Source organism: Phyllopteryx taeniolatus, unplaced genomic scaffold (assembly GCF_024500385.1).
Source record: "Phyllopteryx taeniolatus isolate TA_2022b unplaced genomic scaffold, UOR_Ptae_1.2 contig_24, whole genome shotgun sequence".
Lineage (NCBI taxonomy): Eukaryota > Metazoa > Chordata > Actinopteri > Syngnathiformes > Syngnathidae > Phyllopteryx > Phyllopteryx taeniolatus.
Window position 1 is genome coordinate 1,997,256 of NW_026903162.1, and position 72,089 is coordinate 2,069,344.

Below are 72,089 nucleotides of genomic sequence, written 5' to 3' on the forward strand. Positions count from 1 at the left end.
GTGGACCGGCAGGACAAAGAGCGAGCAGGAGACGGGAAAGAACACAATCGGGTGAGTACAGTAGTGGGTCGTAGGATAGTTACTGTCATACCACAAAAAACCTGGAAGTACGAGAGTCGGCCGGTGCGTCACAGACAAGTGTCAATTCTCAGACAAAGGCTGTAGAACTTGACAGGCTTTAAATGCAGGCAGTAATCAGTGTTGCTTGAAGAAAGGTGCACTGCACAGGTGATGCTGATTGCTAGGGAGACAGAGGGGGAGAGGGAGAGACAAGGCACACGGCGCCACCCAAGCTCCAAAAGAGGAACTGTAGGGCATGGATCATGACAGTAGGCTTAATGTGTGCAATTGTAAAGCGTCTTTGTGTGTTTCGAAAAAGCGCTTATTATGATTATAAAATGAAAGGATGATCATTTATTTGTACTATTAAAATAAAGTTACATACATCCATCCATCCATCCATTTTCTGAGCCGCTTCTCCTCACTAGGGTCACGGTCGTGCTGGAGCCTATCCCAGCTATCATCGGGCAGGAGGCGGGGTACACCCTGAACTGGATGCCAGCCAATCGCAGGGCACATACAAACAAACAACCATTCGCACTCACACTCACACCTACGGGCAATTTAGAGTCTCCAATTCATGTATGTTTTTGGGATGTGGGAGGAAACCGGAGTGCCCGGAGAAAACCCACGCAGGCACGGGGAGAACATGCCAACTCCACACAGGCGGGGCCGGGGATTGAACCCCGGTCCTCAGAACTGTGAGGCTGACGCTCTAACCAGTCGTTCACCGTGCCGCCAAGTTACATACAATACAACATAAATACTTAAAAATAAAAAAGCTAGATAGGAAGGGGGAGGGGGTGCGGGGCTGACTGAAACCAGTCGAAAATGAGCAAATTATGGCTATTTTCAGTTTGGCTTTTTTACTGTTAGTTTTGGCTGTGGGAAAATAAATGTATTGGAAATATGTTAATGCTCAAACGTGACATAATTCACTGCCAGCGAGCTCAGCTAGAATTCCTAGAATTCCACAAGCTACCTTTCTAAAAGACTAACATGATTCACCCAAGCATTGCAGGCACTTTTGACAAAGGGCCAAAACATATTCTTACCTATGAACAGGTATTCACGCATTTCAGGGTTCCCTTGTTGTGATTGTAGGACGTGTGTGCAATTATATGCAGCACAATTCCAGTTTTTCAGCGTTCTGTTTTTTACGTTGCGTCGTCGCTAACTTTAGCAGGTTTGAAATGTAGCAAGCTCATTTTTAAAACGTAAGGAGTAAAAAGTACAGATATTTGTGTTGAAAAAGTAATGAGCAAAAATCAAAAGTCACCAGAAAAATTAATACTCAAGGAAAGTAGGCTACAGATACCTAAAAAATCTACTTAAAAACAGTAATGTACAAGTACTTCATTACTTTCCACCTCTGCAATATTGTAATCTCAGCCCAGGCCTTCCTGTGTTGGGTTTTCATGTTCTCCACATGCTTATCAGGGTTTAATTGAAGCTATGAATGTGACTGTGAATAGTTGTTCGTCTGCCGCTTGCCCAAAGTCAGCTGGGGAAAGATCCAGCTCACCATCTTATCTCCATCTTAATGAGGAGAAGTGGTACAGAAAATGTTTGACAGAACAGTTTCCTGTTCTTTGAGCTTTCAGTGAGTGTAACACAGCATAGCTATAGAGTCCTGCCTGCGATGGGGAAGGTTATCCCGACTGAAAGGAGGACTGAACAACGACAGGATTATCCAGACGCTCAGCGCTGCACACGAACCCAAATCTAATCTGACTCTCTCTTTTTGCACTCAGCACTTTTAAACAGCTAGCAGGCACACTGTTTCAATACACTCCTCTTCAGCACAGAAGGAAAACTCACACGTGGCTGAACACTTATAACACATACTTATAACATCCATCCATCCATCCATTTTCTGAGCCGCTTATCCTCACAAGGGTCGCGGGAGTGCTGGAGCCTATCCCAGCTATCATCAGGTAGGAGGCAGGGTACACCCTGAACTGGTTGCCAGCCAATCGCAGGGCACACATAAACAAGCAACCATTCGCACTTACATTCACACCTAGGGGCAATTTAGAGTCTTCCATCAACCTACCACGCATGTTTTGGGGATGTGCGAGGAAACCGGAGTGCCCGGAGATAACCTACGCAGGCACAGGGAGAACATGCAAACTGCATACAGGTGGGGCAGGGATTTGAACCCCAGTCCTCAGAACTGTGAGGCAGATGTGCTAACCTGGAATTAGCAGGCACAAGGGCGGCACAGTGGGCGACTGGTTAGCACATCTGCCTCACAGTTCTGAGGACCGGGGTTCAAATCCCGGCCCCACCTGTATGCAGTTTGCATGTTCTCCCTGTGTCTGCGTGGGTTTTCTCCGGGTACTCCGGTTTCCTCCCACATCCCAAAAACATGCGTGGTAGGTTGATTGAAGACTCTAAATTGCCCGTAGGTGTGAATATGAGTGCAAATTGTTGTTTGTTTATATGTGCCCTGCGATTGGCTGGCCACCAGTTCAGGGTGTACCCCGCCTCTCGCCCGAAGATAGCTGGGATAGACTCCAGCAGGCCCGCAACCCTAGTGAGATATTTTTCCAGCAATGGGGTCTTGCGTGATGAGCGTGCATACAGGCCATGGCGGAGGAATGCATTACTCACTGTTTTCCTATTATCGGGTTGAAAAATCTTGATTTACTTTTTCGTTTTTTACTTAACCCTAACCCTTCTTTCATTCATTCATCTTTCATTCCGCATATCCTCACTAGGGTCGCGGGCATGCTGGAGCCTATCCCAGCTATCTCCAGGTGAGAAGTAGGGTACACCCTGAACTGGTCGCCAGCCAATTGCAGGGCACATATAAATAAACAACCATTCACACTCACACTCATACCTACAGGCAATTTAGAGTCTCCAATTAACCTACCGTGCGTGTTTTTAGGATGTGGGAGGAAACCGGACTACCCGGAGAAAACCCACGCAGACACTGGGAGAACATGCAAACTCCACACAGGTGGGGCCGGGATTTGAACCCCGGTCCTCAGAACTGTGAGGCAGATGTGCTAACCAGTCGCCCACTGTGCCGCCCTTGTGCCTGCTAATTCCAGGTCTTATTGAAGCTCTCCACACGTGGTCCTTGGGTCTTGGACAACTTTTCTGATTATTCTTGGCACTCCTCTGTCAGAAATCTTGCAAGGAGCACCTGATCGAGCCAAATTTATGGTGGTATGATTGGCTTTGCACTTTCTTATTATGGCCCCAACCGTGCTCACTGAAACATTCAGAAGCTTGGATATGCGCCTGTAACCAGTGCCATCGTTATGTTTTGCAACAATTAATTTGCGATGATCTTGAGACAGTTCTTTGCTCTTACCCATCGTGAGATGTCAAGACTCACACCTTGGCAATTAAACCTTTTTGTAGGCCATCAATTCGGACTGAACCAGCTGACATTCTTGGCACTGACAATTGGCTGTACTGCTGTTTGATTATTGATAGATTTTAGGGTGTTGTCTTGGCTTTCCATGCCTTTTTGCACCTCCCTTTCTTCAATTGTTCAATAATTTTTCCCTGAGTCATTTCACATTATTACACACAACTTAATGATGTGTGATGTGTGATGTGTGATGTGTGATGTTGTTCCCAACATCTGGTGAAAATTTCATGTCAATAGCACCTTTGGAAATATGTTTATGGAAATATATTTAGTGTGCAAAATTGTGACGTGTTATATATTTATTTCAGGTGCTATGTGTGTGTCTATATATATATATATATATATATATATATATATATATATATATATTTGTGGTCCAGTCAGTGAAACACTCAATTGAAAGTTTTTATTATTGTAGTCAGCAATGTTTGTGCCAAACAAAACATACATTATTAGCACTAAATATTTAAAGTATGCATTGAATGTAATAAGATATTGCTTGAATAAATTATCTTAGCGAGCGCCCACTTTATTTTAAAAAATTGCACAGACATACATTATCCATGAATTGTGACAAGTGCAGTCCACTTTTACATAGTAGTACACAGATTCAGACTCATGCAATGCAGTGCGCTGCTACAATATGAAACTGGTCATACAGTCGTAATGGTCAATCATGCTGAAGTTAAATTATATAGATTTTTTTAATGGAAAAAGTTGACTTGTTGACTTCATATTGTTTTCATAAGAATCAACACGTTATTATCCTATCGAGTCCCAGATAGTCATTGGCCTATTTCGCCAGCACTTTGACTAAATGCATGCCTTCATTGTTCATTCCATGACAGACAGCCCTGCATGCAGTCTGTCCGCTTCAGCATTTCTGGATCATAATGCACCTGATAACTTGTGGGATTAGGGGTGTGTCCTGTTTATCTACTGTATGTGACATTCAGATTTGTGTGGTGGTTTGGTAGAGTCTGGAGGCTGTCAGTCATTTCCAATTTGAAATGAGGCAGGGTCATTTTATTTTGACAAAAAGTGAAGTATTTCCGATCCTCTTGTTATGTTTGGAGGTGGACACTGGGGGAAGGGAAGCGAGGGACAGATGGGACTGACACATGGTCCCTGTCAACCACCTCTTCTCACCCCCCTCCCCTCACAGACTCTGTCTAATCTGACCTGGTAGAAGTGGGTGAGAGGATGGGGGAGGGCACTGGGTATTCACCACCACCTCTCTCTCTTTTCTGGAAGCACACAACAGAGCCAAAGCATGCAGGATGTGGGGGAAAAAAAGAGGACTTCTTCCCCAGTGAGGCTGGCCTGAGGGAGCTGACGTGAGCTGAAGTGGCACTCATGCTGAGGTTTTCAGTTGCAGAGATCGTAGCCCAACTAGATTCATTTCTAATCCATCATATGAGAGTGCAAGCACAACCTGCTGCAGGATTGAGCAGCACGTTCTTTTTTTTTTCTTTTTTTTGGTTATGTTTTCCTATCAGGAGCTTCAGGCCTGTTAGAACTTCTGACCTCTTTAAGGATGTGAAAGTGTGAACTTTGGAGACACAGAAAAAAAATTGGTTTAGGGTGGAAATTCATGGACAAATGCAGAGTTGTAGTGGGCGACCAAAGGCAGTTAGGAGGCACGATGTCCGCCAACCAGGGCATGAACCATCGCAGTGTCTACAATTACTTCCTCAACATGGTGGCCTATCAGGTGAGAGCTGGTGAGAAGCAGCAATGCTGGAGGTAAATGTAGCTGCAGTTAAAGTAAAGTTTGATCAAGGTCAGAAAGTGGTGCAGCTCTATAAGGTTTTAGATTATATTTGTAAATAATTTGTGGTTTAATCCAAGAACTTCAATATGAAACCAGTACCCTTACTAATACGTAATTTTTAGAGAATACTTTTACATTACTTTAAAGCACTAGAGGCAGTCTGATTTGTGATGATATTTTATTTGAATTCATTGATGGATGCATTTTGTGTTTTTTGTGTGTGTATTTTTTAGGCTTGTTATTATCTTTTCTCAGAGATACTGTATTTATCTTTTGAACCCCTCTTTGAGATTGTTTTTGACTAACAAAATGTTTGGATTGAGAAATTTGAGAACCAGATAGAAAGTTGAATGAATGAATGACATTCCTGGGCAATTATTCAACCATCAATTTTCTACTGGTCAAAGATGAGCTGCAGCCTATGCCAGCTGATTTTGGACTAGAGGCAGGGTACTGATTGCCAGTCAAACGGAGGGCACATACAGTCAAATAACCATTCACAAATATGGGAAATTTAGAGTGGGCCTACAGAATTCAATGAACCAGTCATGCATGTTTTGGAAGGTGGGAAGAAGCCAGAGTACTTGGGAAAACAAAACAAAAAACCCCGAAAAAGCTAGAATGCAGATTCGAACCCAGATTCTTTTGCGAGGCAAATATGCTAACCATATGTGTACTGTACCACCTTCTGGGCAACTAATTTTACCAGATTTGTTGTATGTTTTCATTATTAATCCATGATGGATGCATTTTAGGTAGTAGTTCAATAAATAAAACGCCTTCCTGGGGCTTGTTATTACCATTTCAAATATTTGATCCTCAAAGATCAGATTTGTCTTTTTATAGCCCCTTTTTTAATGTTGTAATCATCATATTTCTATTTATCTATTTCAGCAGGTTGAAATCAATTGCTAATAAACAATTCAGTAAACAGGTGACCAGTTTAACACTGTCAATCTGCAAATTTATGCTCAGCTGAAGCACTTGAAATCATATGAACAAAAAAGTTTCAAACATTGCATCTGCCTTCATTTACTCACTTATGGGGGCAGCCATTTTTTCTCACTCTTGTGAGAGTGCAAATTCATGCGAATGTGATGCATATTTGCCTGTACCAGTTTATTGTGCAGATTTATTTACGAGGAAACCATACAGAGTTAATAAATATTCAGCAATGACAAGCTACATATGCTCCCATCTCCAAAATCACTACATTTCAGGAAAGGGGGGCCATCTTGCTTGAGTTGTTACCAAACACCATGTCGTTCAAGTTGGTATTATACCTTATATCATATATCGTTGCACATTAACATCAACACAACACCACCGCAAAATCACGCTCAACTGCTGATTTAATACAACAGAAAAAAAAATCGCAAATATTTTACGCTGTCATTGATTAAAATGGGGGCGCCATGAGTGATTCAATTAAAGAAACGATGAGCTGACCAAGCAATTTAATAGAAGGAAATGAATCTGGATGCCGGCGGCACGGTGGACTACTGGTTAGCACATCTGCCTCACAGTTCTGAGGACCGGGATTCAATCCCCGGCCTCGCCTGTGTGGAATTTGTATTTTCTCCCCGTGCCTGCGTGGGTTTTCTCTGGGCACTCCGGTTTCCTCCCACATCCCAAAAACATGCATGGTAGGTTAATTGACAACTCTAAATTGCCCATAGGTGTGAATGTGAGTGTGAATGGTTGTTTGCTCTTCTCAGACAGTGGAGCGCTCAAGAGCATTAATAGATTTGTTTTCAAGCTATTTTCAACACTTTAAAAGGGTTAGTAAAGCATAAAAATAACAGACGAAACAGACCTATAGTATAGCATGTGCAAAATGGCTCTCTGCAATCTGTCAGCCAACACAATTCAATGGAGCATCCTGGTAGCAGGTAATTCTCTACTGGAGCTTTGACATAACTTCAGGTCTGCAGTTCGCCCAACATGGCACCCCACTTATGTCTGTTAATTATTCTATTGAATTATTGTTCAACAAGTGCAATAAGAATTACAGTACTGTGTTTTGGCTAGTGCTGGCACATACAATGTGTAATTGCTTTGAAAACCTTTGGATTTAGTTCCCCTTCAATAGCGTATTATTTAATTTCTTGTGATAATTACAACGTTGTGCTTTTGCAGGCAAAATGTTTCATGTACAAAGACCTCAAAATATCAGTATTATTGTTACGGTTTCATATTCACTTTTTTACATTCACAATGTTGAGGAATGAAAACATCAAAAATCATGTTTGTGAACATAACAGTTCTTACAGTGTCTGAAATACTTTATTTGGATCTTGTGAATTGGCGATTTGTCAAATATAGACAAATGACTAGATTTAGGATTGATGGATTAAAGAGGGCATATAAGGATAATCAATTGCTGGTTTGATTTTTGCTTGGCAAAATACAAAGGAGCTACCATCTGGTCATGTGTAATACAATGTATCCCCAAAAATATTTTTTCATCTAAACTCATTGAATGGTGACCCATCTACCCACCTACTGTACTATGATCAAATACTTGTAATTTTACATCACTGTACTTGTAATTTTTACATCACAGTTTTTTATCTCATCCATCATTTCCATGATAAGGGAATGGATAATCTTCTCTGCCTTATCCAGTAGATTATGACTGACACGTGATTGTGTATCTGGACTCACTGCACTCACATGCCTTTATTGATCATAAAATGCAGTCTGGGCTACACACTTGTCAGAGGTCGGTGTTTGTGCAATTTTCATTTGAAACTTGTATACAGCAAACTGAAATACATTCCAATGTAAACACTTATCATAACAATTATGGTTATTGAAAGTATAAGATAAGCATTTAACCACGGATCACAGGTGCTGTTTTCTGATGTGTTTCTTGGTTGACTGGCTCTGCCTCATTTGATTTATAAAGCCCAATCCTGAAACATGTAAACTGTAAGTAAAATTGAGATATGGGTCATTCCACGGATGTGGGGAAATGTTACGAGCAATTATTAACGGCGAAATACATTAAAAGGAATCAAATATTAACACACACCGTCAGTAATCAGGTATCAACATGTAGATAGTAAATAATATTGTATCAAGAATTTTCCACCTCCAAGTATTTTGCAATAAACCATGTCAAACGCATTTTTGTGTTTTTGACTAGTGCCGAAGTGTGACATTTTAGCAGTCATCAACGGAAATAGGCACTGTCATGAACGGAACAGAGGATAGGACCCAAAAATGCACGACTCTAAAACAAACAGTTTCAAAAAGAGAGGTTTAATATACGGGCAGAGGTCGGTACACAGGCAGGCAATCCAAAAAAGGCAACAGTTTCCAAAAACATGAGGCAAAAAGGCGAGGTCAATAATCGGAACAGGGTCTAGTCTTACTGTGAGTCTGTGACGTGGAAACAAGGAATGCTGGAACGCGACGACAAGATACAACGAACTGGCGACTAGAAAGGATGAGACACGAGGTTAAATGCAAGGGGTAATTAGGGTGAACGAGGCACAGGTGGGGAAGATGCTCTCAGGAGCAAGTGTGTATGAGACAGGAGGAAGACAACAACCGGAACACACACCCATGACAGGCACAGTGTGAAAAATATCGGCAAAATCATGCAACTACTTCGCCAATATCTGCTAAAAGGGTGCGCCTACCACTCAACAGAAGTTAATGTCATTCCACAGCGAGATTTCTTAGAGGCACTTATTAGAAATAGGCATTGTGCTCGTAACTTTGTGGGTCAAAATCGCATTACGAGCAAGCGGCCACTCAAGTTCATAACTGTAAACAAACAACGACCATTTTACGACGGCTATTTGGAATTGTTGCAATAATCTCCAAAAATAATCATAGAAGGATCAATTAATTGCTTCAGAAGGAGTAGGAGACAATATTGACTTACATTTTTAAGTCTCGGTCATATTTTCGTTCGAGCGACTTGGACAAAATAACAAAAACGGTCGACTGTTTTGCGACATCGATCACCCAGAGCTATTTTCGGCTTACATACGACCAGCATATGGCAACATTTGAGCTTGATGGGAACATGGAGGGGCCGGTAGAACCTGGTAAGTGTTTTCAAGAAAGTAATGTCAAAATGTTACAAGCTACAATCTCAAATGGTCAAGTTACTAGCAATGATGAAAAGCGAGTTTGTATAGAATTAGATGGTTTCTTGTTTGATTCGTTGAAGGAGAAATGATTGGTGAATTTTGACCGTTTTCTATCGCTACTGCACAGACTGTTTTCTGTGTCTCCTGACTACACTACTGACTCACTGGTAATTTTGATGAGTCACAGCAGTGTTGAGGATATGGTCATGATTATGCACATACTTTAATCCTTATTATCAAACTTGGATTCGGTTCCGATTATAAAGGCCTCCTGTCAAACGTTTTTAACTATCTTTGATCAAAACATATTATTCACTTTGTTGATAAAAATGGCGATGTTGTGTGGTGCACTTGTGGATTGTTACTGGTGCTTGTAACATGACATGGGCACTGGCAAAGACCGCTGGTGTCAAAATTCCGAACAGGTCTACATGGCTGTATTATCGTTTACTAACACTGACTTCTGTAGAGACATTGTGTTCAGAACTATGTGTTAATGTTTTGAAATCATAGTATTGTTCAGTCAAGGATTGGTATTTGGAATACATGTTGCAACTCTGGAATGCCATGGTGTGTGTAACTGGAAATGTGTTTCACTGGCAGAAAGCCCAGTCAAAGTTAGGTACATGCTGTTCTTCATAAACAATTTTACTTCCAACTGTACTTCCAACTGACAAAGCATAACACTGAAAAGGTACATCTAGGGTTTTAGGAGTAAAAAATGGCAATAGTTAAACCTGAATAAAAATAAAAATATAAACAACCTTAATGTTCCCCATGACCTCTGCAATTGATGATCAGTCTTCACCAGAGGTGGGTAGGAACGTGCTACATTTACTCTGTTACATTTACTCAAGTAACATTTTGGATAAATTGTACTTGTCTGAGTAGTTTTAACAAAGCATACTTTTTACTTTTACTCTGGTATTTATGTTAAGAAGAAATGGTACTTTTACGCCGTTACAACGATCTACATGCCGCTCGCTACGTTCATTTATCAATAATTGCGTGCGCAATCTATTTTTAGACTTTTGTTTTTGACTTCTATGTCAGACGCCGTTGCTCCAATCTACTGTGATTACCACAGTGATGTCTGACTCAAGTTCACAAATCAAACGACAAGAAAAGTCCCACGTCCGCATACAAAGTCTTCTTTTGGGCTTTGTGGGCCAATCAAAGTGACAGTAGCACACACCAAGTGTGTACATGACAGACTACAAAAAACAACAGCTTTAACATGCAGCGTAGTTTTGTCACTGCCCAAATGTGGACATTTCAGCCCACTTCTAACTTGAGAAAACACCTTGCGGTAAATTGTAGATGTTTTTGGTGCTGTTTTGGCTGTGCATATGGCAACATTAGCCCTATTTTAGGGTCACAAGTAACTGCTAAACATGCATCTTCTGGGGTACATTCTCTCTCTCTCTCTCTCTCACACACACATACACCCCCCCCCCCCCCCCCCCCCCACACACACACACACTTTATCAAAACTGGTCAGCAAACAGCTTCTTCATGCAGTCATTTTAGTGGGTAAAGCAAATAATGTTTCTGTAAGGTAAGGCTGCAGGTGTTGGTTTTTTTCCACTTAAAAACTGAAATGGTGGCACGTGTGTGTGGACTCCTATTGAACATGAGTTTGAATATGATCTGTTACTTCTGAATTTCTTTTGCAATGGGGATGTCATGGCCCTGTGTTTCAAGTTGTTTTTCTTTGTGTTGCAGTGTCTGGGTGAGCGAAGGTGGGCGTGGACATCGGTGACACACCTGTCATGCATTGTAATCATCAGCCTTTTTAGGGGGCACCGTGACAGTGTGTGGGCGTCGGAATATTCACTCGTTTCTGCCCCGTGTTTGCCGCCGTTCTGACCGCTGTCCAAATTTAGGCTTACTACGATTATACCACACGGACCGTTTGTCGTGTCTCCCTGCGTTATCTGTTTTTGATTCTCTCTGGTTGTGAGTTCCTTTAGTTTTGTATGTTTCGCCATCACCTGCTCTGCCATTTAATTAAAATTGTTCGGACCTCTTTTTTGGGATCTGCCCTTACGGCATTGCCGTTCATGACAGGGGACCTGACTAAGAAGGCAGCAAGTTAAACGTCAAGTCCAAGTCAATCAATCAATCAATCTGATAAAACATGTTATCTTCCTGCCCCAGAATTTTAACCTTTTTTCAGGAAATTATTTTGGTTTCGCCCTTGTTTTTCATGCGTTTTGACCATTCTTACCAATTGTTGCGCTTTGGCCAATGGTGATGGCCCTGATTGCTCCGGCCAGGTCACAATGTTTTTCATTGCACGTTATGTCAAGCGTGATGACACCCTTGACCTTACACTGCTCATCAACCGACTGCAATTTTACCTCGGTGTTTGTTGGCTTTACTGTCAAAGTGAGTAGGTCCTTGGGGATGCTGAAGTGTATGTTAATCTTACGCTAGTGTCATTCCCCCCTTGAAGGCTAATATCATTTCCGCAGCTAGAGTACATTCTTACAACTGTCTTTCGAGGTCTTGACACTGAGAAAGTCCACTAACGACCAACCAAGCTACTATTAGCAGGGCAGCCAAAATGAAGAATTTTTACAAACAGCGCTCTGTCCCACTTATTATGACCACCGGAGTGCACTATAGTTGATGATGGGGAACTGATCACTGTCAAATAAGTCGCTGTCGAATAGATTGTCAATCGTGGCTTGACCTTCTGTGTCGGGCATTCTTGTATCTTCTGCTCCTGTTGCATCTGCTTCCACTGGGTCGGAACCTGGAGTGTCTGCTCCAGCTGCACCGGGCGATGGAGCACCTGCTCCTGTTCCCTCTCCAGAGATGCGAGGAGGTTCATCCCCTGTTTCTCCCATGGGGACGGCAGGAGCTTAACTTAGGCCAGGCCAAGTTATACCATCCCCGGCCTACTGTAGATTTATTCAAGCAGTTCCAAACTCCTACACTTTAGGTCCCAGACCAAACATCTACGCGGGGAATAGATCTCAGACAATTGTAAGTAATAATTCTACATTTCAGGTATTTCAATATTCCCATCTGCATTTCTCATGGTTGTTGTTAATGGTTGTTATCTTTGTTATCCCTCGTTTTTTGTTATCATGACAACAAAACACACAACAACAGAACAAAAGAATACACAAAAACATAAAAACACAGTACGGAGAGTCACTGAGCAATGAAAGGTTACCGCTAATGTGGTAATGATGATACAATTTTTTTTTTTTTGACAAATGTGTCCTCGAGTAATTTAGAGCAGTTTGAAATGACTAATAGAGCAATAATCTGGAACGCTGTCAATTGTGCAAATGGTGCAGATACTTCTCAAGTACATGTGTGACCAGCATTGGTCAGCAACAGATATGCAAATAGTGCAGAGTGGTGAGACTACTACAGTTAGTGCACTAATAATGTATAATTGGCCTGACAGAGATGTGTGTCAACAATCTCCAGACAAAGTTAACTTTTTAAGAAGTTAATGGCAAGAGGGAAGAAGCTGTTGGAATGTCTGCTAGTTTTAGTTTGCATTGATCGGTAGCGCCTACCTGAGGGAAGGAGCTGGAAGAGGTGGTGACCAGGATAGAGAGGGTCCAAGAAGATTTTGCATGCTCTTGTCTTAGTTCTCGCAGAGTGGAAGCTCTCCAGGGTGGGTAGGCGGGTACCGACAATTTTTTCAGCAGTTATGATTGTCCGTTGCAGTCGGAGTTAGCCCTTTTTTGTGGCAGCACCAAACCAGACTGTGATGGATGAACACAGGACTGATTCGATGACTGCTGTGGAGAACTGCCTCAGCACCTCGTGTGGCAGGCCGTGCTTCCTCAGAAGCCACAGGAAGTACATCCTCTGCTGGGGCTTTTTGAGGATGGAGATGATGTTTGTCTCCCACTTCAGGTCCTGAGAGACTGTAATTCCCAGGAAGTTGAAGGTCTCGACGGTTGACACAGGGCAGTTTTACAGCATGAGGGGCAGGTGTGGTGAAGGATGCCTCCTGAAATCCACGATGATCTCTACAGTCTTGAGCATGTTCAGCTCCAGATTGTGTCGGCCGCACTACAGCTCCAGCCGCTCCACTTCCTGTCTATTTGCATACTCGTCTTTGATGAAACCGATGACTGTGGTGTCTGCAAACTTCAGGAGTTTGACAGCTGGGTGCGTTGAGGTGCAGTCGTTCTTGTAGCGAGAGAAGAGCAGCGGAGAGAGGACACATCCTTGCGGCACCCCAGTGCTGGTGGTACATGTGGATGAGGTGGTCTCCCCCAGCCTCACCTGCTGTGTCCTGCTCGTCAGATGGCAGGTGAGACACTGAGCTGGAGAAGCTTGGAGGAGAGGAGTTTGGGGATGGAAGGACATCTTTCTAATTCAAAGGGATCTATCAATTATACTAAGTATAATTAATGTGTGTGAATGAATGTCTGGTGGTGACTGTCAATTAAATAACTCGCCTAAGCGAAGATATGTTATCAGTGGCATGCGTAGCTTAAAAAAAAAAAAAAAAAAAAGGAACTGCAATGTTGAATGCAGTGTGTGTTTGTATATCACCAGTTAAGCGTCGCTCTGTCTTTGGGGCTGCCAGGAGTCAGCCAGAGGTTGGAGGAACTGTGTCTCCCACCATCGATCGCCACTTTCTTCTTCGTACAGTCTCTGTTCCAATGTCTATCCACTGTCCCACAATGGCAGCATCTTCTACCCCCTCTGCGTCCCCTTCCTTGTCCAGTACCTGGCCTCGACCTCAAATCTGGTTCAGCGATACTTTGCTGTCCATGAGGCTGTCGTTGAGTGGGTTCCACAAGACCAGATGGTGTGGGAGGGAGGTGGCTGCTCTTGTGAGGTACTGCAGCAGTAGACGAGGGGACCGCAGAAGTGCTGTGTGTGAAGGGCTGTGCTGTGGGTTGCAGGAGGGGGTTGTGTTGTTGGTCTTCTTCCAGATTGCACTCTCCTTGATCTTTGTCATTGGAGGGTTGATTTGTGGAGGCCACTGTGGAACCCAACTCGCAACCACAACCTGACATCCTACCCAAAGCCAACTCGGACAGATTAGACCACAGGTGATACACAGTTATCAGTAACTTGCCCTACATGTAGTTTTTGTCAGAAAGCTTCTGTCCCTATTTGCATTTAAATCTAACAGTCACCCACATTTCCAGACATTTGACATTTTTCTCACTTTCTTCGAAATCCTAAACTTAAATTTTTTTTTGTTCTTCCTCAAACAACCCAGGTGATCCATACACCGGTAATCAATTTTTGCTCTTCCCACTTCCCATTTCCAGCACTCGTTAGAAGCACTTCATTTTATAGTCAAATATTAAAACGTCTTCGAAATTGTCGGGGACTCAAACCTCTAACCCCCGAACTCGAACCGGGGGACTTTTATCCAGGACTTTAACCTCGACTTTAAGGACTGGAACCTTACCAATGGAATGTGGGGATAGGAATTACCAGTACCACTTAATACAAAGACAAGATTGTTTCAAATACAGTACACCATATGTAATGGTCCAATTTTCAAGGAATCAACATTTTTTTTTCACTGTAATTCTTTGTTTAGAGGACAAAAGGTCTGTGTGGATCCTGGGGTGACAGCCGTCATCCAGAGCCCCGGCATCCCCCCCTCCTTAATTATTTGGGTGGAGGCAGGACTCGTGATTGGTCCTGGATGATCAATCGCTCATCCTAGGATCCCATTTCTGACACCAACTTTTTTGGCAAATTTTTTTCTGACAGAATAAGTAACTAACCAATCTTGTCTTTATGGGTTTTTTAATACAAAAAGCTATTCACATGATATAAACAAAAGAAACAGAGGGAGAAAGGGAGAAATAAGTGGAAAAAAGAAGCAGAGGAGAGTGAGGGGGAGATGGAGATCTTAGAGAAGTTACACCAGCGTTATGGAACAATAAAATAATACATTAAGGCATTAAACCTTGTAAATGTGAATATAAACAATTTTGTCAACTCAAGTGTTATCCTCACTTTATATGTCAAAATGATCTTGTGTATTTTTGTTTCTGTGGGAGACAGTCCAAATGGCTCTTTGAGTATTTCAGGTTGCCAACCCCTGCCCTATGAAGATTAACCAAAATGGACTGAGTTTGACCTCACCCCACACATCAAAATAACAATATAAAGTATGGAGGGTTATATTGTATAGTAGACGTTTTTTATTTCGTACAGCTCTTTTTCTTCATTTTCGAAGTATTCCCCCCTTTGATTAAAGATTTGTGTTGCAAGAAGCACCAGGATTATCTTTTCGCGTGAAATGTAGCCAAACTTTAGAGTGCTTCAGAACTAAAATACACTTCTTCCATGTGACGACATCACTCATTTGGCACGTAAGACTGATCGAAAGTACAAGCGGAATCATCAGACAAGCGAACAAACAATTCCAAGCAATCAAATGACTGGGAACGGGTTCTTAAAAAAAAGGTTTTCTCTTCCCATCCCTATGTTACTGTGGAAGTAGATCTTTCAGGTATCTGTACATTAATTGAATATTTGTACGTGTTCTCTCCTCCCTAGATATGCTGCTGCTGTGGGCCTGCTTCCTGCTCGCTCTGCTGTGCCTTCTGTCCTCCAGTCAAATCGTCCACCAGCACTCGGTTCATGTACACCCTCTTCCACATCATGAGCTGCGCTGTCTCCTGCCTCATGCTGTCGCGCACCGTCTCTGAGCTTGTCAGAGAAAATGTGAGTAGCCTACTGGCTGTGTCCTTTGTGTTATTCATCAATGTGGTCCCTCAGTTCACACAACAGTGATTCTCATCAACAATCTCGAAGAATAATAACAAAAAAATACCAAAACGATATGGCATTAACTATGATGGATTGTTTGAGTTTGTAAATGATGCACATTAGTAAAAAGCCAACAAATTCTCATCAGCAGAAAAATATTTGGAGGCCGCAGGAAGTGCAGTTTTGTAAAACACTCAGCACGGTGGACGACTGTTTAGAACGTCTGCCTCACAGTTCTGAGGACCGGGGTTCAATCCCCGGCCCCGCCTGTGTGGAGTTTGCATGCTCTCCCTGTGCCTGCGTGGGTTTTCTCCGGGCACTCCGGTTTCCTCCCACATCCCAAAAACATGCATTCATTGGAGACTCTAAATTGCCCGTAGGTGTGACTGTGAGTGCGAATGGTTGTTTGTTTGTATGTGCCCTGCGATTGGCTGGCAACCAGTTCAGGGCGTACCCCGCCTCCTGCCCGATGACAGCTGGGAAAGGCTCCAGCACGCCCGCGACCCTAGTGAGGAGAAGCGGCTCAGAAAATGGATGGAGATAAATGGATGGATATATATATATATATATATATATATATATATATCCCAGCCGGGCACAGCCCATGAACTCACCACGGGCCATGTGGGAGGGGCCATAGGGGTCGGATCCAATGTGAGTCGGGCAGTGGCCGAAGGCAGGGACCTTGGCGATCTGATCCCCGGCTACAGAAGCTGGCTCTAGGGACGTGGAATGCCACCTCTCTGGCAGGGAAGGAGCCCGGGTTGTTGTGTGAGATCGAGAAGTTCCGACTAGATATAGTCGGGCTCGCCTCCACACACGGCTTGGGCTCTGGTACTAGTCCTCTTGAGAGGGGTTGGACTCTCTTCCACTCTGGAGTTGCCCATGGTGAGAGGTGCAGAGCATGTGTGGGTATACTTATTGCTCCCCGGCTCGGCGCCTGTACATTGGGGTTCACCCCGGTGGACGAGAGGGTAGCATTTGCATTCGGGTGAGGGACAGATCCTGACATTTGTTTGTGCCAATGCACCAAACAGCCGTTCAGAGTACCCACCCTTTTCGGAGTCCTTGGAGGGGGTGCCGGAGAGCGCTCCCACTGGAGACTCCATCGCTCTGCTGGGGGACTTCAATGCTCACGTGGGCAATGACAGTGAGACCTGGAAGGGTGTGATTGGTAGGAACGGCCCCCCGATCAGAACCCGTTCTGATCTGTTCTGTTATTGGACTTCTGTGCTCATTGCGGATTATCCATAACGAACACCATGTTCAAGCATAAGGGTCAAGCTAAGGTAAGGGTGAAGCTGTCAACTGATCACCACCTGGTGGTAAGTTGGCTCCAATGGTGGGGGAAGATGCTGGTCCGACCTGGCAGGCCCAAATGTAATGTGAGGGTCTGCTGGGAACTTCTGGCAGAATACCCTGTCAGAAGGAGCTTCAACTCCCACCTCCAACAGAACTTTGCTCACGTTTGCTCATTGAGTCTGAGTGGACCTTGTTCCGCGCCTGCATTGATGATGCGGCCGACCGGAACTGTGGTCGTAAGGTGGTCAGTGCCTGTCGTGGCGCCAACCCCTGAACCCGTTGGTGATGCCATCAAGCTAAAGTCCTATCGGGCCTTTTTGGCCTGTGGGACTCCTGAGGCAGCTGATGGGTACCGGCTGGCCAAGGGGAATGCAGCTTTGTTGGTCGCTGAAGCAAAAACCCTGGCATGGGAGGAGTTCGCTGAAGCCATGGTGAAAGACTTCCGGACGGCTTTGAGGAAATTCTGGTCCACATCCGGCGTCTCAGGGGCGTTGTGAGTCGGTGGGAGAATACTTTGAAGACCTCCTCAATTCTACTGACACGCCTTCCCATGAGGAAGCAGAGTCTTGGTTCTCTGAGGTGGGCTCTCCTATCTCTGGGGTTGAGGTCACCGAGCTCCTCGGTGGCAAGGCCCCGGGGGTGGATGAGATTCGCCCGGAGTTCCTAAAGGCTCTGGATGTTGTGGGGCTGTCCTGGTTGACAAGCCTCTGCAACATTGCGTGGACTTCGGCGACAGTGCCTCTGGATTGGCAAACTGGGGTGGTTGTTCCTCTTTTTAAGAAGGTGGACGGGAGGGTGTGTGCCGGCTACAGGGGGATCACACTCCTCTGCCTCCCTGGTAAGGTCTATTCCGGGGTGCTGGAGAGGAGGATCCATTGGGATGTCGAATCTCAGATACAGGAGGAGCAGTGCAGTTTTTGTCCTGACCGTGGAACAGTGGACCAGCTCTACACCCTCAACAGGGTCCTCGAGGGTGCATGGGAGTTCGCCCAACCATTCTACATGTGTTTTGTGGACTTGGAGAGGGCGTTCGACCGTGTCCCCCTGGGAATCCTGTGGGGGGTGCTTCGGGAGTAGAGTGTACCGAACGCCCCTGATACGGGCGTTTTGGTCACTGTACGACCAGTATAAGAGTTTGGTCTGTATTCCTGGCAGTAAGTCGGACTTGTTTAATAGAGCTGGACTCCACCAAGGCTGCCCTTTGACACCAATTCTGTTCATTACTTTTATGGACAGAATTTCTAGGTGCAGCCGAGGCATAGAGGGGGTCCAGTTTGGTGGGCTTAGTATTACATCTGCTTTTTTGCAGATGATTCTGGTTCTGTTGGCTTCATCAAGCCGTTATCTCCAACTCTCACTGGAGCATTTCGCAGCCGAGTGTGAAGCGGCTGGGATGAACATCAGCACCTCCAAATCTGAGACCATGGCCCTCAGTCAGAAAAGGGTGGCGTGCCCTCTCCAGGTCGGGGATGAGATCCTGCCCCAAGTGGAGAAGTTAAAATATCTTGGGGTCTTGTTCACCAGTGAGGGACGAATGGATCGGGAGATAAACAAACGGATCGGTGCAGCGTCTGAAGTGTCAGACTTTTTATCGGCCCATTATGGGGAAGAAGGAGCTAAGCCGAAAGGCGAAGCTCTCTATTTACCGGTCGATCTATGTTCCTACCCTCACCTATGGTCACGAGCTGTGGGTCGTGATTGAAAGAACAAGATCCCGGCCGAAATGAGTTTCCTCCGCAGGGTGTCCGGGCTCACCCTTAGAGATAGGGTGAGAGGCCGCATTGAGAGTAGCCAGATGAGGTGGCTAGGGCATCTGGCCTGGGAACGCCTCGGAATGAAGTGGCTGGGAAGAGGGAAGTCTGAGTGTCCCTGCAAAAGCTACTGCCCCTAGGACCCGACCTCGTATAAGCGGTAGAAAATGGATGTATATATATATACACACAGTGGGTACCGAAAGAATTCAGACCCCCTTAAAATTTTCACTCTTTGTTATATTGCAGCTATTTGCTAAAATAATTTAAGTGAATTTTTCCCCCTCATTAATGTACACACAGCACCCCATATTGAAGAAAAAAGCAGAATTGTTTAAATTTTTGCAGATTAATGCAGCCCGATGGGGGGCACAAGCCAGTGCAAACTGTAGGCCGGTCCCAAGCCCGGATAAATGCATAGGGTTGCGTCAGGAAGGGCATCTGCCTTAAAACTTTGCCAAACAAATATGAGCGTTCATCAAAAGAATTCCATACCGGATCGGTCCTGGCCCGGGTTAACAACCTCCGCCACCGGCGCCGTCAACCTGCAGGACGCCATTGGAAATTCAGCTACTGTGGGTCGAAGTTGAAAAAGAAGAGGTGGAGAGCGGGTTCTTCGGCAGAAAGAGTAGAGGAAGGCACGGAGCCTAGAACTGAATGTGGGGACTTTGAATGTTAGGACTATGACAGGAAAATCTCGGGAGTTGGTTGACATGATGATTAGGGGAAAGGTTGATATATTGTGTGTCCAGGAGACAAGGTGGAAAGGCAGTAAGGCTAGAAGTTTAGGGGCAGAGTTTAAATTATTTTACCATGGGAAGAGAAAAAAGGAGAAATAGAAGATTTGGCTAAGAATGTCTTGGAGGTGAAAGGGTATCAGATCGAGTGATGAGGCTGAAACTTGAAATTGAGGGTGTTATGTATAATATGATTAGTGGCTATGCCCCACAGGTAGGATGTGACCTAGAGGTGAAAGAGATATTCTGGAAGGAGCTAGACAAAGTAGTTCTGAGCATCCCAGACAGAGAGAGAGTCGTGATTGGTGCAGATTGTAATGGACATGTTGGTGAAGGAAATAGGGGTGATGAAGAAGTGATGGGTAAGTACGGCATCTAGGAAAGAAACTTGGAGGGACAGATGGTGGTAGACTTTGCAAAAAGGATGCAAATGGCTGTAGTGAACACTTTTTTCCAGAAGAGGCAGGAACATAGGGTGACAAGAGCGGAGGTAGAAGCATGCAGGTGGATTACATCTTGTGGAGACGATGTAATCTGAAGGAGGTTACCGACTGTAAGGTAGTGGTAGGGGAGAGAGTGGCTAGACAGCATCGGATAGTGGTGTGTAAAATGACTCTGGTGGTGAGTAGGAAGATTAGGCAGACAAAGGCAGAGCAGAGAACCATGTGGTGGAAGCTGAGACAAGGAAAAGTGTTGTGCAGCTTTTCGGGAAGAGGTGAGACAGGCTTTGGGTGGACAGGAGGAGCTTCCAGAAGACTGGACCACTGCAGCCAAGATGATCAGAGAGGCAGGCAGGAGAGTACTTGGTGTTTCTTCTGGCAGGAAAGGAGAGAAGAAGACCTGGTGGTGGAACCTCACAGTACAGGAAATCATACAAGGAAAAAGGTTAGCTAAGAAGAAGTGGGACACTGAGAGGACCGAGGACGGGCGAAAGGAATACATTGAGATGCAACACAGAGGTGGAAAAGGCCAAACAAGATGCATATGATGACATGTATGGCAGGTTGGACACTAAAGAAGGAGAAAAGGATCTATACAGGTTGGCCAGACAGAGGGATAGAGATGGAAAGGATGTGCAGCAGGTTAGGGTGATTAAGGATAGAGATGGAAATATATTGACTGGTGCCAGCAGTGTGCGAGCGAGATGGAAAGAATACTTCGAGGAGTTGATGAATGAGGAAAATGAGAGAGAAGGGAGAGTAGAAGAGGCAAATGTGGTGGACCTGGAAGTGGCAATGATTTGTAAGGGGGAAGTTAGAAAGGCATTAAAGAGGGTGAAAAATGGAAAGGCAGTTGCTCCTGATGTTATTCCTGTGGAGGTATGGAAGCATCTAGGAGAGGTGGCTGTGGAGTTTTTGACCAGCTTGATGAGTAGAATTCTAGCGCGTGAGAAGATGCCTGAGGAATGGAGGAAAAGTGTGCTGGTGCTCATTTTTAAGAAAAAGGGTGATGTGCAGAGCTCTGGGAACTGTAGAGGAATAAAGTTGATGAGCCACACAAAGAAGTTATGGGAAAGAGTAGTGGAGGCTAGACTCAGGACAGAAGTGAATATTTGCGAGCAACAGTATGGTTTCATGCCGAGAAAGAGTACCACAGATGAATTATTTGCCTTGAGGATGTTGATGGAAAAGTACAGAGAAGGTCAGAAGGAGCTACATTGTGTCTTTGTAGATCTAGAGAAAGCCTATAACAGAGTACCCAGAGAGGAACTGTGGTACTGCATGCGGAAGTCTGGAGTGGCAGAGAAGTATGTTAGAATAATACGGGACATGTACGAGGGCAGCAGAACAATGGTGAGGTGTGCTGTAGGTGTGACAGACGAATTTAAGGTGGAGGTGGGACTGCATCAGGGATCAGCCCTGAGCCCCTTCCTGTTTGCAGTGGTGATGGATAGGCTGACAGATGAGGTTAGACTAAAATCCCCGTGGACCATGATGTTTGCAGATGACATTGTGATCTGCAGTGAAAACAGGGAGCAGGTGGAGGAACAGTTAGAAAGGTGGAGGCATGCACTGGAAAGCAGAGGAATGAAGATTAGCCGAAGAAAGACAGAATATATGTGTATGAATGGGAACAGTGAGGCTACAGGGAGAAGAGATAGCAAGGGTGGATGACTTAAATTCTTGGAGTCAACCGTCCAGAGCAAAGGTGAGTGTGGTCAGGAAGTGAAGAAATGGGTCCAAGCAGGTTGGAAGGTGTCAGGTGTGTTATGTGACAGAAGAGTCTCTGCTAGGATGAAGGGCAAAGTTTATAAAACAGTGGTGAGGCCAGCCATGATGTACGGATTAGAGACAGTGGCACTGAAGAGACAACAGAAAGCAGAGTTGGAGGTGACGGAAATGAAGATGTTGAGGTTTGCTCTCGGAGTGACCAGGGTGGATAAAATTAGAAATGAGCTCATCAGAGGGACAGCCAATGTTCAGTGTTTTGGAGACAAAGTTAGAGAGAGCAGACTTTGATGGTTTGGACACGTCCAGAGCAGAAATAGTGAGTATATTGGTAGAAGGATGGTGAGGATGGAGCTGCCAGGCAAGAGAGCTAGAGGAAGACCAAAGAGAAGGTTGATGGATGTTGTGAGGGAAGACATGAGGGCAGTTGGTGTTCGAGACCCCTAAAGGGACAAGCCAAAAGGAAAAGAAGAAGTAGAAATTTTTGCAGATTTATTAAAAAAGAAAAACTGAAATATCAAACAGCCATAAGTATTCAGACCCTTTGCTGTGGCACTCATATATTTAACTCTGGTGTTGTCCATTTCTTCTGATCATCCTTGAGATGGTTCTTCACCTTCATTGGAGTCCAGCTGTGTTTGATTATAATGATTGGACTTGATTAGGAAAGCCACACACCTGTCTACTTTATGTAAGACCTTACACCTCACAGTGCACGTCAGAGCAAATGAGAATCATGAGGTCAAAGGAACTGCCTGAAGTGCTCAGAGACAGAATTGTGGCAAGGCACAGATCTAGCCAAGGTTACAAAAATATTTCTGCTGCACTTAAGGTTCCCAAGAGAACTGTGGCCTCCATAATCCTTAAATAGAAGACGTTTTGGACAACCAGAACCCTTCCTAGAGCTGGCCGTCCGGCCAAACTGAGTAATCGGGGGAGAAGAGCCTTGGTGAGAGAAGTAAAGAAGAACCCAAAGATTGCTTTGGCTGAGCTCCAGAGATGCAGTCGGGAGATGGGAGAAAGTTCTAGAAAGTCAACCATCACTGCAGCCCTCCACCAGTCGAGGCTTTATGGCAGCGTGGCCCAATGGAAGCTCCTCCTCAGTGCAAGACACATGAAAGCCCGCATGGAGTTTGCTAAAAAAACACCTGAAGGACTCCAAGATGGTGAGAAATACGATTCTCTGGTCTGGTCAGACCAAGATAGACATTTTTGGCCTTAAATCTAAGCGGTATGTGTGGAGAAAACCAGGCACTGCTCATCACCTGTCCAATACAGTCCCAACAGCATGATGGTGGCAGCATCATGTTGTGGGGGTGTTTTTCAGCTGCATGGACAGGATGGCTGGTTGCAATCAAAGGAAAGATGAATGCGTCCAAGTACATGGATATCCTGGACGAAAACCTTCTCCAGAGTGCTCAGGAACCTCAGACTGGGCCGAAGGGTCACCTTCCTACAAGACAATGACCCTAACCACGCAGCTCAAATAACAAAGGAGTGGCTTCAGAACAACTCCGTGACTGTTCTTGAATGGCCAAGGCAGAGCCCTGATTTAAACCCAATTGAGAATTGTTGGAGAAACCTGAAAATGGGTGTCCACCAACATTCACCATCCAACCTGACAGAACTGGAGAGGATCAGCAAGGAGGAATGGCAGAGGATCCCCAAATCCAGGTGTAAAAATTTTTTGCATCATTCCCAAAAAGACTCATGGCTCAATTAGCTTAAAAAGGGTGCTTCTACCTAATACTGAGCAAAGGGTCTGAATATTTATGGCTGTGTTATATTTCAGTATTTCTTTTTTGATAAATCTGGAAAAATTTCATCAATTCCGTTTTTTTTTCTGTCAATATGGGGTGCTATGTGTATATTAATGAGGAAAAAATTTACTTAAAATGATTTTCGCAGATGGCTGCAGTATAACAGAGTGAACAATTTAAGGGGGTCTGAATGCTTTCCGTACCCACTGTGTGCGCATGTATATATGTATATATATATATAAATAGATATATATCTATATATATCTATATATATATATATATATATCTATATATAGATATATATATATATATATATATATATATATATATATATATATATATATATATATATATATGACCATTTTAGCTGTAATAACATTTCTTCCTCTTCCTCTTCAGTTTCTTATATTTTGATGACCTTTTTAGCTTGCGATCAAGTTTAGTTTACAGCTTTTGTTCTCATAAAATTGTACTCTGGTCATCAAGAGTGTAATATTTCAATGAGTCAAACTTCAAATGCTGGTCTGTGACTGGTTACAGATCTCCACATAAAGCTGTGAGAGAGACAGAGTAACTGTCTATAGCTGTAAACAGTATTAAATCGTTCATAGGATGAGTGTGACACTTTAAATAACTTTTCAAATGTTCTTGTAAATGAGCAACAGTGATATTTTTAATTACATTTTATTGCAATCTGTCTGAAAAGGCAGCTTTCTGGGGACTCCCTCAGTGTTTTGTTTTGACACTGACATCAGGTTCAAGAGAAAGGAGGGCAAGAAACAGAAGATGGAACAGAATGTTAATTCCAGTTCAGCCTTTGAGCAACAACTACGCAAGTTTTTTTGTGTTTTTTTTTCCAGGGTGGCTTGTTGTTGTATTTTGCTCAGCATCCACCACACACAAGACTGGCAATGTGCTAACGTGGATGTGCTGTTTGTGTTTGTTTCAGGTGCCTTTCTTCAACATGGTGTGTGATCAGGCACATGGTGGAGGACATTGTGAGATGCTTGTAGGCTACTCAGCAGTCTACAGAGTCTGCTTTGGCACTTCTTGTTTCTACCTAATGATGGCCATCTTTCTTGTAGACGTGAAGTCTAGTCAGGACTTCAGAGCACTCATACATAATGGGTCAGTGCTGCTGTTCATTTCATATTTTATTCTTCAAATATGACTCCTTAAAATGTAAATCATAATAGACAAATTGTCTCACATGGAATAAGTACTGTATACATACAGTATGTATGGGTCATTTTGATATAATTGGATCACTAAAAGACAAAAAATAAATTCTAATTCACCATTCTTTATGCTCCCTTGGTTTTATACAGGTAAATGTCTCTCATGCTGAAACAGCCATGCTGGTACGGAAAATGGATAGATATCCATCCATCCATTTTCTGACCCGCTTCTCCTCACCAGGGTCGCGGGCCTGCTGGAGCCTATCCCAGCTGTCATCAGGCAGGAGGCGGGGTACACCCTGAACTGGTTGCCAGCCAATCGCAGGGCACATAGAAACCAACAACCATTCGCACTCACAGACATGCCTATGGGCAATTTAGAGTCTCCAATTAATGCATGTTTTTGGGATGTGGGAGGAAACCGGAGTGCCCGGAGAAAACCCACACAGGCACGGGGAGAACATGCAAACTCCACACAGGCGGGGGCGGGTATTGAACCCGGGTCCTCAGAACTGTGAGGCTGACGCTCTAACCAGTCAGCCACCGTGCCACCTGGATGGATATCCCAAAATTATATTAGCATCTTGATAAAACATGTTGCAAATTATGAAGATTAATTTAGGACACAAAATGGTAAAGACACACAAATATTACTTTAGAATATTTTATTTATTCGAAACAATTATTACTGTTTGAATGATAACAACTGCCAATAATTCAAATACTCATACAGTGTCAGGAAAATGTATTGATATTGTGGAGTATGTCTTTACCGTTATTGATAAACTTATATGAAAATGACCCATACACGTCTCACAAAAAGTTAGGGATATTCCGGTTTCAGTTAATATTTCTGGATGAACCTAAAATGCACTGTAACCTGTACAGGGCAACTTAATTAGATGTTGAATGGAAAACTTTCTTTCAGTACTTTTTGCACAATTTCCTGCTCTCTAACAAGGACCTGAATGGCAAAATTCATAACAGGTGTTTGATCCATGAATCGACCAATACATTTCCTGATTCAGTTAGAATTGGTAAACAGTCCTCTTCATCATGTTCTCCTTAACAATTGTTCAACAGAACCTCGCCAGTGTAACACAGAGGAAGTGGTCTCTAAGTTTAGTGTCACAGGTAAATTTTGCTCTAAGTTCCTCGTTAGAGAACAGCAAGTTGTGTAAAAAGTACTGAAACATTGACCTGTTGGACATGGTCATTCAACAGTTTAGAGAAAGTCGAATTAAGTTCCCCTGTACAGGTTTATAGTGCATTTTAGGTTCATCCGGTAATTTCATTTGAAAGCTGAATATCCCTCACTTTTTTGAGGAGGGAATTTGTATATAACAGGTCTTATTATATTTTTATGGACAATATTTTGGTGTCTTTTTTATTTAAAAATATAAAATCAATTCAAAGGAAACTTTGGTGCTTGAACCACAAGACATTCCAATATTTAGTCACAAAAACAAAACAATACCTTTAATATAATACTGCAAATAGATATAGGTAATGTCTTCAGAGAAAAGAGGAAATAAAGTTTAAAAATAATTGTTACTCATTCAAGTAATCTTGAAAATTTGGAACTGAGGAGGTTTGGAGTCTTCTTGCTCTCAGAATTACATGAATTTGAATTTAAACAACAGTGTCAGAATTTGTTTATTTCCTCTGAATCCAATCTCACTACATAACGTTGTTAGCCTCAAAAGGTTTGCCTTACTCCAGTCTATAAGTGGAAAGTGGTTGTCCTTGCTGTTCACCTGACCTCCAACTGGTCTATTATAAGCTCTTTGTTGTCACACTTTCCTCACCCGCCCGGTCGATTAGAGCTGTGACGTACTTTGGATTAGGTTTTGACATGCTGCATTGCTGACCATCTCTGGCATTAATCTGCTCAGAGTAGTTTTATCTGGGCCATGATGAAAGATTTCGGGGTCTTTGGCAAAGGTTATGGAGCTCTTAGTCGTCTACTGGGGGTAATGACCTAGTGCCCTGACGGTAATCTTTCAACAAGAAAAAAAGTGTGATGTGGAAAAGTTACAGGTATAGGCTGTTTTTACATGCAAACCTTTCTTGATTAAGTTCAAAGGTTCAATTTGTAATTATGTGATACCAAAAAATGTTGCTGTATTAAAACAAAGAATGTAGAGTATTAATATAATTTAGTAGTTCAGCAACTCTCCATATAGGCCTACATCTAATAAATATTTTACGTTTAAAACAAAGCCATGATTCAGTTGCAAAATTCCTGTGCATAAAGAAACACAAAATGAGGATACAAAACTTTGTGCTTTGTGTAAATTCTGCCTGGCAACAAGTTGTCGTCTGAAAAGATTAAAGATTAGCACGTTTTTAAGGGTTGGTATACTATATGAGAGTGTACTTATAACAGATTTATGAAACATTTATAATAAAATTCATAAAGATGTCATAAACGCTTTGTAAATCATTAGTAAACAGTATTACCTTTTTTTTTTTTTTTTCTCGATGTAATAACATTTTGTAGAGCAAATGCAGACTCACTTTTAGGTCATGACCGCTTCACTTTATAGTAATGTGTTCTGTTAAATGTATGAAACAGCCACCATGGGTTTTTACCATTTATAGGTCGTCCAGTGACCGAAGGGTAGCTGGTTAGAATCCCGGCTCGGACTGTCCGCATGTCAACGTGTCCTTGGGCAAGACACTGAACCCTAATTTGCTCCCAGTGGTCCTGGCAGCACCTTGCATGGCAGCAGCCGCCCATTGGAGTATGAATGTGTGTGTAAATGGGTGAATGGGAGCCTTTCTAAAGCGCTTTGGGCACTGTGATAGAGTAGATAAAGCACAATATAAGTGCAGTCCATTTATCATTTCCCATCTTCCGTACCGCTTATCCTCACTCGGGTTGCGGGCGTGCTGGAGCCTATCCCAGCTGACTTTGGGCGAGAAGCGGGGTACACCCTGAAATGGTTGCCAGCCACTCACAGGGGACATACTGTATAAACAAACAAACCATTCGCACTCACATTCACACCGTCACTGAATGGCAACCGAACCCACGCTGCCTGCACCAAAGTCAGGCGAGTGTACCACTACATCAGTGACTCCCAAGCATAATATTTACAACAAAATCTATAGAAAGGCAAAAAAGCCATTTATGCGTAAGTCACACTCACATATCATAGGTGAAACATTTTTATTGTGTAACACAATCATTCTCTTTATTTTATCATCCAGTTTCTGGTTCCTGAAACTAATCACCTTGCTTGGGATGTGTGCCGCTGCCTTCTTCATCCCAACAGAATCCTTCCTCCATGGTGAGAACGGAATGTACTTCTTTTTTTTAATACTGCTAGAGGGCAGCAATGCCTGAGTAGTGAATTGATGCATCATATACTGAACTGAACTGAAATGGATTATACAGTACATACAGTATGTGTATGGTAGCGCCAACCTCATCACCAATTTTCTCTTCTTCCCTGATCCTTAGCTTGGCATTACGTTGGTGTGGTGGGAGGATTTGCCTTCATCCTCATCCAACTTATCCTCATCACAGCTTTTGCACACACTTGGAACAAAAACTGGTGAGTGTGGGGTTCATTGTAAAACTATGGGCTGTGACTGAAGAAACGTACTACTCCAGCATACAAGGATATTTTCATAAACATTGCAAAATACCTTTGTATCAAAATAGACACTATCATTGGACAGAGGAGTGTCGTGAATAAAATGAGCCCTAGTTTCTAAGAATCGGATAAGGATTAAGGATTTTATGTCACTTTTTATGTTGAAAATTTGTTTTCTGCCCAGAAATCAATGTAAATAATTTGAAAACTCCTTGGTAGATAGACGCCCATATGTTTGTCTTATTAGTTTAAAATGTGACGCTGAAACAGGCCATTTGATGGTTTTTCAGTGGCAGCATCCGCTCGAGCCATCTGAGCATCTCATTTTGATGATCAAACTAAGAGCAAGCAAATAGTCAGAATTACTTAAAACTTCACAGAAAACAAGAATAATAATAGTGAATCACCACCGTATTGTTCTCTATTGTCACCTAATCCTATGAATGTGTGATTTTCCGACGCCGAAATCGAGGAACATTTTCATCTTTGTCAGAACTACAGAAAGTCTCGACTGAATTGAAAATTCAAAAACGAGGTGGTAAAGAGATTTCCCAAGAACGTAATGTGAAAACAACAAGTACTACCTTGCGCGAAACAATGAGAAAATGTCTTTTTTTGCGGACCATGGCTAAATTCACGTACCCAAATTCCGGCACAGCGAAATGGAAAGAAAATGGTGGTCGGTTTTCTGGATTCAGTAACATACCTTATTTTTGTTTTACAGCATTTAAGCTATATTGGTAGCAGTTTGTCATATGTTATATTTTTGCTTGTGAAGCAGTGCACCATCAGCACTGTGTATAGTGGGGATGGCACGCTGCTGACCTCAACTTGGGACGTTGTGAGCCGGTGGGGAGAATACTTCGAAGACCTCCTCAATTCCACCGACACGCCTTCCCATGAGGGAGCAGAGTCTTGGTTCTCTGAGGTGGGCTCTCCTATCTCTGGGGTTGAGGTCACCCGGTGGCAAGGCCCCGGGGGTGGATGAGATTCGCCCGGAGTTCCTCAAGGCTCTGTATGTTGTAGGGCTGTCCTGGTTGACACGCCTCTGCAACATCGCGTGGACATCGGGGACAGTGCCTCTGGATTGGCAGACTGGGGTGGTGGTCCCCGTTTTTAAGAAAGGGGACCGGAGGGTGTGTTCCAACTACAGGGGGATCACACTCCTCAGCCTCCCTGGTAAGGTCTATTCAGGGGTGCTGGAGAGGAGGGTCCGTCGGGAAGTTGAATCTCAGATTCATGAGGAGCAGTGTGGTTTTCGTCCTGGCCGTGGAAGAGTGGACCAGCTCTACACCCTTGGCAGGGTCCTCGAGGGTGCATGGGAGTTCGCCCAACCAGTCTACATGTGTTTTGTGGACTTGGAGAAGGCGTTAGACAGTGTCCTTCGGGGGGTTCTGTGGCGGGTGCTTCGGGAGTATGGGGTACCAAACCCCCTGATACGGGCTGTTCGGTCCCTGTACGACCGGTGTCAGAGTTTGGTCCGCATATCCGGCAGTAAGTCGGACTCGTTTCCGGTGAGGGTTGGACCCTGCCAAGGCTGCCTTTTGTCACCGATTCTGTTCATAACTTTTATGGACAGAATTTCTCGGCGCAGCCAAGGCCTAGAGGGGTCCGGTTTGGTGGCCTCAGTATTGCATCTCTGCTTTTTGCAGATGATGTGGTTCTGTTGGCTTCATCAAGCCGTGACCTCTAACTCTCACTGGAGCAGTGCGCAGCCGAGTGTGAAGTGGCTGGGATGAGATCCTGCCCCAAGTGGAAGAGTTCAAGTATCTTGGGGTCTTGTTCACGAGTGAGGGAAGAATGGAACGGGAGATCGACAGGCGGATCAAAACAATACGTTAATCTTCAATACTTGGCTGGGAATACCTTTGCTTTATTCACTGCCTTGATGCGCCGTGGCATTGAGGCAATCAGCCTGTGGCATTGCCTGGGAGTTATGGAACGTCAGATTTCCTTGATGCTTGCTGTCAGTTCTTCTTTGTTTTTGGGTCTGCTGCCCCTCATTTTTCTCTTGATAATACCCCATCGAGTCTCAATGGGGTTTAGTTGTCTGGCCAGTCAAGCAGTGATCAAACCAGGTTTTGGTGCTTCTGGCGGTACGGGCAGGGGCCAGGTCCTGCTGGAAGATCCATCCATCATCCATCCATTTTCTGAGCCACTTCTCCTCACGAGGGTCGCGGGCGTGCTGGAGCCTATCCCAGCTATCATCGGGCAGGAGGCGGGGTACACCCTGAACTGGTTGCCAGCCAATCGCAGGGCACATACAAACAAACAACCATTCATACAAACATTCACGGGCAATTTAGAGTCATCAATTAACCTACCATGCAGGTTTTTGGGATGTGGGAGGAAACTGGAGTGCCCGGAGAAAACCTACGCAGGCACGGGGAGAATATGCAAACTCCATACAGGCGGGGCCGGGGATTGAACCCCAGTCCTCAGAACTGTGAGGCAGACGCTCTAACCAGTCGTCCACCGTGCCTCCCTGGTGGAAGATGAAATCTGCATCTCCATACATATCCTCAGCAGAAGGAATCATGAAGTCCTCTGAATCATTCTGGTAGACTGTTGCGGTGACCTTGAATTTAAGTAAGCAGAGTTTACCAACACCTGCACTGGACATTGCACCCCAATCATGACTGTACCTCAAGCAGCTTGGGTTCTGTTCTTCACCCGTCTTCCTCCAAACCCTTGGACCTTGATTCACAAATAGAAGGCAGACTTTACTTTCATCGGAAAAGAGGACCTTGGACTACTGGCCAACAGTCCAGTCCTTCTTCTTCTTGGCCCAGTTGAGACTCTTACTACGTTGGCTTAGGCTCAGAAGTGGCTTGACCCAAGGAACCCGACAGTTGTAGCGCATCTCCCGGATGCGTCTGAATGTGGTAGTTTTTGAAATTGTGATTCCACTCTTTCTAGATCTCTGCTAGATTCTTGAATCTTCTATGTTTGAGAATCCGCTGAAGCCCACGGTCATCTCTTTTGCTGTTGCATCTTCTCCTGCCACATTTTGTCCTTCCATTGATATGCTTGGATACAGCACTCTATGAACAGCAAGCCTGCTATGAACGTTTGTGGCTTACCCCTCCTATGGAGGGTATCAATGATGGTCTTCTGGCCAGTTATCAGTTCTGCAGTCTTCCCCATATAGATCCCAACTGAGACAATTGAAGCAAACTGAAACAATTTAATGACACCTGGGGAAACCTGTGCAGGTGCTTTGAGTTTAGGAGCTGATTAGTGTGTGACACTCATTTTAAAATATTTATGGCCTGATTTCTTCACAGTATTCTAATTTTTTAAATTCCCGATTTTGTGGGTTTTAGGAAAAACAAATTATGTAAAAATAAACAAATAAATACTTGAAATTGTCATCCCTGAATCTATAATCTATGAAAGTTTAACTTGGTTGAATGGAATTATGGAAATAAATAAACTTTTCCGTGATATACAATTTTTTTGGCAAGGGTCTGTATATTTTGTCAGAACTTCTCAACCTTGCACACCAGTTCGGGCTCTTTCCCTCCCAGAGAGGTGACATTCTACATCCAGAGCCAGCTTCTGTAGCCAGGGATCGGACTGCCAAAGTCCCCGGCTTCTGCCGCCACCCAGCTCACTATACACCCAACCCCCGAGGCCCCTCCCCCAGGTGGTGAGCTCAAGGGAAAGGGGACCCACGTTGCCTCTTCAGGCTGTAACTGGCTGGGCCCTGTGATTGTAGGCCCGGCCACCAGGCCCTCTGCTTCGAGCCCCACCTCCAGGCCTGCCTCCAGAGGGGGGCCCTGGTGGGGCATCCCAGCAAGGGAAACTTAGGTCCATTTATTGTTATCATCATAAGGGGTCATTTGAGCTATGCATTGTCTGGTCCCTCACCTAGGATCTGTTTTCCATGGTGACCCTACCAGGGGCATAAAGCCCTGGACAACTTTGTTCTTAAAATCATCAGGACACACAAAACCCTCCACCACGATAAGGTGACGGTTCCGGGAGGGGAAAGTGATTTGACCTTAATCAAATATGGTTTCCACTGCATCATGTGATTTCGGTTGACGTCACACACTATAAACAGAAAGCCAGTATAATTTTTTTTAGTCCATATTTTCATTCATTGTGGTGCTGATGAGTCACACAAGGAAAATGGTAGCTCTTCTGGCTTGCAGAAGCAGTACGCCAAATTGAGTAATCACAAGGTAGTTCACACTTGTATCTAATGCAGTTGATAAATCAACAGTTAACAGTTAGCTTAGGCTCACTTAGCATACAGCTGAACTGACCGGGATGTCACTCTATTGCAAATAAGCCAGAGTCAGTCAAACAAAGTGAAAGATAAATGTAACATGAGAGTTAAACAACACACATTCAAGAAACAAGTGCTCTGCAATTGGCTGGCGACCAGTTCAGGGTGTACCCCGCCTCTTGCCCAGATTTAGCTGAGATGGGCGACAGCAAACCTGCAACCCTAGTGAGGATAAGCGGTACGGAATATGGATGGCTGGATGGACATTCAACAAACTACGGGTAACATAGACACAGATTATTCATGTCCCGTTAATCCTGATTGTTAATGAACATTCAGGATTAACATTTTTATTTATTTCAACAGTTAAACATTTCATGGTCCAAGGCATGCAATGCATGCCCACACAGCTTCTGCTACTAAATACAGTATAATGCAATGGAAACTGTAGTGCATTACTGTATAATCACTTTAAAAGTATTTTACTGAATGGTATGTAGTAAATAACTAGAATTTACAGGAATGTCTCACAGTGCAGTTGACTGTTAGGGTCAGAATGCTGTGCCTATTGCTGCACTGTTGGAGTAACATCTTTCGGTGGAGGCAGAAAATGGATGGATGGATTTGGCAATGTTTTCATGGGCGCTACCTACATTCTAAACTACTGCTAATCCAAGAAATGCATGTTGCTTACAAATGTGGATGCTATGTTTAGAAGGGTGTGTCCTTATTTTTCATTCGGCTGGAAGCCATTGTCTCAGATGTTATCTATTTTGTCACACTCTTGCTGTTTCGCTGTCCTTCACTTTCACCACATCTGCTATGACATGGCTTGGTAGCTACAACAGCTAAGAGGATTTATTCATTCAGGACTTTTCCCAGGCTAAATCCTCAAATACCCACAATTTTCCCAATCAACCTAAGCCATTTTAAAAAAAGCACTGCAAACCACTTTGGACAGGTATATTCGAGATGATGTATGCTCAAAAGTAATCTGGCAATCTGGGGTTACCACAGCAACGACAGAGACGCTATTTTTGTTTGAAGCGAGTGTTCTTTGAAAAATATTTTTGGAGTAAAATTATTACATTTACTTTATTAAATATGTGCATACATCTGTGATAAAATAATTAAAACAAATCCTTGATTCGTGGCCTTATTCGATATATTCGCTACAACATGTGACCAAATCTGGAAAACAGGATAGCAGACTTCTAGTTTATGCTAAGATATCAAATATGACTACGGGTTGATGACATGATGGTATGTGGCCGAACTTGCTCAAATTTTGTTTTCTTTGTGGCTAGTTTCTTTGGACAAAACTTAAAGACATTTATATCATTTATTTATGCAAATATGATATATTTGTAAACACGCACAAAGCCTAAACATCGGATATTGTCATCTTTGGTAGCTCTTGAAGACATCTTGTTTAAACAAAAGACATTGTGGACATTTAAAGTTCCGACAGGTGGTTTGTCCTGGTCTCCTGCGATCGGGCTCTGCTATATAGGTGGAAGTACTTCCACCTGTTTTGTGGAATGCAAAAGTTGGTTGCACATAATCCCTATAGTTGTTTTGTGATATGAACCCAGGGACGTGTATTCAAATACCTCACTTTTAGCCTCTAAAGCACTGTGTCCTGCTTTCAGGCTTACTGGAGCAGCAGAAAATAAACGTTGGTACTTGGCAGTGATGTGCGCCACCCTTTTCTTTTACACCATCGTCACGATGGCGTTCACCTTCATGTACAAATACTACACACACCCCATCGCCTGCCAATTCAACAAGGCCCTGCTGTGGATCAACTTGGGACTCTGCTGCCTCATGTCCTTCATTGCTGTCACACCATGCGTGAAGCACAGTGAGTTCATGAAACACACTCCTATGTCTATCATCGCCTCACAGTCGCTAAATAACACTTTGGCCATTTCCAGCAATGCTAACATGCCCCCCACTGAAATTGCTGCTGCTGCAAATAATAATGATTAGATGTAGGCTAATATGATCTGTTTCTCGCTTGAAAAACGCACTTGTTACAGCTGTTATGATGGTTTTTATTATTTTAATTTTCTTGTTTTCCAGCAAATACGATCACTTATGTTGGGAAAAATAAATCACTTGCAGTTAGGAGTTTCCCCACTGTGTGGGTTCTTGAATACTTAAGGGATACATTTTAATCACTGGATAAAAAAGTGTCCATTCTTTCTGTAGCAGTGGTATTTTTTTGCTTATTTTTGTAAGGTCAAGACACATACATTTTACACTCATTTTAAATAAATTATTTCCTTGTTTGAAATGTACACATTTTGACCTAATTCTGTTTGTCTTTGCAGAGCAACCTCGATCTGGGCTCCTTCAGGCTTCCATCATCAGCTGTTACGTCATGTATCTTACTTTTTCTGCATTGTCTAGTCGCCCTCCTGAAAAAGGTGAGCTCAACTGCTCTGAAGAGTAGATGACCAATCATTTTCATTCATTAAGAATTCACACTGCATGTATAGTCACAAAATGTGTTTTTTGTTTTCAACCCATCACATTATTCATTTGTGAAAACAGGAAGTTCGCAGGTACATAAACACATGCACAAACACACACACATTTGGGGGAGCGATTCATAGTTCCGGTGCCTTGCTCAAGGACACCACAGCTAGGGATGTGTAGAGTGGTACATTGATGGATTCAGGGTTGCTGTCAGAGATTAGGGATTTAGAATACTTTTGTTTATTAAGTATTTGAACATGAATCAACATTTTACATTGTACCTGACCATTCTTTCTCACTCTGTTGTAAATGGGAGAACACCCACTATATGAATTCCTTCAATTTCTATGAATAGGTTTGCCTGGTGGGGGCACGGTGGCCGACTGGTTAGCACATCTACCTCACAGTTCTGAGTACCGGGATTCAAATCCCGGCCCCGCCTGTGTGGAGTTTGCATGTTCTCCCCGTGCCTGCGTGGGATTTCTCCGGGCACTCCGGTTTCCTCCTACATCCCAAAAACATGCGTGGTAGGTTGATTGAAGACTCTAAATTGCCCATAGGTGTGAATGTGAGTGCGAACGGTTGTTTGTTTATATGTGCTCTGCGATTGGCTGGCGACCAGTTCAGGGTGTATCCTGCCTCTCGCCCGAAGATAGCTGGGATAGGCTCCAGCAGCCTCATCTTGTGAGGATAAGCGGTGCAGAAAATGGATAGATGGATGGATGGTTTGCCTGGTAGGGCTTGATCAGTTCATATACTGTATTTGAGACATACTGTAAGTGAAACTTCTTGTCAGAGGCCTCTTTTCCAAGGTGGCCTACACATTGGTGTTCACAAACAGGGACATACGCATACACACACGCATGCGCACACACGCAAACATACAGAAAATCTGAGATGAGATGTGCTCTGACATGCATGCTGGGCTGGTGGCCTGCGGCGAGACTAGACTGATATTTGTTTCGCATTCCACTTGAATCCATTGACTACATAATAACAGAGGCACAAAACCTATTACATGTGGTATAAAAACTGCAATTAGTTAACTTTATGCAGGTGAGGAAAACACAAGATTCTGGGGAGAAAAACACTTCTTACTTTTATAACATTCAGCTTCACTTTCAAGGTCCAAATTTCCATTTTCCTGATCTTTACTAGATCTAGAGTGTGTGCTTGTGTGTTTATATACTATAACCTAAGTGGTCCATCAGTGTTACTGTCACGTCAAGTCTTTGTTCGTCTGTCTGTCCCCGGAAAGATTATCCTGCTCTATGACCACACAACACACGCACACGCACACCAAAACCTTAACCTTCCTGCTAGGACCTTATATGGACTTGTTTTTGTCCCCCAACAGAAAGGAGTAGCCACTATGTGCAAAAATATTTACCGTGTCTTGCCATGTGGATTCCTGACACACGCATGCTTGCACAACTCAGACACACAGAGACACATGCACAGAAACACACAGACCCCCCTGTCCCTATGCCACAGAAGCAGACAAACTTTTCTAAGACAAATGCATCTGAGGTGCAATGGAAAAGACAATTCAGAAAGTCAGACATGCTCCCCCAGTCTTGACAACAACAAAGTATGTGATGGGTAAAATGTAGGTCAAATTTTGTGCAGTGGATGTAAAAATATTGGATTGACAACTGAAGGCATGCATGTCAAGTGGTACATGAACGTTACAGTTTTGAATTTTGAACAACTGTTATGAAATATATGACCTTAACATAAACTTTTAGCATCATATGGAATAGCAATAACTTCTTAAATTTGAATGGAATCAGTTTTTACTGGTCCAAAAAATGAACAGAAAGTCACGTGCTTACAAAGTGAGACGTTTTCACTCTAAGCCAAGCTTTTTTCCCCCCTTCATTCATTTTCATGAGAGCGAATTAAAATGGATTTCTAGCAATGTGCAATAATAGTAGAATACAGTTTGGAGCTAAATGTTGTATATGTTACGCAAGTTTCCGCATAATCATCTATAGCACTGCCGATAAGGACTCTGCTTGAAGACTGGGAGGTTGGTTTAAGTTCTACAAACCTCCAAAATGTGGAAATTGTGACTTTTAAAGAGATCTATGCATTCTGAGCACTGCTTAGGTGCCCTTGACATTAAACCCTCACAACTTGTTGGAGTCGCAACACTGTTACTCATCTCCATCATGGAAGTATGATGGAATAATACAAATTGAATTAAATCAAATCAAATCAATTCATACATACATTTTATAATGCTGATCTTGTTTATGGTTGTGGGCTGCCTTTGGGCGAAATATGGTGGTCGCAAGGCATAAGCATTTACACATATCATAAGCGATCTCTCATGGCTGATTAAATGAAAAAGTGATGTGAAAAATAAGCACTGAACAGTCAACATTGTTCAGATGTGACACTGTTGCATTGTCTTTTTGGTGGAATAATACACAATAAATATATAGAGTCGAATAAACAAAGAAGCACAATACTATGCTGCCAAAAGAGTAGAATTACTGTATATATATATAAATATATATATATAAGTAAAGCATCACACCCATCCTATTTAATATACTGTAAAAGTAATGAACTTGTTTCATTAAGGTACATTTCATTATGGTAGTTTTAATGCGGTATTTCCCAGACCAGAGAATCTAAAATGTGAGCAAACGACATGTCTGCTTGAGATACAATACTTACATTTTTTGTGTTATTCTCTGTGTTAGTTGTGTATCAGGGCATGAACGTGACAGTATGTTACCCCAGTGTGGGGCAAGATGGGATCCAGAATGAGGGCAATGCTGTGGCCATCATTGGAGCTGCAATCATGTATTGCTGTGTTCTTTTTGCATGGTAAGGTCACAACTCAAAGATGTGCACAGACAGTAATGTATGAGGGGCCGTTAGGGACATTATTCAGGATTAGATCTCAAACTTACTCTTAAAATTGTCTCATATACACTACTAAAAGGCTCTCATACAACACAAATGTTTTCGCTCATAAACATTTGTCAAATGCTCTCATAAACACAAGTCGAACACTGTCATACACACGACTGAACGTGTTCCTCTCATAAACACTACTCAAACCCGCATGTCACTGATAATCACACAAACGTCAATCACTCTCACGCATGCATGTCAACCCCGCTCACACAATCAATCACACTAACGCGTGCATGTTGCTGACACTCACACTCGCATGTCAATCATGCTCACATGTGCATGTTAATCACACTTACACTAGTCTTTCACCAACGCTTATGTGTATGGCAATCACGCTCACGCATGCATGCCAATCATGCTCATGCGTGCTCGTCAACCATGCTCACGCAGCACCTCAAGCACACTAACGCGTGGATGTCAATTATGCTCACATGCGAGTAGTTCAATTCAAAGTGAAACTCATAGCACATCATAACACATCACTACACACAATTACAGTGACATATTTCTAATTTTAATATATGCATAATGTTTAATGATTATGGTCACAGCAAACAAAAACCCCAAATTCCCCAAATGTAGAAACTAAAATATAACCTGAAAAATATTCAAGAAATAATTAGTGATTTTTAATGTAGAAATTAGGCATGGATTTGCACATGGACTTTTCCATCATACTCTAATTTATTGAGATGTACTGTACCTATATTTAAAAAGATCAAATATTTAACTGAGTGAGTGTAGTTTGTAGTGCATCCCCAATACAAGAGTTTCACTTTTTTTTAATTGAACTACCTAATTTAAACTTTTGACACTAATCTAATTTATTGAGATGTACCGTATGTACCGTATTTATTTATTTGTTAACATTAATCAACACATAAGTAAAAAGGCATTTATGTAAGTCTGCCAGTGTTAACACAGTTTCTAAATTACGTATTTGTCCTAAAGTGGATATCATAAAATACATACAATAAAAAGACAATACGAGTATATTTTCACAAATCCTGGGACTTCTTAGGCTAATCTGGAACCTCAGGTATCAACTCAATGGCCCCCTTCATTTGGTACACCGACACAGTGGAGATAATATGCGATTATCCTGTCTCAAACATACTGTATACATTCCAGATTGTAATGCAGCGGTGAGCGGCACGATGAATGACTGGTTAGCACATCTGCCTCACAATTCTGAGGATTCGGGTTCAAATCCGGCCTCCCCTGTGCAGGTTTTCTCCGGGTACTCCGGTTTCCTCCCACATCCCAATAACATGCATGGTAGGTTAATTGAAGACTGAAAATTGCCCATAGATGTGAATGTGAGTGTGAATGTTTGTTTGTTTGTTTGTTTGTTTGTATATATGTGCCCTGTGATTGACTGGCAACCAGTTCAGGGTGTATGCCGCCTCTCGCCCAAAAGATGGCTGGGATAGGATCCAGCACACCCACGACCCTAGTGACTATAAGCGATACGGAAAATAGATGGATGGATGGATGAAGCTATCTTGAAACTCTGTCTTGAGTCCAGGAGTAAACACGTCCATTTGCGCTTTTGCCCCAAAGGAACATTTATTCCGCGTTTGGTTAATGGGGTCTAGCTCTGGGTGGACGAGTCTGGCACTGCATCATACACTACAGGGGGTTTGATTGGCCGACCAATGCGTCATATCCTACAGCACTTACGAATTAAAAGCATCCATATTAACTCAATGAGCTATACGATATACTGTATATACATGATAAATATATATGTATATACTATACAGTATATTGCTACGTAACGCTGTTGCTTGAGTTAGGCCTACTACTGTACTTTATGACTTTTAGTCAATACCATGTTTTATTTTGACATACCCAAAAAGGAGTATTAAAAAAAAAAAAAAAAAAGTTCTTTTTCAAATACAACCCCAATTCCAATGAAGTTGGGACGTTGTCCATCCATCCATCCATTTTCTGAGCCGCTTCTCCTCACTAGGGTCGCGGGCGTGCTGGAGCCTATCCCAGCTGTCATCGGGCAGGAGGCGGGGTACACCCTGAACTGGTTGCCAGTCAATTGCAGGGCACATAGAAACAAACAACCATTCGCACTCACAGTCACAGTCATGCCTACGGGCAATTTAGAGTCTCCAATCAATGCATGTTTTTGGGATGTGGGTGGAAACCGGAGTGCCCGGAGAAAACCCACGCAGGCACGGGGAGAACATGCAAACTCCACACAGGCGGGGCCGGGGATTGAACTCAGAACTGTGAGGCTGACGCTCTAACCAACGTGCCGCCTTGGGACGTTGTGTTAAACAAATAAAAACAGAATACAATGATTTGCAAATCATGTTCAACCTATATTTAATTAACTACACTACAAAGACAAGATATTTAATGTTCAAACTGATAAACTTTATTGTTTTTACATTAAATGGATCTAGGTTTCCCTTGCCCGGACCCGGGTCACCGGGGCCCCCCTCTGGAGCCAGGCCTGGAGGTGGGGCTCGAAGGCGAGTGCCTGGTGGCCGGGCCTGCACCCATGGGGCCCGGCCGGGCACAGCTCACCACCTGTGGGAGGGGCCATAGGGATCGGGTGCAGAGTGAGCTGGGTGGTGGCCGAAGGCGATCTGATCCCCAGCTACAGAAACTGGCTCTAGGGACGTGGAATGTCACCTCTCTGGCAGAGAAGGAGCCCGAGCTAGTGTGTGAGGTTGAGAAATTCAGACTAGAATAGTCGGGCTCGCCTCCACACATGGCTTGGGCTCTGGTACCAGTCCTCTCAAGAGGGGTTGGACTCTCTTCCACTCTGCAGTTGCCCACGGTGAGAGGCGCCGAGCAGGTGTGGGTATACTTATTGCCCCCCGGCTTGGCGCCTGTACATTGGGGTTACACCGGCGGATGAGAGGTTAGCCTATTAGACTTCTGTGCTTTTGTTTAATAATAATAATATATTATTATTATTATGGCGGCACGGTGGCCGACTGGTTAGCGCGTCAGCCTCACAGTTCTGCGGACCCGGGTCCAATCCCCGGCCCCGCCTGTGTGAAGTTCGCATGTTCTCCCCGTGCCTGCGTGGGTTTTCTCCGGGCACTCCGGTTTCCTCCCACATCCCAAAAACATGCATTAATTGGAGACTCTAAATTGCCAGTAGGTGTGACTGTGAGTGCGAATGGTTGTTTGTTTGTATGTGCCCTGCGATTGGCTGGCAACCAGTTCAGGGTGTACCCCGCCTCCTGCCCGATGACAGCTGGGATAGGCTCCAGCACGCCCGCGACCCTAGTGAGGAGAAGCGGCTCAGAAAATGGATGGATGGATATTATTATTATCCGAGAGGCGGTGTACACCCTGAACTGGTCATCAGCCAATCGCAGGGCACATATAAACAAACAACAATTCACACTCACATTCACACCTACGGGCAATTTAGAGTCTTCACTCAACATACCATGCGTGTTTTTGGGATGTCAGAGGAAAGTGGAGTACCCGGAGAAAACCCATGCAGGCACAGGGAGAACATGCCACACAGACGAGGCCAGATTTGAACCCGGGTCCTCAGCACTGTGAGGCAGATGTCCTAACCATTTGGTCACCGTGCCGGCTGTTCGAATAGTTAATTTCCCAAATTTAATCTAAATCTAATTTGATCTCCCTGCCTTTCCTAGTTTACAGCATGTGACAACAACAACGCATCGTCCTTCGGTGAACGTGTTGAGTGATTGTGAACCTCAGGGCTGAACCAGGAAGCACTTGAACGATTCTTTGAATGATGCCCAATGTGACATGCATTTGATTTTTGTCATGTTAATGTGAACAGTACATTTCCGATTTTTTCATATCCGACCCAGGCCTCTTTCATATGTGGCTATAAATCGGATATGTACCCGATGCGATGCTCCTTGACCCGTCACCCCTCCTTGAGCCGTCACCTTATCGTGGTAGAGGTGTTTGTGTGTCCCAATGATGCTAGGAGCTAAGCTGTCTGGGGCTTTATGCCCCTGGAAGGGTCACCCATGACAAACAGGTCCTAGGTGAGGGACCAGACAAAGCATGGCTAAAAGACCCCTTATGATAACGACAAACTACGGACTCAGTTTTCCCTTGCCCGGACGCGGGTCACCGGGGCCCCCCTCTAGAGTTAGGCCCGGAGGTGGGGCTCGAAGACGAGTGCCTGGTGGCCGGGCCTGCACCCATGGGGCCGGGCACAGCTCACCACCTGTGGGAGGGGCCATAGGGGTCGGGTGCAGAGTGAGCTGGGCAGTGGCCGAAGGCGATCCAATCCCCGGCTACAGAAACTGGCTCTAGGGACGTGGAATGTCACCTCTCTGGCAGGGAAGGAGCCCGAGCTGGTGTGTGAGGTTGAGAAGTTCAAACTAGATATAGTCGGACTCGCCTCCACACACAGCTTGGGCTCTGTACCAGTCCTCGAGAGAGGGGTTGGACTCTCTTCCACTCTGGAGTTGCCCACGGTAAGAGGCGCCGAGCAGGTGTGGGTATACTTATTGCTCCCCGGCTCGGCGCCTGTACATTGGGGTTCACCCCGGTGGACGAGAGGGTAGCCTCCCTCCGCCTTCGGACAACCTGACTGTTGTTTGTGCCTATACATCGAACAGAAGTTCAGAGTACCCACCCTTTTTGGAGTACTTGGTGGAAGTGCTTGAGAGCGCTCCCGATGGGGACTCCATCGTTCTGCTGGGGGACTTCAATGCTCACGTGGGCAATGACAGCGAGACCTGGAAGGGTGTGATTGGGAGGAACGGCCCCCCCAATCAGAACCAGAGAGGTGTTCTGTTATTGGACTTCTGTGCTCATCACGGATTGTCCATAACGAACACCATGTTCAAGCATAAGGGTGTCCACACGTGCACTTGGCACCAGGAAACCCTAGGTCGCAGTTCGATGATCAATTTTGTGGTCGTGTCATCAGACTTGCGGGCGCATGTCTTGGACACTGGGGTGAAGAGAGGGGCGGCGCTGTCAACTGATCACCACCTGGTGGGGAGTTGGCTCCGATGGTGGGGGAAGATGCCGGTCCGACGTGGCAGGCCCAAACGTATTGTGAGGGTCTGCTGGGAACGCCTTGCAGAATCCCCTGTCAGAAGGTGTTTCAACTGCCACCTCCGACAGAACTTTGCTCATGTTTCTTCCCATGAGGAAGCAGAGTCTGGGGTCTCTGAGGCGGGCTCTCCTACATCTGGGCTTGAGGTCACCGCGGTGGTTAAAAAGCTCCTCAGTGGCAAGGCCCCGGGGGTTGATGAGATTCGCCCGTAGTTCCTAAAGGCTTTGGATGTTGTGGGGCTGTCCTGGTTGACAAGCCTCTGCAACATCGCATGGACTTCGGGGGCAGTGCCTCTGGATTGGCAAACTGGTGTGGTGGTCCCTGTTTTTAAAAAGGGGGACCGGAGGGTGTGTGCCAGCTACAGGGGGAATCACACTCCTCAGCCTCCCTGGTAAGGTCTAGTCAGGGGTGCTGGAGAAGAGGGTCTGTCGGGAAGTCAAATCTCAGATCCAGGAGTAGCAGTGTGGTTTTCGTCCTGGCCGTGGAATATTGGACCAGCTCTACACCCTCGGCAGGGTCCTCAAGGGTGCATGGGAGTTCGCCCAACCAGTCTACATGTGTTTTGTTGACTTGGAGAAGGCTGTCGACCGTGTCCCTCTGGGAGTCCTGTGGGGGGTGCTTCGGGGGTATGGGGTACTGAACCCCCTGATACGGGCTGTTCGGTCACTGTATGACCAGAGTAACAGTTTGGTCCGCATATCCGACAGTAAGTCGGACTCGTTCCCGGTGAGGCTTAGACTCCGCCAAGGCTGCCCTTTGTCAAAGATTCTGTTCATAACTTTTATGGACAGAATTTCAAGGCGCAGCCGAGGTGTAGAGGGGGTCCGGTTTGATGGCCTCAGTATTGCATCTCTGCTTTTTGCAGATGATGTGGTTCTCTTGGCTTCATCAAGCCGTGATCTCTATCTCTCACTGGAGCGGTTTGCAGCCAAGTGTGAAGCGGCTGGGATGAGAATCAGCACCTCCAAATCTGAGACCATGGTCCTCAGTCGGAAAAGGGTGGTGTGCACTCTCCAGGTCGGGGATGAGATCCTGCCCCAAGTGGAGGAGTTCAAGTATCTTGGGGTCGTGTTCACAAGTGAGGGAAGAATGGAACGGGAGATTGACAGGTGGATCGGTGCAGCGTCTGCAGTGATGCAGACTTTGTATCGGTCCGTTGTGGTGAAGAAGGAGCTAAGCCGAAAGGCGAAGCTCTCGATTTAACCGGTCGATCTACGTTCCTACCCTCACCTATGGTCATGAGCTGTGGGTCGGGACCGAAAGAACAAGATCCCGGATACAAGCGGCCGTAATGAGTTTCCTTCACAGGGTCCCCTTAGAGATAGGGTGAGAAGTTCAGTCAGCCGGGAGGGGCTCAGAGTAGAGCCCCTGCTCCTCCGCATTGAGAGGAGCCAGATGAGGTGGCTGGGGCATCTGATTCGGATGCCTCCCGGACACCTCACCGGTCACACGTCCCACCGGGAGGAGACCCCAGGGATGACCCAGGGCACACTGGAGAGTCTACGTCTTTCGGCTGGCCTGGGAACGTCTCGGGATCCCCCCGGAAGAGCTGGATGAAGTGGCTGGGGAGAGGGAAGTCTGGGCGTCCCTGCTAAAGCTACTGCCTCTGCGACCCGACCTCGGATAAGTGATAGAAAATGGATGGATGGATGGATGACGAGTGCAACATGGACACTCACAGCGCGCTCATCTGACCTATTTGTTATCAAAGGCGACCAATGTAACAATTGTTCGACAAAACAGATGTGCGACAAAAGCAAAGGCAGACAAAGGAGCAGAAAACAGTCAGTGGTGAAAAGAAGTTGCTTTACAACTTATAAATATCACAAAATGTTTGCTGCGGTTGCACAAAATCCTTGAAATTGCCACAAATGCATCATGACGAGACCTCCGCAAGGGGGTAAACACTATTGAACACCTCGCGGTCGTTTGCATGCATGTGATGTCACGGAAGTCACTGTTGGTGTAGTGGTACACTCGCCTGACTTTGGTGCAGGCAGCGTGGGTTCAGTTCCCACTCAGTGACGGTGTGAATGTGAGTGTGAATGGTTGTCCGTGTCTATATGTGCCCTGGGACTGACTGGCGACCAGTTCAGGGTGTAGTCCGCCTTTCGCCCGAAGTCGGCTGGGATAGGCTCCAGCGTCCCCCGACCCTAACCAGGATAAGCGGTGTTGAAAATGGATGGATGGATGATGTCACGGACGCATTCTGTCCTCAGTACAAGTCGCATTTGTTTTTGTAATGTGAACGACTACATAAAAAGATAAGATTTAACAAAAATATCAGAATTGGGCATAATGCCATGCAGTGTGAACATAGCCTAAGTTACTAGATTGGTCGCAAATCAAATGTTTGCAAAAAACAACAACAACAAATGTGTAACATACCTAAATTTCATTTCATACTCTAAGTTGTTTTTCATTTAGCTTTTATTAATATAAATGCACTTTTTTATGTTATGAGCAATGAAATTTTTTTTATTATCACTCCAATATACAACCCCAATTCCAATGAAGTTGGGACGTTGTGTTAAACAAATAAAAACAGAATACAATGATTTGCAAGTCATGTTCATCCTATATTTAATTGAATACACGACAGAGACAAGATCTTTAATGTTCAAACTGATCAACTTTATTGTTTTTAATCATGAACTTAAAATTTTATGGCTGCAACACGTTCCCAAAAAGCTGGGACAGGGTCCTGTTTACCACTGTGTTTCTTTTAACAACATTCAACAAACATTTGGGAACAGAGGAAACTAATTGTTGAAGCTTTGTAGGTGAAATTCTTTCCCATTCTTGCTTGATGTAGAGCTTTAGCTGTTCAACAGTCCGGGGTCTCCGTTGTCATATATAATTCATAACGCGGAACACATTTTCAATGGGAGACAGGTTTGGACTGCAGCCCGGCCAGTCTAGTACCCACACTCATTTACTACGAAGCCACACTGTTGTAACATATACAGAATGTGGTTTGGCATTGTCTTGCTGAAATATGGAATTCTTTCCCATGTTTAAGTTACCCATGCCATTAGCACCAACACAAACCCATACCATCACAGATGCTGGCTTTTGAACTTTGCGTCCATAACAGTCCGGATGGTTCTTTTCCTCTTTGGCCCGGAGTAGACGACGTCCACAATTTCCAAAAACAATTTGAAATGTGGACTCGTCGGACCACAGAACACTTTGCATCGGTCCATCTTCGATGAGCTCGGGCACAGAGAAGCCGGCGGCGTTTCTGGGTGTTGTTCATAAACGGCTTTTGCTTTGCATAGTAGAGTTTCAAGTTGCACTTCCGGATGTAGCGCCGAACTGTATTTACTGACATTGGTTTTCTGAAGTGTTCCTGAGCCCATGTGGTGAAATCCTTTATACATTGATGTCGGTTTTTGATGCCGTGCCGCCTGAGGGCATTCAATGTTGGTTTTCGGCCTTGCAGCGTACATGCAGTGATTTCTCCAGATGCTCTGAACCTTTAGATTATATTGTGGACCATAGATGATGACATCCCTAAATTCCTTGCAATTGTACATTGAGGAATATTGTCCTTAAACTGTTCGACTATTTTCTCACGCACTTCACAAAGATGTGAACCTTGCCCTATCTTTGCTTGTGAATGACTAAGCAATTCAGGGAAGCTCCTTTTATACCCAATCATGGCACCCACCTGTTCCCAATTAGCCTGTTCACCTGTGGGATGTTCCGAACAGGTGTTTGATAAACATTCCTCAACTTTCTCAGTCTTTTTTGCCACCTGTTCCAGCTTTTTGGAATGTGTTGCAGCCATAAAATTCCAAGTTAATGATTATTTGCAAATAAACAATCAAGTTTATCAGATTGAACATTAAATATCTTGTCTTTGTAGTGTATTCAATTAAATATAGGTTGAACATGATTTGCAAAATTGTAAACGTCCCAACTTCATTGGAATTGGGGTTGTATGTTGTGAGCAATTATGTGACTGACTTGACTTACATCTTGTTTAAATCATGTAATGACTTGTCTTGACATGCTTTAAATTTAGTTGGGATGGTAGTTTTGCTGCAGTAACTTGCGACTCTCATATTGTGACATGCGCCTATTGCTGCAAATGGAGGTGGTCCTGGATGTGTTGGCAGGTAGTGGCGTGGACAGGTGGCGGGCAGTGGACAGGACAGGCGGCTGGCTTGGTGGCAGGAATAACGTGGGTCAGGAACACAGGGGAGCACTGGGAATGAGGAAACACAAGAGTTAACAAGGGAAGCGAGGAACAGTATAGCTTACTTGACATAAGGTGGGACGTGGTACCGCTTGGAGAGGCTGCAATACTTAGGCGAGGATTTCCAGGAACAGGCAGGCTTATTTACACCGGTGGTGATTAGGCTGATTGAAGACAGGTGCTGAAAACCGAGAGGGGAGGGGGGGAGAGAGAGAGGACGCAAAGCGCCCTCCCGTCTCCAATAATGGAACTGCAGGTCAGTATATGACAAACTCCTTTGATCAAAATGAAATATTTGAGTTCGGTGCCAAGCTACAAATTTTAATTTCAATAAAGGGGAAAAAACTATTTAATTCACAAACTACATTTTTTTCCAACAATTTTTTTAAATTTATGGTAGGAAAGAGGAGGTGTACAGGAAATCATACAAGGGGTTAGTTAAGAAGAAGTGGGACACTGACAGGACTGAGGAGAGGAGATAAGAATACATGTAGATGCGACGTAGGGCGAAGGTAGAGGTGACAAAGGCCAAACAAGAGGCATATGATGACATGTATGCCAGGTTGGACACTAAATAAATAAAGAGCTATACAGGTTGGCCAGACAGAGATATAGAGATGGCAAGGATGTGCAGCAGCTTAGGGTGGTTAAGGATGGAGATGGAAATGTGTTGATCAGTGCCAGGAGTGTGCTGGCTTGATGGAAAAATACTTTGAGGAGTTAATGAATGAGGAAAGAAGAGGAAGGAAGAGTAGAAGAGGCAAGTGTGGTGGACCAGGAAGTAGCAATGATTAGTAAGGGGGAAGATAGAAAGGCCCTAAAGAGGATGAAAAATGGAATGGCAGTTGGTCCTGATGACATACCTGTGGAGGTATGGAAGCATCTAGGAAAGGTGGCTGTGGAGATTTTGACCAGCTTGTTCAATAGAATTCTAGTGCGTGAGAAGATGCCTGAGGAATGGAGGAAAAGTGTGCTGGTGCCCATATTTAAGAACAAGGGTGATGTGCAGAGCTGTGTGAACTATAGAGGAATAAAGTTCATGAGCCACACAATGAAGTTATCGGAAAGAGTAGTGGAGGCGAGACTCACGGCAAAAGTGAGTATTAGTAGGGTGTTCAGGAGAAGTGCAGACAAGGTCAGAAAGAGCTACATTGTGTCTTTGTAGATCTAGAGAAAACCTATGACAGAGTACCCAGAGACGAACCGTGGCACTACATGCGAAGGTTTGGAGTGGCAGAGAAGTATGTTTGAATAGTACAGGACATGTATGAGGGCAACAGGACAGTGGTGAGGAGTTCTGTAAGTGTGACAGAGGAGTTTAAGGGGGAGGAGGAACTGCATCCAGGATCAGCCCTGAGCCCCTTCCTGACTGCAGTGGGGATTGATAGGCTGACAGATGAGTTAGGCTGGAATCCCCATGGACAATGATGTTCATGGATGACATTGGGATCTGCAGTGAAAGCAGGGAGCAGGTGGAGGAACAGTTTGAAAGGTGGAGGAATGCACTGAAAAGGAAAGAAATTAAGATTACCGAAGTAAAACAGAATATATGTGCATGAATGAGAGGGGTTGGGGGTGAGTTTGAGGCTACAGGGAGAAGAGAGGGTGAAGGACTTTTAATACTTAGGTTCAACAGTCCAGAGCAAAGGTGAGTGTGGTAAGGAAGTGACAAAATGGGTTCAAAGCAGGGTGGAACGAGATGATGAAGGTGTCAGATGTTTTATATGACTGAAAAGTCTCTGCTTGGATGAAGGGCAAAGTTTATGATAGTGGTGAGGCCAGCCATGATGTACGGATTAGAGAAAGTGGCACTGAAGAGACAACAGGAAGCAGAGCTGGAGGTGGCGGAAATGAAGATGTTGAGGTTCTCTCTAGAAGTTACCAGGTTGGATAGGATTAGAAGTGAGCTTCTCACAGACAAGTTTAGAGGTTTTGGAGACAACGTTAGAGAGAGAAGACAGATTCGATGATTTGGACACATCCAGAGGAGAGACAGTGAGTATATTGGTCGAAGGGTAATGAGGATGGAGCTGCCAGGCAAGAGAGCTTAGAGGAAGACCAAAGAGAAGTTTGATAGATGTAGTGAGAGAAGACATGAGGGCAGTTGGTGTTAGAGAGGAGGATGCAGGAGATAGGCTTAAATGGAGAAGGATAATGTGCTGTGGCAACCCGTACCGGGACAAGCCAACAGGTAAAGAAGAAAGACTTTCCAGAGTGCAAATTCCTGCCTAATTTCTATATTAAACATCCATCCATCCATCATCTGAGCCACTTATCCTCACAAGGGTTGTGGGAGTGCTGGAGCCTATCTCATCTATCATCGGGCAGGTGGCGGGGTACACCCTGAACTGGTTGCCAGCCAATCGCAGGGCACATATAAACAAACAACCATTCACACCTACGGGCAATTTAGAGTATTCAATGAACCTAGCATGCATGTTTTGGGATGTGGGGAAACCGGAGTGCCCGGAGAAAACCCACGCAGGCACGGGGAGAAGATGCAAACTCCACACAGGCGGGACCGGGGATTGAACCCCTGTCCTGAGAACTCTGAGGCAGACACTCTAACCAGTCGTCCACCGTGCCGCCCTGCTGGAAGATGATGTGTGTGAGCCTCAGTGACATACGCACATGAGCATGTTTGAGTACTGTTTATCAGAGCAAGAGTTCAGTCGTGCATATGAGAGCGTTTCACTAATGTAAGAGCATTTGACAAAGGTTCATGAGTGAAAACATTTCAGTATTGTGTATCAGAGCCTTTCAGTAGTGTGTATGAGACCATATGAATAGTAAGCTAATGCTGAATAAGGTCCCTCAGTAACATACAACATTGCACAATAAGTACAATTATTATTTATTTACTTGATTTCATTTCTTTAGCATCAAATTGTGGGAATGAATGCATTCTATGTTTCCTCAGCAATGAAGCGTCCTACCTTGCAGAGGTATTCGGTCCATTTTGGATGATCAAAGTTTACCGCTATGAGTTCCAGAAAGCCACCTGCTGTTTCTGCTGCCCTGAAGAGGAGGAAGGTTTGTAGTTTTTTTTTTTGTGGGACAGTCATCATGCTTTCCTTTCATTAAGGCCACTTCCCTTAGCTTTGTGGGAATGTGATGTGCTAATGAAAGAAGATGGAAGGAATCCTACATTTTATTGCAAAAATATTGTTGAAGTAATAATAAAAATAAATAATTAGCAAAATGACGCTAATTATTGATCACTTATATTTTTTGCTGTTTTCTGCTTTTTTTGACTTTTTGTATCTTGTCCCTTTGGCTTATTTTCATCCTTCTTCAGTCGAGGAAGAGTTTGTGATTGATGATGACAACAAGGGCTGTCAGAAGGTTATTCACAATGAGACGCAAAGAGTGGCATATAGCTACTTCTTCTTCCATTTTGTCTTCTTCTTGGCCTCGCTTTATGTTATGATGACCCTCACCAACTGGTTCAGGTAGGTCAACGACAGCTTGGCTTTCATGATCAACATTCCCATACATACAGCATCCACTCTGCATGAAGTTCCCCCTTAATTCACTGGCAGGCCTCCATGTTAACATCGATATTTGAATTCAACAGCCGTCAGTGGCAGTGAATGAGTTCATTCTTTCTTCCTAATATGTGTTTTAATTTAATACAGTATAGTGTTGTTTACGTCACATTAAAGTGTATAAATTTTATCATAATCCTTATAGTGCTGTTTTGTAGTAACTATGATACATTTAACATATGTTTATACTAGGGATTGGCGAGTACTGATATATGCAGATAATTGTGAACAAAGACCTGTCTTGCCTTGAACCACCACAATGTAGCGCCGACAAGGAGAATTTAGGTGATGTCAGATTTTATTTTTGCCTTAAGTATCGGTGGCTGGTATTAGCAGCCTTCACGAATACCCGATACCTTGAAATAGGGCCGGTCCAATACCGATACCTGGTATCGGTCCGTGCTCATCCCTAATTTTTTTATTTTAAAAAATAGAGGGCTATCTTTTCAGTATTTTAACTTTTAACCTCATAACCTTTTGATACAGGCCGAATGAATTTGCAACTGCCAGAGTTGGATTAAAAAATAATAATAATAATAAAAAAAGCACACAAGGCACAGGAGAATAAATACATTGTGTTATTACCTGGTTTGTGCCTCACTGTTTTTTTTTTTTGGGTGCATAAAAACCTCAGTGCGTATAGACATTCTCAATGATATAGTTTTGGTTTGTTTGATTTCTGAGTGTGTTGCCTCCTCCAGCTATGAGTCGGCAGTGCTGGAGACTACTTTCACCCACGGGAGTTGGTCTACTTTCTGGGTGAAGATGGCATCGTGCTGGGCCTGTGTGTTCCTCTACCTGTGGCTGCTGCTGGCCCCCTTGTGCAGCTGTCAAAATGATTCCAGACCGCGCCGCTCCCGCATCAAACGACGCTCACCGTCCTCCCGTCACGTCACCGTCAGCGTCTGACATACAGCACGGAAGCTGGGAGGTCACGTGATGCCGTGTCTAGGGGTATCAGGGATGGAGGTCACATGGTTCACAGGTCAAAGACTCTTGTTGCTGTGAGATGGTCTAATCAATGGGCCAATATGAGCTATGGTGAATCCGATAATGCTTGATGTCATGAAGTTAATAGAGACTTGACTGTATGAATTGCCAAAGTGAACGGAAGAGGTGAAGTGTCACGCTATATGGTGATGGCAAATACAGTGAATAGGTAGACTTTCTATATCATTGCAAAAACATTCTAGACTTGGCCACTGTGACATAACCTGTCTTCTTTTTTTTTTTTAAAGACAATTTTATTGCATTTTTATTTCGAGCCAGAAGTTAGCCATTTTAGGTCTAGTCCTGGCTGAGGTTAGGGATGACATGTTATCACGCTTAAATGACATAAGGCATGTACAGCTGTTTACTTTTCTTTGTGTATTTTAAGACAATTGAACATAATATTTTAGGTAAAATATTTTATTCATTTTACATGTTAACATGTTTTTTTTTGTTATTTTTTTCAAATGATCAAAGCTCTGACACAATGAATCCACACAGTTTATACAATGCTACAATCAAGCAAGACATATATTCCAATCCTGTTCTTTCATTTGTAAAACAGAAATTGTAATTTTAACTCAAATACCAATAAGAAAAAACAAATACACAATTATTAATAATGTTTCTGTACTGACTATATGAAAAGGTCTTTTAATATTTCTGCTTCTTTAAACTGGTAATCAATATTTTAAAAAATGAATCTGTCTTGCTGTTATGAGGTCACCAAGAGCAGACACACAGCTCATCTTAACTTCGTAATGTTACACTGCCTGTGTTCGGAGTAGAACATCTGCACATTATCCCCTCGTGACTTTGTGTCATCGTAATTGAAAACCTACTGATAATAACAGTCAAAATAATCAGTTTTGCTATGGTGAGTAAATATCTGCATGTCCACGATGTATCATATTTACATTCCAAATTAAGTGATGCCAGAGGCTTTATAAAGAAACAGTTTGCCCTTGTTGTGTAGTAGAATTTAATATTAATACTAGCAAGCATTTATCAACAAAACCTGTTTGCTTTGGCCAGAAGCTTAAGAAGCCTCGTCAATTAATATACAGTAAATGATAAACACTAACAGAACTTACTTATTTTCTGACCCTTTATAGTACAGTTTAAATGTTACCAACACCCTAAACTGACTGTTTTGTTGTAACAAAACAAAGTACCAATTTGTTTTATAATACAGAATATCTACATTATTATAAGAGATGAGTGTAAAACAATTTTAAGTATTATTTGAACTAATGCCCAAATTACATCAGCGCTAAAAACTTTATTCACTTTTGTCTGGCCAAAAGCCAAAGAAATATTCGTTTTGTGTTACAAATAGGATTCTAATCTTCTATGCATCATTTCAAGAATTACCGAACGACAAGGCAGCTAAAAAGGAATGCATGTAATAAAATATGAATAAATATGCAATGAAGAAGAATCAGTTTCTAGTTCATGTAAATTCTAAGATACTGTATCTGTCATGTCCTGTGAATGACCGCTGATCAGTTCAGGGTGTGTACTTCGCCACGCACCCTTTAGGCTCCAGCTTCCCTATGACTCAGAACTGTTGTAGGAAATGGATGGATGGATATTCCTCATAGTTTCAAATGTTTTTCGTTTACTTAATTGTGCATTTGATTATGGCTGATTATGCAAATTAGAAGCCAGCAGGGCTCAATGAAAGGATAGCTTTGTGCCTCTTGCCTTCAGAAATAGTCTGTTCAGAATTTAGTCAAATCTGTAATTATTATAAAAACAACAAAACTTTATTCCAATAGAATTTTTGGTGATTAGTAATATGCCCAATCCCCATGTGATTGGGCGATGCGGTACTGCAGTAGTACTACAATACGATACACATAAATAGTAAAGTTTACCCCCCAATTGGCATGTTCTCTCCGTGCCTGCGTGGGTTTTCTCCGGATATTACGGTTTCCTCCCACATCCCAAAAACATGCATGCTAGGTTAATTGAAGACTCTAAATTGCCCGTGTGAATGTGAGTGTGAATGATTCTTTGTCTATATGTGCCCCGTGATTGGCTGGCAACCAGTTCGGGGTGTACCCCGCCTCCTGCCCGCAGTTAGCTGAGATAGGCTCCAGCATACCCACGACCCCAGTGAGGATAAGCGGTGTAGAAAATGGATGAATGGATATAATAATACAAAATATACAAGACATAATTTTTATTAAAAGTCAATATATACCGAACCGTACCGAAAATCGCCACCACAAAAGCGAGATACGAACATTTTGTGAATCATTCCACCCCTAGGCAGTATGCTTCATTTTCAAACATTTTACTGTTTAAATACTGAGGTAACGTACTGTATGTCGTGAATCGAAATACTTCTTTCCCTGAACGAACATTCCTGTTGAGGTTGATCAGTGTTATACAAATCACACTGCTACTGAAGGGAGCCCCAGCCTGTCTGTGATGACTTGCTTAGTTGCTAAACAGCATTGGTTGATGAACAGCAGTGGTTCAGTATCTGTAGTTCAGTAGCAAGTTTCCACCATTGTATAGATTTGTATACAATGTTTTTTTGCAAATTATGCAAGTTTTCTGTCTGGTTTGTGAAAACTGTGTCTTTAATGAATAGTAATCAACTTTACACCTATTTTTTCAATAAAATTAACAATCTGAATTTTGAAACAACTCCATTAATGTTTGAATGGAAGAAAACTATACAACATTTTACCACAATTAGGATTATAGTTAACAAAAAGAAAAGAACAAAATGATTAAAAAAAAGAATATGAAGAACAGATGTTCAATACAGTGGAGTCACAGTAACTTTAGCTTACCATAAAGCTTGCCATACTTCTAAAAGGCTAGTGGGATACAATCAGTCCATGATTGGAGAATAGATTCTGAATGCTATATCAACTCTTTTTTATTTCTTTTTCAATAAATAATCAGCCAAATTAGCTTCACTTCATTGCCAGTGGTGTCTGACTGGCCAATATAGAGTGCTAGAGTGCACACCACCATTTATCACATTATCTTGAATGAGAAGAAGTAATAAACTAGAAATGTTTCAAAATGTATCAGTATCTATTTTTAGATGAGCAGGATAAATATTATATAGTTAATGACGAGTGATTTTTTTTTGTTCATCTGCGTTGTCTAATTTGTATGGTGGCCTGGAAGTCCAAAATAATATAACAAATTGTGAAACACTTACATTTCAGAAAACAAATTAACAAAAAGCGAAACACTTTTACATTTCAGAAAACACATTAACAAAAGAGGAAACAAATTACAAAAGACGAAACAACCGGAAAGGGAACGTCCCATTTCACAGACCTTCTTAGAAATCCCACGCCCTTTCTCGGCAAGACCCGCCCCGCTTCAACATGATCCTAACCTTAACTGATCCTTAACCCCAATCCTACTTCTAAACCTAATCATAAACTTTTTAGTTTTTTGAAATTATATTTGGGATGAACATTTTGTTACATCTGCGCAGCCTACCCTTCCCGCGATGCAGGAGCCAATCATGTTGAAGCGGGGCGGGTCTTGCCGAGAAAGGGCGTGGGCTTTCTAAGAATGTTTGTGAAAAGGGACCTTCCCTTTCCGGGTGTTTCGGCTTTTGTAATTTATTCTGTCTTTTGTAAAAGTGTTTCGGCTTTTGTTAATTTGTTTTCTGAAACATAACGTTTTTTTTACATTGTTTTTGCACTTCCAGGCCACCGTAGATTTGTTACGTATTTCCACCCTAGACCAGGGGTGGGCAAACTTTTTGGCGCAGGGGCCACATTGACTTAAAATTTGACAGGCGGGCCAAGCCAGGACCAGATGCTTACATACAAAAAATAAATAAAATAAAAGGCATTATAGTGTTAATACTTAGAGTTACTTTTAATGGGAACAGTGTTGTTTTGTTGATCACTTTTTTTTTTTTTGCCAGTGCATCAAAGTCTGGTGTTAGTTTTGTTGTGGCAATTCTCAGAACACATCTGAGGTGTGAGATCAGCTGAGATCTGCAGGATGTTCTGTTGGTGTTCGTCACACTAAAAGTATGTTCACACACGTTTACAGCCAAACACCACCAGCATCCTCTGTGCCATCTTCTGGATTTTTTTTCATTTGCCTGCACTTAATGAAGCACAAAACTCATCCAGTCTGAGAGTTGAACTTCTCTTTTAAGACAGTATCACATTGGAGATCAGTCAGTTCCATCTGCAGGTCCCGTGGCGCTATTTCAGGGTCTTGTGTGACTGAATCTTGGATAGCATTTTGTCAGATAAAGGTGTTTTGCTGAGCCTGCAAGCTTGATTTTAACCTCTGAGCCGTAGCCATCAGTTCCTGCGTTGATTGGCTGTTAGCATAATCAGTATGCTTGGTGGAAAAGTGACGGCTGATGTTATATTCCTCTAAAACCGCAATGGTTTATTAACAAATTAGACATACAGCCTTTTGACCCGGACTTCAGTGAAAAAGTATTTAGTAGTCCATTTTATATTAAACACTTGGCACTCACTGTCGACTTTTCTTTTCTTTGGCCCACTCATGGTTGAAGAAAGGTTCAGAGCAGTAGCAGAGAGAAAACAAAACAGCCAAAGTCAAGTCAATGTATCACTGTACCTACTGCGCTACCTAGTGGAAACACTAGGCATTACAGGACAACCTGGTGGAACCAATGTGCATTACAGCACAACCTGGAGGAACCACTCGGCATTACAGGATAAGATCAAATGAATGCAGTCATGATTTTGATATGATTTGGGCAATTCTGTACCAATCTTTGGCGGGCCGGATGGAAATGATCAACGGGCCGAATGTGGCCCGCGGGTCGTAGTTTGCCCACCCCTACCCTAGACTCTTGTTGTGTTGTACATACGTAGTTGCATGTTAGCGATAGGAGCATGTTGAGGCACAGCTATTCTGTGCCCAGAGCTGAATGAGCTCTATGTACGCAACATTTCCACGTTTCGTGTTCAGTGCCATGTGACCTTCCCGTTGGGAGGTAAACACATAGTAACAACTATAAGCTAGTCAAAGTTCAATCACTGTCTCCTAGAGTTAAGTTATTATGAGTGACCTACACAGAATACTCAGAGTCAGCTTGAAAAGGGTATTGAGTTTTAGGTCTCGTACCTCAGCAGTTTTGAAAGTAAGTTGGCTTACATTTGTATGGTTTGGTGTTGTCTGAAGAGCCATATAGAGATATTCAGTTACCTCTCTCTCTCTCTCTCTTTACATATATATATATATATATACATACATACAGTGGGTACGGAAAGTTTTCAGACCCCCTTAAAATTTTCACTCTTTGTTATATTGCAGCCATTTGTTAAAATCATTTAAGTTTATTTTTTTCCTCATTAATGTACACACAGCACCCCATATTGACAGAAATAAACCTGAATTTTCTTTGTTCCCTTGACCTCATGATTCTCATTTGCTCTGACATGCACTGTGAGCGGTAAGGGCTTATATAGACAGGTGTGTGGCTTTCCTAATCAAGTCCAATCAGTATAATCAAACACAGCTGGACTCCAATGAAGGTGTAGAACCACCTCAAAGATCAACAGAAGAAATGGACAGCAACAGAGTTAAATATATGAGTGTCACAGCAAAGGGTCTGAATACTGAATGGCTGTGTGATATTTCAGTTTTTCTTTTTTAATCTGAAAAAATTACATTACATTCAATATGGGGTGCTGTGTGTACATTAACGTGAAAAAAATGAACTTAAATGATTTTAGCAAATGGCTGCAACATAAAAAAGAGTGACAAATTGAAGGGTGTCTGAATACTTATATTATATATATATATATATATATATATATATATATATACATATATATATATATACATATATATATATATATATATATATATCCATCCATCCATTTTCTGAGCCGCTTCTCCTCACTAGGGTCGCGGGGGTGCTGGAGCCTATCCCAGCTGTCATCGGGCAGGAGGCGGGGTACACCCTGAACTGGTTGCCAGCCAATCGCAGGGCACATAGGAACAAACAACCATTCGCACTCACAGTCATGCCTACGGGCAATTTAGAGTCTCCAATTCATGCATGTTTTTGGGATGTGGGAGGAAACCGGAGTGCCCGGAGAAAACCCACGCAGGCACGGGGAGAACATGCAAACTCCACACAGGCGGGGACGGGGATTGAACCCCGCACCTCAGAACTGTGAGGCTGACGCTCTAACCAGTCGGTATATATATATATATATATATATATATATATATATATATATATATATTTATAAGCCAAGTTTTCTGATGGAGAGTTTGTGGCTGCACAGTTACAGAAAAGTGAGCAGCTGTCATGAATGGAACAGAGGATAGGACCCAAAAATGCACGACTCCAAAACAAATGGACAGTTTAAAAAAAGAGATGTTTAATATACGGGCAGAGGTCGGTACACTGGCAGGCAATCCAAAAAAGGCAACAGTATCCAAAAACATGAGACAAAAAGGCGAGGTCGATAATCGGAACAGGGTTTAGTATTACTGTGGAAACAAGGAATGCTGGAACGCGACGACAAGGTACAACGAACTGGAGACGAGAAAGAATGAGACACGAGGTTAAACGCAAGCAGTAATTAGAGTGAACGAGGCACAGGTGGTGAAGATGCTCTCAGGAGCAGGTGTGTATGAAACAGGGGGAAGACAAAAACCGGAACACACACCCATGACAGCGGCATAAATGGAATTAGTTCCAAAGCCTAACACCACCGCGTCGATGTGGGAACATTTTGGATTCAAGTCAGATGAGCACAGCCATCCCGCTAACACCAACGAGCTGGTACGTCGAATTTGTATGAAGTCGCAACAAAGACCGCACAACTTAAAACCTCAGAGTGACATAATCCATTTTAAACATGACCGTCCCACCTAATTTCTTCAGATGAGAACAAAAAATATAGTGGGACATTTGTTGTTTCCCATCAGCTTGCAATTATGGAACCTTTTGCCCAACAATGCAAATACAAACGTGACAGCGTATATGGTGCACGTATGCTCACATTATATACAGTATAGCATACTCACTATTGTAGCGATGTAGCCATTGAACATGTTGACAAAGCAGTCTTTAAAGAAAGGCTGCAGACTTTTGAAAAGTAGTACAAATCTTCCATCAAATCAGGTTGCTTTGATCTACTTGCTGTGCTGTTATTAATGTTGCAATACTTTGCACTTTGTCTGAACCACCTGGAAACCTGATTGGCAGTATATTGCCTGTTAAGGCATTAATCTGTGCAATATTTTTTCAAGTGCATTTTTTGTGAACATTTTTGTGAGTGTTTTATTAATATTTTTTATTTATGCAAGTTTTTTTTTGGTTCTACATTACAAAGTCAATGTTAAATATATTCTTTAAATTAATTGTTTTTAAAAAGGATGTACTTGCATTATTATGCTCTAATATAATAAAACATCAACGATACTGTTGTTTGTCGTTATAGTTTTGGAGAAAATATAGCGTCCTAAAAAAAATTATTAAAAACTAAACACTGATAATATATTGCGAGAGAGATCAATGGATAACACAAAATACTGTACAAACAGTATAAAAAATAGAGTAACAACTGTAATAAAAATCAACACTATAGCGGGACAGCGAAGAACCATGATACAGCGTAGTATCTGTATTCCGCGATGATAAGTTGCAGGGACTCGTTGTTTCCAGACGTGTATCCTTTGAAAACTAGCTGCAAGTTTCAATATCTCCTCCTTCTTCTATAACCGATGCTTGTGATTGGCTCTCTCTGGTCATGAGCCATTCTTCCAGTCTCAAATATGACATTTTTCCAGATATGACCTCGAAGCGCCAATTGTCCAAGTTGTCCTACTTAAAAGACGAGAGAGGTCTCTGATTTTCATCATCGGTACACTTCAACTGTGAGAGAAAAGAATCCAGAAAATCAGATTGTATGATTTTTAAATAATTTATTTGTATATTTTTTGGGATATAAATTTTCGAACAATCAAAAAGTTTAACTCAATACTTTGTAATGAAACATTTGTTTGCAATTACCAAGGTCAAACATTACCTGTAATTCTTGACCAGGTTTTCACACACTGCAGCAGGTACACTATATTGCGAAAATTATTTGCTCACCTGCCTGGACTCTCATATGAAGAAAGTGACATCCTAATCTTAATCCATAGGGTTTAAAATGACATTGGCACACCCTCTGCAGTTATAACATCTTAAACTCTCCTGGTAAGGTTTTCCACAAGGTTTAGGAGTGTGTTTCTGGGAATTTATGACCATTTTTCCAGAAGTGCATTTGTGAGGTTACACGCCCATGTTGGACGAGAAGGCCTGGCTCTCAGTCTCCGGTCTATTTAATCCAAAAGTGTTCTGTAGGGTTGAGGTCAGGATTGTGCAGGCGAGTCAATTTCATTCACATCAAACTTTCTCATCGATGTCTTTATGAACCTTAATTTGTGCACTGATGCACAGATTAGGGGTTACCCCTTCCTGTTCCAACATGTCTGTGCACCAGTGCACAAAGCTAGGTCCATAAAGGCATGAATGAGAGAATTTGGTATGGATGAATTTAACTGGCCTGCACAGAGTCCTGTCCTCAACCCGAAAGAACACCTTTGGGTTTATTTTGAGTGGACAGTTAGCAAGGCCTTCTCATCCAACATCAGTGTGCTCCTCGAAGAATGGGCAAAAGTTCCCATGAACTCACTCCGAAACCTTGTTGAAAGCAATCCCAGAAGAGTTGAAGCTGTAAAAGATGCAAAGGGTAGAACAACATAATCTTAAACCATATGGATTTAGAATGGGATATCACTGAAAATCATATGTAAGGCAAAGCAGGTGAGCAAATAATTTTGGCAATATAGTGTATTTTCGCCCATTTTCCCATGCAGATCTTCTCTCGATCCGTTATGTTTTGGGTCTGTCGCTGGCCAACACGGACTTTGAACGCCTTCCACAGGTTTTATATTGGGTTGAGGTCTGGAGACAGGCTAGTCCACTACAGGACCTTGAAATACTTCTCATGGGGCCCCTCTTTAGTTACACGGCTGTGTGTTTGAGGTCATTGTCATGCTGGAAGACCCAGCCGCGTTCCATCTTCAATGCTCTTACTGAGAGAAGGTGGTTTTCACTCAAAATATCAAGATACATGGCTCCATTCATCCTCTTCTTAATATGGATCAGTCGCCCTGTTCCCTTTGGAGAAAAGCAGCGCTAACGCATGATGTTTCCACCCCCATGCTTCGCAGTGGGTATGGTATTCTTGGGATGCCACTCATCATTCTTCTTCCTCCAAAGACGGCGAGTGGAGTTTATACCAAAAGGTTTTATTTTGGCCTCATCTGACCACATGCCATTCTACCAATCCTACTCTGGATCATCTCGATGGTTACTGGCAAACTTTAGACGGGCCTGGACATGTGCTGTCTTAAGCATGGGGACCTTTTGGGCGCTACGGGATTTTAATCCATGATGACGTAGTGCGTTACTAATGGTAACCTTTGTGATTGTGGTCCCAGCTGTCTTCAGGTCATTGAACAGGTCCCCCTGTGTAGCTTTAGGCTAATCCCTCACCATTCTCAAGATCATTGATAGCCCATGGGGTGAGATCTTGCATGGAGACCTAGGTTGAGAAAGATTATCAGTCATCTTGTATTTCCTCCAATTTAGTGGGTCTCTTCTCACCACGATACTTGTCTATTGTAGAGTAGCCCCAGCCTTGAGCAGGTTTCCAATTTTGTCCCTGGTGTCCTGAGACAGCTCTCTGGTCTTGGCCATGATCGAGAGGTTGGAGTCTGACTGTTTGAGGGTGTGGACAGGTATCTTTTATATAGATATGGTGTTAAAACAGGTGCCATTAATACAGGTAGATAGAAGAGCTTCTTAAAGATGAAGTAATAGGTCTGTAAGAGGCAGAATTCATGCTGTGTCTAAATATTTATTTTTAGTAAGAATATACAAATACATTATTTAAAAATCATCTAATGTGATTTCCTGGATTTTTTTCCCACCTTTTGTCTCTCACAGTTGAAGTGTGGCTATTATGAAAATGTGAGCAATGTATAGTTTACGTCTACTCCAATTTTGACTTTCTGCGCAGTTTTAGCCCCAGTTGTACTCGATGACGTGCATCACGGAGCTGTACCTTTCCTCGAAACAATAATTTCCGCAGAACACAGTGTGCGATGGCCGTGAGGAGCTGCACGGATATTCATGGCAGACTGCAACCACAGCAAATGAATTGGATAAATTTATCCAAAATTCATTCAACAGATCTAGCCAGCTAGTCACCTCCTGCTAACGAGCTGGTTTAGTAGAAGCAGATTTTGCCAGCCAGCGTGGATTTATGCATTTTACAGCACCGAGATGGCGCCAGACCACGGGAGAAAGTGGTTGCTAAAAGGCGACAGCCACAATGCGGCAGCTATCTTCTCTGGTGTTGTGACAAAGTCTGTGATCCAGGACTTAACCATATACATTACCATCAAAAAATATTCACACCCCTTCACTTTAAAAAATGCACATAAAATATCCAATAATGACAAAGTAAAAACATGTTTTCAGACAGTTGTGGAAATGTATTGAAAATGTAAACATTTAAACATGAGAGGTATTCACATCCTTGGCTTAATATTTTGTTGAAGCACCTTTTGCAGCAATAACAGCAATAACATACCCAAGTATTCTTGGGTATGTCTCTATGAGCTTGGCACACCTGTTTTGGGGCATTTTCTCCCATTCTTCTCTGCAGATCCTCTTAGGCTGAGTGAATTTGGATGGGCAGCGTCGGTGGACAGCCATTTTTAGGTCTTTCCAGATATGCTCGATTGGATTCAAGTCCGGGCTCTGGCTGAGCCACTCAAAGACATTCACAGGCTGCTCCTGAAGCCACTCCTTTGTCATCTTGTCTCTGTGCTTCAGGTCATTTTCGTTGCCTATTCTGAATTCCAGAGCAATCTGGAGCAAGTTCTCTTGAAGAATTTATATTTGGCAGCTGTCATCTCACCCTCTATGCGGACTAGTCGCCAGTAGCAGCAGCAGAAAAACAGCCCCACAGCATGATCCTGCCACCCGCATGCTTCAGAGTAGGGATTGTGTTAGCCAGGTGATGAAAAGTGCCTCTTCTTCTCCAGATATGACGCTTGGAATTCAGGCCAAAAAGTTATATTTTGGTTTCATCAGACCAAACAATTTTATCTGAGAATCATTTTGGCAAACTCCAAGTGGGCAGCCATATGCCTTGATGTGTCTTCTGTCTGGCCACTCAACCATAAAAGCCTGAGTGTGTTAGCAATGGTTGACCTTCTGAATGGTTCTCCTATCTCCGCAAGGGAACACTGGAGCTCCGCCTTAGTAACCATAGGGTTCTTGTTCACCTCTCTGAACCAGGCCCTTCTTCCCTGGTTACTCAACTTGGTCGGACGGCCAGATCTAGGAAGGGTTCTGGTGGTTCCAAACTTCTTCCATTTCTGAATAATTGAGACCACAGTGCTTTTTGTGACCTTCAATGCTGCTGAAATTATTTTGCATCCTTCACCAGATTTGTGCCTTGAAAGAATCCGGTCTCGGAGGTTGACAGACAATTCCTTCGACTTCATTGCTTGGTTTCTCCTCTGATATGCACTGCCAACTATGAGACCTTATATAGACAGGTGTGTGCCATTCCAAATGATGTTCAATCAACTGAATTTATCTTTTACTTTTGAAATCAAGTAATCAGCAAAGTAACTTCTTTTTCAAGGTAACTGTGGCAGCACTGTCTTTAACATAGCTAAATGTGGAAAACGTGAAGGGGTATGACTACTTTCTGGTGGCACTGTGTGTGTGTGTGTATATGTATATATATATATATATATATATATATATATATATATATATGGGGACCGGAGAGCATTGCGCTGCATTGGCCGCTTATGGAGAAACCATTCAGCAGCCACAGAAGCACGTTGCCCGCTGAATGTCAAAGGAGGGAGCAGCATGGTTTATGGTCATTACGCCGGCTCAGAGGGTGCTTTTCTGCAGCCTGTGAAAGCAAGGTGATATCTAGTTACCTGGAAAGGAGCCGTAAGAGATGGAAGGTGGTACGTGTATTTGATTGACAGGAGAGGCAGGATTGTTTAGAGCTCTCAGCGAAACGCCCACAGTATCTGCAAGGTGAATGTTTCCATTCTTGGCCATTTTGAAGCCTGATTTCATGAACTTCGCTATTTTTTAAATTCATTCATTCATTGTCAGGCTTGTTAACAAGACTCTTCTCTGTGATGTGCCAAATTTACAAGACATTATTGGTGTTGGTATTTTTGGTTTGGTTGCACTTTAAAGGTAATTGAGTAATATTTTTCTTCAACCATTTCAGTCACATATGCACCCAAAATATAACATCTGTGACTTAAAAAGTATCTGGGAGCAGTTATTGTGTTGCGAGTCAAAGTCATGTCATTAGCCTCAAAATTGATAAGTTATTAATTGTTTCAATGTATCTTGAAGGGGAAAAATTCAGTCTTACACTAATGTCAATCCAAAAAAAAAACTTCAGCATCTGAGTCAAAACAGAGTGACAGACAGATTTGCCACGAGACAGCATTCATTGATGCTTCCACCCACAAAGTAGCTGGTGATAGCAGCTGTTAATTTGATTTTGATAATATTGTTAACACCTCGAATGATTCTTTCATTTTTTTTTTGTCAATTGAAAATGCTGGGGTGTAAATGTGAGTGCGAATGGTTGCTTGTTTGTATGTGCCCTGCGATTGGCTGGCGACCTGTTCAGGGTGTACCCCGCCTTTCGCCCGGAGATAGCTGGGATAGGCTCCAGCACCCCCGCGACCCTAGTGAGGAAAAGCGGTACCGAAGATGAATGAATGAAAATGCTGGACTGACTGAGTGACTTTGTGACGACACAGTGACCTTTTTTGCAGTTTTACATACACTGTAACACGTCTGCATTTTTTTGCCACGTCCGCGGCTGTTCCCTGGGTTCCCCTTCTAATCGTTCCCTTGTCGGGCGCCCCTATCCGGCCTCCTTTCCAACAAACAAAGAACACCGTCCCACCCTCAGCCTGGGCGGGGACTGCCTGCATCGTGAGCCCTGCGGGTTGGGGGGGTGTCTTGGGGCTGGGGGGCTGGAGGGGTGGCATTGGGTCCCTGCAGCAGCCTGGTGCCTCGGTGGGGCTGGCGGACTGCGCTGGGTCCCTCGGTATGGGACGTATCCAGTCCGCCGGGGTGCTCTCGGGTGGACTGCTGGTCCCGAGCCTGCCTCTCGATTGATTGGGTGAGGTGCTCAGCCACCGCGGTGCAGCAACAGCAATTACACGGCACTTCTGTCAGTCATTGTCCATGCGAAAAGGTGTCAATTCACTTTCATGTGTCTGCAGACACACACCCATGGGACTTTTTTCGATGGGTGTGGGGCCACTCACTTATTGGGTCAAATAACTCATGAATATGCAAATTGCTTGGGTATCCTCTCACTCCCACACTGGCCCAATAGACGTTTATCATTTACAACCCCAATTCCAATGTAGTTGGGACGTTGTGTTAAGCATAAATCTAAAGAGAATACAATGATTTGTAAATTACGTTCAACCTATATTTAATTGAATACACTACAAAGACAAGATATTTAATGTTCAAAGTGTTAAACTTTATTGTTTTTAGGAAATAATCATTAACTTAGAATTTTATGGCTGCAACACTTTCCAACCAAGCTGGGACAGGGTCATGTTTACCACTGTGCTACATCACCTTTTCTTTTTACAACATTCAATAAATGTTTGGGAACTGAGGACACTAATTGTTGAAGCTTTGTAGATGGAATTCTTTCCCATGTTTAAGTTACCCATGCCATTGGCACCAACACAAACCCATACCATCACAGATGCTGGCTTTTGAACTTTGCGTCCATAACAGTCCGGATGGTTCTTTTCCTCTTTGGCCCGGAGTAGACGACGTCCACAATTTCCAAAAACAATTTGAAATGTGGACTCGTCGGACCACAGAACACTTTGCATCGGTCCATCTTCGATGAGCTCGGGCACAGAGAAGCCGGCGGCGTTTCTGGGTGTTGTTCATAAATGGCTTTTGCTTTACATAGTAGAGTTTCAAGTTGCACTTACGGATGTAGCGCCGAACTGTATTGACTGACATTGGTTTTCTGAAGTGTTTCTCAGCCCATGTGGTGATATCCTTTACACATTGATGTCGTTTTTGATGCAGTGCCGCCTGAGGGATTGAAGGTCACAGGCATTCAATGTTGGTTTTCGGCCTTGCCGCTTACATGCAGTGATTCCTCCAGATTCTCTGAACCTTTTGATGATATTATGGACCGTAGATGATGAAATCCCTAAATTCCTTGCACTTGTACGTTGAGGAACCTTGTCCTTAAACTGTTCAACTATTTTCTCACGCTCTTGTTCACAAAGAGGTGTACCTTGCCCCATCTTTGCTTGTGAATGACTGAGCAATTCAGGGAAGCTCCTATACCCAATCATGGCACCCACCTGTTTTCAATTAGCCTGTTCACCTGTGGGATGTTCCAAACAGGTGTTGTCTTTTTTGCCACCTGTCCCAGCTTTTTTGGAATGTGTTGCAGCCATAAAATTCTAAGTGTCTTTGTAGTGTATTCAATTAAATATGGGTTGAACATGATTTGCAAATCATTGTATTCTGTTTTTATTTATGTTTAACATAACGACCCAACTTCATTGGAATTGGGGTTGTACATAGCCACTCCCACCACACTTCCGCCGGGTTCACGACCCTTGTCCTGCATGCTTCCTCTCCTCTCCTTGTCCTGTTCTATCTTGTCCTGTCCTTCCCTCACAGGGTGTAGCACTAATGTCCCATACCACACTCATATCTAATGTGTCATTGTTCTAGATATATAAGGATTTACTTTTCACATCTTGTTTATAGTTAGTGTTTCAGCTTTTGTTGTCTTCTTTTCTCACTTCCCTCTTGAAAACTTGTTTTGTTCGACTGATCGAATCTGATTCTCAATAAATATCAATTATAATACTAAGAAACCACAGCTGCAGCTTAAAAACTCCACTGTGACACAGTAAAACTGTTCCGGCATAAAAGGGATACAGATCCACCATTCTGCTTGACCTAATAGCCGAACAGGACACACACACACACACACACACACACTCATAAATAAATAAATGCTGTAAATATACTTGCTGTGTTTGTGTACTGGATTTAAAAACAGACAAATAACTATAAATCTAACAGTGACTTTGAACTTTTACCTAGTATTGTATTATGTTAAAATCTGTCCAAAAAAGCAATTTCTCAGCAATTTTATGCTTGCGCACTACATTCACTTCCATCCTGTGCATCTCCCCTATCCATAAAACCTAGTGACGCCCCTGGGATGGACTAATAGATGCACTGCACTTGAGACTTGAATACAAAACATATGATTGAATAGTGAGTTAATTATATCCATTTCACTATAAAATACTGGCGGATGCTCGTCATGACCAAAGGGTCACAAAAGAGAGAACACTAAAGTTGAGTAGTCGCTTGAACTTGCCAAATGAAGTTGTTGATATTAGTTTGTTATAGATTATTTAGACATGCTTATTAAAATCTTACAAAATGTTTATACGTCCATTAGAAACCTATTAATCAAGTTATAATGATAGCCTTATTGTAAAGTGGTAAAAGATGGATTTTTTTCTTAATGCTGTCAAAAATAATATAGTGCATAAAATTAACTAGATTTAGAAAAACAGCAATGAAATGGGCATTTTTCAGTCACTGCTCTTTGGTATATGTTTTACAGGTGGCTGCAGGTGTCCACCTAAAGTGCTCTGTATAATAGTAAACCATCCAGGCTTTTAAATAAACTCAAGAGTCTCTTTGGTTTCTTCGTGTGGAGAGTTTCATCTGGCTGTCATTTCTCTCCAGTGACAACACTCTAGTATTCATCCGGCGTTGGATTGATGAATGTCCAGAAAAGCAAAAGCTGAACCACATCCTGTGTGTCAGTCCGTTCTCGCTGCAGGATGTTTATGTCTTCTGTTGTTGCACAGCCTCTCCAGTTGCCACACTAGCTCGTCCTCTCTGGGTCTGTACGGTACCACGTAGCTGTCCTCTTCCAGCAGGATGCGGTTTAGCGTATGCTCATAGTTAATGTGTCGGCGCACCATCAGTATATATTGCTTGCCCTTCTCCAGGTTGGGGCAGTCACACACATTGGGGACCCAAAGGAACTCACGATGCTCAAGGCGGAAGCCGTTCCGGTAAGTATGAAGGATCTGGACGTCGTAACGTGTCTCCTCTCCTCTGTACAGCTTCCCCAAGACTCTGGCCCGGAAAACTGATTGGAAAAAAGACTTATTTATATTCAAATTTAACTTTAAAAAAAAAATCCAAGTTAAAAGCTGAGCCTTACTAAAATCCTTCTGGCAATACTGCCTCTTGCGTTCTCGACGACCCTTAACCCTCCGGCATTTCCCACAATGTCCTGCAGGTAAAAATGATCAGAAATCAGCTCACATGTATTAACACACTATAAGATGAGACCTTAAAGGAGAAAGTGTTAAAAAAATACACCTCGCTATCAGAAATAGGCATACAGCAGGAGACTACTTCGGTGCCTCAAGGTACAGAATATAGACATAAGACACATTTAATCGAGTAATTAATCTATCAGAGCAAAGCAATGCAAAACAAATGTATTTATTAGGGATGTTCTGATCAAACTTTTTCCACTTCCGATCAGATACCGATATTGTAGCCTTGAGTTTTATATTGCTCTGATTCGATATCAGCAATAATCATACATACATTATTTACTTTGTAGTATGGAATGTTAGAAAAGTCTTGATGAAGTGATATTACTCAGAGAACAATAAACAACAAGAGCAGGTACGAGGAAAAACTGACCCATTTACTATTAACAAATGGGTTACATAACATAACTTTAAATCTAAGAAGGTACTACATCCATCCATCCATTTTCTGAGCCGCTTCTCCTCACTAGGGTCGCGGGCGTGCTGGAGCCTATCCCAGCTGTCATCGGGCAGGAGGCGGGGTACACCCTGAACTGGTTGCCAGCCAATCGCAGGGCACATAGGAACAAACAACCATTCGCACTCACAGTCATGCCTACGGGCAATTTAGAGTCTCCAATTCATGCATGTTTTTGGGATGTGGGAGGAAACCGGAGTACCCGGAAAAAACCCACGCAGGCACGGGGAGAACATGCAAATTCCACACAGGCGGGGCCGGGGATTGAACCTGGGTCCTCAGAACTGTGAGGCTGATGCTCTAACCAGTCGCCCACCGTGCCGCTGAAGGTACTACAATTGAATAAAATAAATAAAAATGATCTTAGAAAACCTAAAAAATAACTTCAATAAAGCCAATAATTTTTTTAATTGCAACATAACCACTTCTTAACTTAAACATAAGCATATTCTACATTTGACTAGATTAAATATAAAATAAATGAGATAACTATGAAAAATATACTTTTAAAGTACAAATTAACAAAGTTAAATTCAGTTGTTTTTTTACTGTCAGTATATGGTGGGCACAGCATTTTCTTTCTCCACATGTGAGGCAATATACTTTTGAACTTCTTGATGCAACTGGGGTTTAGTTTTATCGACAATATCGCGGCGGATAGGAATCATGTAGCAAGACTTGAGGTGCTTAGCTCTCTGTGTGTGGCTTCATTGTTGGGATCGCTGTGCCTGCTGTGCACCTCTTGACCTCTGAGGGGCAGTGTGGTGCACGCAATGAGATACACACTTGCAGTAACAAAGAAAGTAGAAGTCACAATCGAATATTGTTAATATCACTTGTTTTTCACAGAGTTTGAATATACAGTATGCCAGAGAGTATTGTTATAGTGCCTGTTTGTATGTGTTTTTACAGCGTTTGCGTACCAATATTCATTAATTTGAGAAATAAGTGCCGCAAGTTCAATGCTAAGTTTTGTTAGCTCGTCAAAGTTTTTTTTCTTTCCTGTGTTAGCGTTGAGCTAGCGATTTTTTGTAAAAAAAAATAACCAAGAAAGAAACGAAGTCTGTGATGTATTTGAACATTCAATACTTGTAATTATTTTGTTACGTGTGTTTAATTTTACAGTGAACTGGAGTGTAAATAAACAACTTTAAACAAGCAACATTCACTCTTACTCCTTCTTACTATGTTAGCACCTTAGCAACTTGTTGTTGTGATCATGTGGGCTCTGCATGCCGTCAGGACGCTGCTGGATAGAAGTGTAACATACGATTTATTAGCCAATTATCCATCCATCGATTTTCTAAACCGTGTACCCTCATGAGGGTCGCGGGCGTGCTGGAGCCTAGGCCGGCTATCTTCAGGTGAGAGACTGGGTACACTCTGAACTGGTCGCCAGCCAATCGCAGGGCACATATATACAAACAACCATTTGCCCTCACATTCACAGATACGGGCAATCTTTCAATTAACCTACCATGCATGTTTTTGGGATGTGGGAGGAAACCGTAGTACCCGGAGAAAACCCACACAGGCACGGGAAGAACATGCAAAGTCCACACAGGCGAGGCCGAATTCGAACAGAACTCCTCAGAACTGTGAGGCAGATGTGTTAACGTCGGCCACCGTGCCTAGCCAATTATTATTATTATTATTTTAAAAGTAATAATAATTGGCTAATGAATCATATGTTACAGAAGTGCGGGAGCGGAGTGGAGCATGGAATGGACTGCTTGTATAAGATCCAATCTAATACTCGTTTTTTTGCTAACATCGGACCGATTTCCGATGTCAAAGATGGATCGGGACACCCCTATTATTTATATAGCGCATTTCATACACAAGGTAACTCAATGTGCTTTATATTATTAAAACTATTTAAAAATAAAGATAAAAATAAAAGACATCTTAAAAGCATTTAAAAACAAAGGCAAAAAAAAAACTGTGCACGAAAGGTCATTTAAAAGTGGAAATGCTCTAAAATGCTCAATCATAAGCATGAGATTAAGGACATGGTTGGATGAGTCTAGTGTTGAAGAACTTGTTAGCCTTTACAAAAACCCAATCATACATATTTGGGATAAACTAGAACAGAGATCATGAGCCAGGCCATCTCATCCGACATCAGTGAACTCCACCACTGTCCTTCTGAATAGAATTGTGGGTTGGGAAAGTTTGTGCTGAAATTGGGTGAGATGATATGGTCTACCTACTTCCAGGCACGGGTTGAGGCAGCAGGTTTCTGTGGTTCTCCTCTCGTTCTAGGCGAGGCAAAATGGGATGGCGGAAAGGCTGCCGTGGTGGCTTTAGTGGCCTTACAACTGTTTGGCACAAAAGACATCAACTTGTCTAAGACAGTAGCTACAAATGTTGTTACACTTCTCATTTAGATTTGATTACAATTCACCTTGAGGGATTACATTCTTATATTATTTCATAGATACAGTATACCTCTACATACATACAGTGCTTAACATATTTATTCCACCACCTGTGATAAAAACATGAAACATCATGAAGTACTTTAATGCCGACTCTTTCAATTTTAGTGAGCTCTCTAGTTACCATTCTGAAGATTAGGAATTTCAAACTGCCAGCTCACTGTGCTTCTCTGGTAAGTCGGAATGAATCAAGCAGTACATTCAAACCAATTTTCTACTCAGTAAGTAAAAAGCTATAATCCTAATCAATAAATAATAATAATAATACATACGGATGTATTAACCATTACAGAAACATCCAAATGATCATATTTACTCATGCTACTAAATTAAGGCAGCTGTGGCATAAACCTTGCACTGGGTGGTGGTCTAATGAATGTGTAAAACACTATGTACTGTAACCACTTGCAGAAGGAATTTAATGTAAATGTACATGCAGTCTTGCATCATATCAGTCCATGTAAGCATTAAGAAAACCAGAGTACATAATACCCAAAACTGATCATTCAGGAATAAGTAATCAGTTGTTCTTGCATGTATTCACTGTGCATGTGTTTAGGCTTAGCGTTAATATTCATGTGCATCCAAATGAGTGAGTAATAGATGACACAAAACGTTTGCAGAAGAAAAACTGAATTCAAAGATTTTATTTGTTTGCCATATTGATCTCTTCTTCTTTTCCTTTCGACTTGTCC

General features: G+C 43.0%; 2 protein-coding genes across 10 annotated transcripts in view; one reads left to right on the plus strand and one right to left on the minus strand.

The window, feature by feature from the left end:
• Window positions 1–4,617: 4,617 nt before the first annotated feature.
• On the plus strand, window positions 4,618–57,385 carry serinc4 (serine incorporator 4). Of its 7 annotated transcripts, XM_061764842.1 has the most exons (13): window positions 5,036–5,165; window positions 11,060–14,376; window positions 15,851–16,018; window positions 24,537–24,613; window positions 24,731–24,909; window positions 28,176–28,255; window positions 28,429–28,522; window positions 34,454–34,665; window positions 35,138–35,233; window positions 38,000–38,126; window positions 50,382–50,494; window positions 50,760–50,913; window positions 51,711–57,385. In XM_061764842.1, the coding sequence occupies exons 4-13, from the start codon at window positions 24,578–24,580 to the stop codon at window positions 51,916–51,918; spliced, it is 1,299 nt and encodes a 432-aa protein (XP_061620826.1). In that variant the 5' UTR covers window positions 5,036–5,165; window positions 11,060–14,376; window positions 15,851–16,018; window positions 24,537–24,577; the 3' UTR covers window positions 51,919–57,385. The 7 variants fall into 7 exon arrangements, with proteins under 7 accessions (XP_061620820.1, XP_061620822.1, XP_061620824.1 ...); XM_061764838.1 differs by lacking the exon at window positions 11,060–14,376 and having other exon boundaries at window positions 4,621–5,165; window positions 24,488–24,613; XM_061764839.1 differs by having other exon boundaries at window positions 24,488–24,909.
• Window positions 57,386–58,351: 966 nt separating this feature from the next.
• Window positions 58,352–72,089, minus strand: part of adamtsl5 (ADAMTS like 5) — a 103,295-nt gene continuing 89,557 nt past the window's right edge. The window contains exons 12-15 of one of the 3 annotated variants that reach the window (XR_009787010.1): window positions 71,167–71,274; window positions 68,376–68,447; window positions 61,055–68,300; window positions 58,352–60,563 (exon numbers count right to left, since the gene is read on the minus strand). Coding sequence is in view for 1 of the 3 variants with exons in the window: in XM_061764834.1 (XP_061620818.1) it covers window positions 67,966–68,300; window positions 68,376–68,447; window positions 71,167–71,274 (515 nt within the window). In the remaining 2 variants the exon portion in view is untranslated. Of the gene's footprint in view, window positions 68,301–68,375; window positions 68,448–71,166; window positions 71,275–72,089 lie in introns of all 3 variants that reach the window. The other 2 variants (XR_009787011.1, XM_061764834.1) reach the window with 2 other exon arrangements.

Coding starts and splice junctions, on each gene's coding strand:
- serinc4 (XM_061764836.1), top strand. CDS start 5,046: ATGGACAAATGCAGAGTTGTAGTGGGCGACCAAAGGCAGTTAGGAGGC. Junction 28,523..34,453: donor CACACTTGGAACAAAAACTG/GTGAGTGTGGGG, acceptor TCCTGCTTTCAG/GCTTACTGGAGCAGCAGAAA. Junction 50,495..50,759: donor CTGCCCTGAAGAGGAGGAAG/GTTTGTAGTTTT, acceptor ATCCTTCTTCAG/TCGAGGAAGAGTTTGTGATT.